General features: G+C 45.0%; 1 protein-coding gene across 3 annotated transcripts; it reads left to right on the top strand.

The window, feature by feature from the left end:
• Positions 24,905-35,401, top strand: LOC110437083 (maspardin). 3 transcript variants are annotated; one of them, XM_021465265.1, is made up of 9 exons: positions 24,905-25,084; positions 26,413-26,538; positions 26,730-26,828; positions 27,315-27,379; positions 33,421-33,529; positions 33,773-33,880; positions 34,516-34,656; positions 34,734-34,977; positions 35,114-35,358. In XM_021465265.1, the coding sequence occupies exons 1-9, from the start codon at positions 25,004-25,006 to the stop codon at positions 35,125-35,127; spliced, it is 987 nt and encodes a 328-aa protein (XP_021320940.1). In that variant the 5' UTR covers positions 24,905-25,003; the 3' UTR covers positions 35,128-35,358. The 3 variants fall into 3 exon arrangements, with proteins under 3 accessions (XP_021320940.1, XP_021320933.1, XP_021320937.1); XM_021465258.1 differs by having other exon boundaries at positions 24,906-25,084; positions 27,315-27,457; positions 35,114-35,401; XM_021465262.1 differs by lacking the exons at positions 24,905-25,084; positions 26,413-26,538; positions 26,730-26,828; positions 27,315-27,379 and adding an exon at positions 27,467-33,021 and having other exon boundaries at positions 33,468-33,529.

Raw genomic sequence — 72,089 nt, 5'->3', positions numbered from 1 at the left:
AGGAGCCAACCACCGTCTCTATACGGCAGCCTGAACCAAGGATTCGCCCAACCACACTCTCAAAGAACCAACCTACACAACCTAAACTCGAGGATCAGGAGCACGGATTGGGTGCCGATGACGCGGCCGCTTCTGTAATCTCCGCGAAGGAAAACACAAGAGCAAAGGGGTAGAGATCTCTCTCTGAATTTGTTAGCACACAGCTGAACAAAGTGGTTTGTATTCTCAATATCATAAGTCTTGGATTACAATGAGTCTTAGGGGGTATTTATACTAGCAATAGCCCTGCTAGATAGGTATGAAAATGAAATAGAGTTTCTGAGGGAAGGCAATGTGAAAGGTCCCCTCAAAATGGATTCCCGAAGTGGCTTCGTGTGACTGTTGGCCTCCAGAGCAGTTTCCAATAAACTGACCATAACATTTTATTGGGAAGTCCAAATGATTTACTGTTTCTTGGGTGTGAAACTAGACTCCAAGAGCTTTCCATCAATGTATTCCATGCACCACGAAACACTGTAGATTGGTAAAGTTTTACTTGGCAAGTTGTACCAACATTCTGTCATGACAGACTGTTGACCTTCTGAGCAGTCTGTACTAATTCTAGTCTGTAGGCACTATGGAGTATCCAAACTGGTCGCCACTAGATTCATTGGAAAGTAGACTCGTCAAGCTTTCCAACAAGTGCTCATGGACCTTCATAGCTTTTGGGAGTAAAAAGTTATGAAGATTTCTTTCACTGGTCCGTTTTTGACTTCCACTGGTCCGTTTTTGACTTCTTCTGGAACTTGCACTGGTCCGTTCTTCAGGGTCCGATTTATCCTTCTCTTCTTCTATATACCTGAGTACAACCAAGGTACAACACTTAGGTAGTATATTATTCTCATTAATGTTAAAATGAGTCTCACAAAGTAGCGTGTGGACCTCTTGTTGTAGCTTCTTTGCACGACTACGTGTAATCGGTCCATTGATGACATGGGCTGGTGCCGGCGTAGTCGGTGTAGAGGTTGGCGTTGAATTAGAGGGAGCATTCTTGGTTGGGATGTCCTCATCATCCTCCCCCTCTTCAAAAGGAGTCGACCTCGACTCTGATTCTTCTAATCCGAAGAATGGTGTCAAGTCATCAACATTGAAGGTTGTGCTAACACCATAATCTTTAGGAAGCTCAATCTTGTAGGCATTATCATTGATCCTGGACAGCACTCTAAATGGACCATCTCCCCGTGGCATCAACTTGGATTTACGCTTCTCAGGAAAGCAGTCTTTGCGAAGATGTACCCACACTAAATCTCCGGGCTCAAATATCACCTTCTTGTGATGCTTGTTTGCCCAATCAGCATAGTACTTGGACCTTCTTTCGATTGCTTCTTTGGTCTTTTCATGAATCTTCTTGACATATGATGCACGCTTGGATGCTTCCATGTTAATCCTTTCCTGCAATGGTAGAGGCAACAAATCGATCGGAGCAAGGGGTTTGAATCCATACACAACTTCAAAAGGACACATATTAGTTGTAGAATGTACTGCCCTGTTGTAAGCGAATTCCACATGTGGCAAGCACTCTTCCCACTCCTTCAGGTTTTTCTTTATCAAGGCTCGTAGCAGCATAGAAAGTGTTCTATTCACAACTTCAATTTGTCCATCCGTTTGAGGATGACAAGTGGTGGAAAACAGCAGCCTTGTTCCAAGCTTTGCCCACAATGTCTTCCAAAAGTAGCTCAAGAACTTGGTGTCACGGTCTGAAACAATTGTTTTGGGCACGCCATGTAATCTTACAATATCTCTGAAAAATAGAGAGGCTACGTGGGAAGCATCATCGCTTTTATGACAAGGTATAAAATGTGCCATTTTAGAGAACCGATCAACAACAACAAAAATTGAATCCATTCCCCTCTTTGTCCTAGGTAAACCCAAAACAAAATCCATGCTAATATCTTCCCAAGGGGTACTAGGAACAGGCAAGGGAGTATATAATCCATGAGGGTTCAGTTTTGACTTAGCTTTGTGGCATGTGATGCATCTTTGCACAAGTCATTGGACATCTCTTCTCATCTTTGGCCAGTAGAAGTGATCAGCTAGCATCTCATATGTCTTTCTCCATCCAAAGTGACCCATCAATCCACCTGCATGTGTTTCCTGTAGCAACAAAAGCCTAACAGAGCAGTGGGGTACACACAATTTGTTAGCTCGAAACAAAAATCCATCATGTATATGATATTTTTCCCACCCTTTTCCAGTTGTACAGTTTGCAAATGGTTCTGAAAATTCATGATCAGTAGGGTACAATTCTTTTATGCTTTCAAGTCCTGGCACCTTGACATCTAGTTGATTCAACAAAACATTTTTACGTGACAAAGCATCAGCAACAATGTTTTCTTTACCTTTCTTATATTTCACAACATATGGAAAAGTTTCAATGAATTCAACCCATTTGGCATGTCTACGATTCAGTTTTGCTTGCCCCTTTAAATATTTCAAAGCCTCATGATCTGAATGAATAACAAATTCTTTTGGCCATAAATAATGTTGCCAAGTCTCAAGAGCTCTTACCAAAGCATACAATTCTTTGTCATACACCAAGTAGTTCAGTTGCGCACCTCTTAACTTCTCACTGAAGTATGCAACCGGCTGTCCATTTTGCATTAGGACACCACCGATTCCGATCCCACTTGCATCACATTCAACCTCAAAGGTTTTAGTGAAATCCGGTAACACCAGCAAGGGGGCTTCGGATAGCCTCTTCTTCAATTCTTGGAATGCTCTCTCTTGTGGTTCACCCCATTGGAAGGCAACACCTTTCTTTGATAACTCATTCAACGGAGCAGCTATGGTGCTGAAATCTCTCACAAATCTCCTGTAAAAACCAGCAAGTCCATGAAAACTTCTCACCTGACTCACATTTTCAGGAGTTGGCCAATCCTTGATTGCTTTCACCTTTGATTCATCAACCTGAATTCCTAAACCTGAAACAACAAAACCAAGAAACACAACCTGATCTGTACAAAATGTGCACTTCTCAAGGTTAGCAAATATTTTTTCTTTTCTTAGCACATCCAAAACTTGCTTAATATGGTCAACATGTTCCTCCAATGTCTTGCTGTAAATTAGAATATCATCAAAGTAAACAACAACAAACTTTCCAATGAATGCTCGCAAGACATGGTTCATCAATCTCATGAACGTACTAGGAGCATTGGTCAAACCAAAAGGCATAACTAACCATTCATACAGCCCAAACTTTGTTTTAAAAGCAGTTTTCTATTCATCTCCAATCTTCATTTCTAATTTGATGGTAACCACTTCTCAAATCAATTTTAGAAAACATCATAGAACCACTCGATTCATCAAGCATATCATCTAGCCTAGGAATAGGATGACGATAACGAACGGTGATGTTGTTTATGGCTCTACAATCTACACACATCCTCTAAGAACCATCTTTCTTTGGCACCAAAATCACAGGAACAGCACAAGGACTTAAACTTTCTCGCACATATCCTTTATCTAAAAGTTCTTGTACTTGCCTTTGAATCTCCTTGGTTTTTTCTGGATTGGTGCGGTACGCCGGATGGTTTGGAAGTGCAGCTCCAGGGATGAGATCAATTTGATGTTCAATACCGCGCAAAGGAGGAAGTCCAGCAGGTGTTTCCTTTGGAAAAACATCGTCATAGTCCTGCAAAACACGTGCAACAACACTAGGGACAGATGTTAAGTCATTAGCTGAAAGCAATGTGACCTTGCACACAAGTACAAATAGTACTTGATCTGGGTTTTTCCACACATCTCTCATTTCAGATTTGGTGGCTATCATCACGAAGTTCTCTCCCTCTCTTTTTCTGTCATCTCTCATGTTTGGCTTGTGGCTCTCACTCACTGATTTGTGGAGGGCACTCAAATTATTTTTCTCTCTTTCTTTTGCACTCTCATTCCTCACTTCGAAGCTCTTTTGCAAGTGCTCAGCTAGGATTTGCTGCGGTGTCATGGGTTTAAGAATCAACTCATTGTTCTTCCACTTGATGGTGTATTGATTGGTTCTACCACAATGTAGAGACGATCGATCATATTGCCATGGTCTTCCCAACAGCATGTGGCACACTGTCATAGGCGCCACATCACACTCTATAGTGTCAATATATTCACCAATCTTGAATGGAACTTTCACTCTTTGTGCAATCTTAATAGAACCTGAATTATTAAGCCATTGCACATGATATGGATGGGGATGTTTCAGCAGCTTCAACCCAAGCTTTTCAACCATTTCTTTGCTTGCAAGATTGTGGCAACTGCCACCATCAATGATCACTTTGACAACCTTATCTTGCACTTTAGCTCTAGTGTGAAAAAGATTGTGCCGCTGTCCATTTTCAGCATCGCTCATTTGTACACTCAAAATCTGAGTTACAACAAGAGCAGCACCAGATTCAAATTCACAGATGTCCTTCTCAAGATTACTCTCACTTCCACTATCTTCTTGTTCTTCCTCACTAGCAGATTCATACTCCCCTTGATCATTCAGAATGATGGTTCTAGCGTTTGGACACTCTCTTGCAACATGACCACGACCACCACACTTGAAGCACTAAATTCCACTACTCTTGGTGGAAGAACCCACTGAGTTTGCTGATTTGAATTTCTCACTTTGAGCAGCCAACTCTTTGCTACTAGAAGAACCAAGGTTGCTAGATCGTACACCACCGTTTGAGCTGGAAAATGTACCTTTACTTCCACTTCCTTTGGGTGCAAATTTACTTCCACTTGCTGCACTTTTTGTGCTGAAAGATACTCCTCTAGTGGACTTCATATCCTGCTGCAATTGCCGCTCAGCTTTGCTAGCTTGATGCACCAATTCAACAAGATTACGATATTGCTGAAATTCAACAATGCGCTGAATATTCCGATGCAGCCCTGACATAAATCTTGCAATTGTTTGCTCTTCATCTTCAATTACATTGGCTCTAATCATCGCCTTCTCCATCTCTTTATAATACTCATCAACACTGAGGCTTCCTTGCTTCAGATTCTGTAGCTTGTCAAATAAATCACGGCGATAATGTTTGGGGACAAATCTTGCTCTCAATTCTCTCTTCATTTCAGCCCATGAACGAACATCACCTTGACCAGCTTCTTCTCTTTCATTCAACATTTGCTCCCACCAGATTAGAGCATACCCATCGAACTCAAGAGCAGCCATGGCAACCTTCTTTCTCTCAGAATAATTATGCACACAAAAAATTTTATCCACCTTCAACTCCCATGTAAGATATGCTTCAGGATCAGATCCTCCTTCAAACTGGGGCATGGTGAATTTTAACTTGCCAAACCTCTCTTCATTGTGCTGATTACGCTTACGATTTCTTGGGTGACGACGATCATCATAATCATCCTCTTCTTCTGTTTCACTTTCTTCCAATCCAATACCTCTCCCATGTCCATGACTAGCACCTCTACCACCATGATCACGTCGTGGAAAAGGAGGTCTTCTTGCATTGGCAGCAGCTCGCTCTCTACGCCGTTCCCTTGCACGACGAGCAGCTTCTCCTTCGCTTTCTTCAACTTCATCTTCATGGTGACTGCCATTTGCATTATCATGAGGATGGATTTGCAACCGGTTCATGAGTGCTTGAACATTGTTTGTTAGCGTCTCCATGCTTTGTTTCATCTCATCGAATTGTGCCATGGTGACACAATCATCAATCTCCGGATGCTCAAACATCTTGCTGTAAAAAATTAGTGAAGGCAAAGCAACAATATATGTAGAATAGGGAATTATATGTGGAATCTCACAATCTCACCTCTCTTACCAACCGAAGCTCATGTGAGTTCCCCGCAGATTACAACGGCCAATGCGAGGTGGTAACCGAGAATGATGGTTGGGAGAATCCAAGATCAGTATTTTCCTATGACGGTGGGTTATTTGTGGAGCTTGGTGGGGATATATTTCACAAGGAATGTAGTCTGAATTCTTGATATTGTAAAGTTAAACCACAATCCAAACTAGAAGTTCAATGCCTAGTGCTGACCACAAGATATGAGTGATGTAAATAGATCAAACACACGCGCAAAGATAATTCAGATTTGATGCAAACAAGGAGTATGCCTAGGATGCAAGTGTTGCAATCAAACCCAAGCAAAATTTTGCACCAAAGATGGATAATGACTGATTTTGTGACTTGATATAAAATTCAGAACTTGAGCACATAAACAGAGTGAATTTTCTACTCTTTCTTCACAACTTTTCTTCCTCAACTCTCTTTTTTTTCACTTTCCTTTTTTTTTGATACTTTTTTTTATAACTAAGAACAAGAGCAGATATAACACTTGCACACACTTTTTTTTTGAAACAAGACACAACCGTCAGCGTTCTAACTTGATAGGCTCAAAGTTTACGCGAAGGATGATACCGGTTTCAGATTTTCTTTAGGGATTTGTAGATATAAAAGAGGCACAAAGGACACACAAAGGATATGATGATCAGCAACTAAACAAAACTCTAATGGACTGAAACTTAACCAAACTCACAAGAAAAACAGATTGAAACAAAGGGCTAATGCAATTTTTTTTGGCTTTTTGGTGGATAGGACGAACAAGATATATATATGTAGCTAAGGGTAAAAATCCTACCGTGGAAACTTGAGCTTTGATACCAGATGGTGAGGTCATTGTCCCGATCTTCACGACGTAGGATAACTAGCTGAAGATCAGCCGATAACTTGCTGCAAGCAGCGAGGATAACTAGTGCAACCTGACAACACGCACAAGGAGCCAACCACCGTCTCTATACGGTAGCCTGAACCAAGGATTCGCCCAACCACACTCTCAAAGAACCAACCTACGCAACCTGAACTCGAAGATCAGGAGCACGGATTGGGTGCCGATGACGCGGCCCCTTCTGTAATCTCCGCGAAGGAAAACACAAGAGCAAAGGGGTAGAGATCTCTCTCTGAATTTGTTAGCACACAGCTAAACAAAGTGGTTTGTATTCTCAATATCATAAGTCTTGGATTACAATGAGTCTTAGGGGGTATTTATACTAGCAACAGCCCTGCTAGATAGGTATGAAAACGAAATAGAGTTTCTGAGGGAAGGCAATGTGAAAGGTCCCCTCGAAATGGATTCCCGAAGTGGCTTCGTGTGACTGTTGGCCTCTAGAGCAGTTTCCAATAAACTGAACATAACTTTGTATTGGAAGTCCAAATGATGAACCGTTTCTTGGGTGTGAAACTAGACTCCAAGAGCTTTCCATCAATGTATTCCATGCACCACGAAACACTGTAGATTGGTACAGTTTTACTTCTGTCACGACAGACTGTTGACCTTCTGAGCAGTCTGTACTAATTCTGGTCTGTAGGCACTATAGAGTATCCAAACTGGTCGCCACTAGATTCATTGGAAAGTAGACTCGTCAAGATTTTCAACAAGTGCTCATGGACCTTCATAGCTTTTGTGAGTAAAAAGTTATGAAGATTTCTTTCACTGGTCCGTTTTTGACTTCTTCTGGAACTTGCACTGGTCCGTTCTTCAGGGTCCGATTTATCCTTCTCTTCTTCTATATACCTGAGTACAACCAAGGTACAACACTTAGATAGTATATTATTCTCATTAATGTTAAAATGAATCTCACAAAGTAGCGTGTGGACCTCTTGTTGTAGCTTCTTTGCACGACTACGTGTAATCGGTCCATTGATGACATGGGCTGGTGCCGGCGTAGTCGGTGTAGAGGTTGGCGTGGAATTAGAGGGAGCATGCTTGGTTGGGATATTCTCATCAAGGTTGATCTTCTGATTTAGGAGGATTGGCAAGCTTAGATGATGATGTCGATTGATTCCTTCTCAACATAGCCTTCGTCTTCCTGATCAATGTCTCTAGATTATCAACAAAATTATATAGGAGATCAAACCTATTCAAATATTACCCCGCATATGATAAAGATAGACATCGCCACGCTGGATATGTTGACACCATTGTCTTTTCCAAGTTGCAATTCATCTCCAACTCACTTACCACGTCACTCTTGGATTCAGGAAACACGTCATCAGTGTTTTGATCATAACTTCTTCATACGACATCAAAACAGGGTGATCTTGGACTCGTTGGAAAGGGGACGTCGACGCCGTCGTTTTTGATCTGGTCCCAGCTCCAGATATTTCGTGGATTAATCTTTATGTCCATAATAAGGTGTTGTGTCACCTATTTTGGGCCAACTTGGTCATGTATCGAAATCGGGCCTTAAGCCCATGTTATGGGCGCCTCCCCCTGGTCGCCTCCAACCCTAGGTCGCTTCTCCTTTATTTTCCACATAGCCGCCATTGTTAGACTTGGGTTTTGTTTAGAATTTAGTTTTCCATCGAGAAACTGAATCGTTCATCGTAACTGTGCTGACAAATCCTTGTACAGTGATCCAGGGCCCTGTTCTTGATCTCCTCCACTGTGTCGATTAGTCCTTTGGAACCGAGTTTTTGAACCCTCATTTGAATATTTGCGTCATTCATATCTGCAATTTTAGATTGTGTGTTTATACTTTCTTGCTTGTGTTCTTCGATTCGCTTGCAGAGAAAAGCCTTCTTGGCGAGGTCAATCAAGTTATGCTTGGTTGATAACCAACGGAGCAGTGGTGTAACGGTTGCAGGGTTCGAATCTTGCTGATTTGAAGCCGGATCGCCAACGTCGAGTTCTCCACAAATCGAATTTACCAATTACCTTTCGGAAGATCAGGCCTAAACCTCATCATATACCTAGGCGATTATCAAGTCTATTTTATATAGTCATAAAATACTAAAAATATGTGAGCACATGAAGGTTCACAATAGTATCATAAGAAAATATAAAAATACCAAAATTATATGGGCACATGAAGATCCATGTCTTTAAGTCTTGTGAGTCCAATAGAAATAAAAAGATGAATAATAATTTAAAATAAAAAACAAAATACTTATCTATATATTAAGGTGTGATCATAGAGTGTGTCTACAGTCAACCTAGTTAGAGTCAAATAAAAATTAGAGAACATTAAAATTTTGTCTTGGAGATAATGAATAGTTACTCTACAATAATTCATTTCAAGTGCCTAGTTTTCAACCATGAATTCTCCTGAGTTTTAGACATGACCACTTTGATATAAGAATTTACTTTGAACCTAAAATTTTTGGAGGCATTTGTTTAAGCTGAGTCGAGGTAATTGCTATTATACATGAAGGTCTAAGCTGCTATTTATCTTATTCCTAGCATTACTAAGTTCTGAAAATTTATTTTCAAAAACCCAAAATCTTACATGATGAGCTCCTGTATGATAAAGTTTAAATTCCTACCAAAGCCATATATGATATGTTTAGAGTTAGGAAAACCTTTGCGCATTCATGTTGCTTGCTTTACATTGAGTTTAGTCAACCTTCAGAGTATACCTTATGAGAGTCTTGTCATGCTTTTAAAATTAAGATCACTTACGCACTCCACCCACATATGCATTACTCCTACTCTGGGATGTAAGCACAGTCATTTCCATTTTCATCCAGATCCACCTTAAAAAATGTTTTCTCCTACACTAGGAGTAAACACCTAAAAATATACCCTATAGGACAGCCCCCATTTAATTGCTCTAAGTTCTTATCATTATCTCTCCAATTATTTATATTCAAAGGATGCATGTGGCTATGCAAAAGTATTTAAAAAGAAAAAAGAAAAAAAAGGAGTAAAAGATGGACCAAGTGTCCCAGCAATTAAAACAATGGGTACATCGATGCCCGCCTCTCACAGTAATGAAAAAAAGAGAAAGAGAGAATAAAGATAGCCCATGGTTTCCCGCGATAAGTTCTAAGTTTTAAAGGAGGGAGTTATTTTCAAAGAGCAAAAGTAGAATTAGGATTAGCCACTAAATACTATATATACACCTATCCACCATATTCCATACACATACACATCTTGATTTGATTGTATGCCTTGATTCTCTATGGATCCATTGTTTGACTTTACAATATATGAATTGCAAGTATGCTTATCCTTGTTATTGCCACTCCTATAAGCTCCACTATAAATGCTTAATTGTAGGAAAGCATAACCTTATTAATGCCTCAGTGAGATCCATAAATACTATATATTAAGAGACTTGAGGGTGTCATACAATTAAGCTCTAAGTTTTATTTTGAAAGCTTGCAAATCTCCGGAATATTGGTACTGTGAAGAATTTGAGACATAGTGCTTAACTTGATTGTTCTATCTTTCGATCACTCAAGACTTATGCAAATGTTGTAAAGCTCCATGGTTAAAGGTAAAATGGGTAAGTTTGAAAGTTAGACCGGAGGAAACTTTATGTTTAAAAGCAAATATACTTAAAATAAATAAAAGTATTGTAGCAACTCCTGATCTAAATATATTAATAATTAGGCTTGGGTTGTTTGCCAAAGGACTAGCAAAAGGTAAGCTTGGGGGTATTGTTGACGGTCGATAATGTCAATATTTATTAGAACTTTAGACACAAGGGAACACATGAAAACACACTAGTCTAGGGTTTTATGTGACAATTTCCACAAGTTTTGCATATTCTGTATTTTCCAGGGTGAATTTAGAAAAGCTGAAAAGAGAGATTCTAGTGCATAATTACCACGAAACTTATCCACGACGGAAAATATCATCATCAGGCTCAGGAAGGGTCTAGAAGACACCCAAAGGAATGAGACCCGCAGAGGAGAGAAGGTGGGGCTGGCCGGCCCCACCCTGGCGCCAGCCGACGCCTCCTAGGGTTTTTAGCCGCCGTATTCTAGAGTCTTCCTCCTACACCTCCTTGGAAGCCAAGCATAGTATCCCTATGTTGATTTTATGTCGGTTTGATCCAACGGTGCACACAAGATGAAGACGCGGATCGATGACATGGCGGTTCCTTGCCCCCTACTCCACCTTGGCCCATATAATGACGCCTAAGGCTCCCCCTAGAGGCATTCTACACCCTGGTGCTTTGTATTCTCTACATAATTAGGGTTAGGGTCCCTCTAGTTGATCTAGTTCTAGTTCATCTAGATGTAGCAATTAGGAGAGACTAGTTCTTCTAGATCTAGTCTTGTTTAGAGATTAGAGAGATTGAGTAGAGGATTAGAGATTCTAGAGGAGTTCCAGCCTGTCGGCGCTTCTTCGTGGCTATATTCTTCTGGATTCAGCTCCCTTGCCCGGAGCTACGTTTTGAGGTACTTTTGTACTTACCATTCCGATTTAAGTAAGCAAATTGTTCTTATTCGTTCTTTAGTTCACATCTCATATTGAGTGCTTTGATCTTGGTCATTACTTGGTTAAAGTAGTATTTCGTAGTGTAGGCGTGGTGCCTAGGCTAGGTTTACTTGTGGATGTCCCCTGATCAACCGAACTGTGGTAGCTCACGTAGGTGACTTTATAACTGCGTTAAATCCTCTGTAGTCCACATCCCGTTGATAGGACTGATAGGCTTATAGGTGCCCGGTAGGAGATTACTCTGTTTCTTCTCCTATTCGGATTACTTATCCGATAAGACGATATTATACAAAGTTTACCGGAGTCAGAACCAGAGTGCATTAGCTATTTCCTTTTTCTTGATATGATCTAGACTAATTGTAGGGTTAAGTCTATATACTTTGTCATCATCACAACTGTTCTCTGTGGATACGATATTTAAAACCTCCGTGTAAAATGTGACACTGGTATGATATCTGTGCGCTTGCGGATAATTCTACTTAAAACTTATTTAATGGAGTGCAGTTAATTTATACCAACAAGCATTTTTGGCGCCATTGTCGGGGATAGGGTTTATCTCTATTTTTAGTAATGACGTTAGAAGTGTCAACACATACCATGCAGACTGACCAAAGTTTTTTTTGGATATGCAATCCATCCGATTTCCCAAGGATAATGATTGAACTCCAAACCTGAGTAGGTCAGATAGAACAAAGGATTAGGGTTAAGGGCTTCCATCTGGCCTAGGTCAGGGCTTCAAGCATGATTCCGAGCAAGGGGAGGGCTGGTGACCAAGCATGGCTCCACGCAACTTGGTGAGGACAGCTTCCATCTGGCCTAGGTCAGGGCTTCGAGCACGATTCTGAGGAGCCTGGTGAGGGCCACGACCATGCGTCCTGGAGCAGGGTGTCGAGGGTCCTGCCACCCTAGGCCTAGTGAATCACGCGTCGCGCAAGTCTTGCCATCCTATGGCCCTGCGGTCTTGTCGACGAAAGCTGGTCGGCAGTCTACCTTGGGGTATACCCACGGTAGTAGTTTATCGGTAGACGGTGCGCAAACTACAAACTTGATGGTGACGCAAGACACGGACAAGCTTTTTATCCAGGTTCGGCCGCCGAGTTGGCGTAATACCTACGTCCTGCGTCTGGTTGTATTGATTTGTGTTGAGAGAATATGATGTCCTAGGGGGGTCCCTTGCCTCTCCTTATATAGTCTGGAGGGCAGGGTTACAGATCTGGAAACTAATCCTAGTCGGTTACAATTGCCATGGATAATTCGATATCAATTCCTATTCTAACCGACTAGAATCCTGCTTGATCTCCACATCTTGTTTCCTTGCGCGAAACTCCAGGTTGTCGGATCAAGCCTTGAACTCGTCTCGTAATGGGCCAAGCCTCCTGGCCGAAGTCTAGCCGTAAGGGTATAGGGGTTTATACCCCCACAGCTAGTCCCCGAGCACCATGTATTGTGATGTAACACGCCGTCTTGAGCTTCTTCGATCAGTGAGACTTGACGTCTTCAATAAGTGGGAAAGTCGCCCAAACAGTTGCAACGGTTCTTTGACCAACTCAAAAGACAGTTGATCAACATTGACATCGAAGAAGCGAGTTGTTCGAAGAATGCATGGTGCTCTAAATTAAAAAAGATTTCTTTCCTGGTGAAGTGTGCCCACTTTACTTTTTTGAAAGGTATAAACATCAAAAAAGCAAGCATATTCACCGCAAGGTGAAGTGTGCCCACTTAGTCCCCGAGCCTGGTAGTAGGTGACGTAGGCACGTGGTGCCAGGGTCAAAATAAAAGTCCTCAAAGAAATTCTGTAACTGATATGCATCGGCAGATGCATCGTACCGATGTAGTCCACGAGCTTGCTGGAAGGCGAAGTATGAGCCTTGTAGCAAGGTCTAAAAAATTGAATTTACCAGTCCGTCTGCAATTGAATAGACTAATCGACCAGTCCCCGGGTGTATAATAGTATGACGACCAGTCCCCAAGCACCAAGTGCGCTCCTTAGAATTCTGCGTTGCTATACTATACGACCAGTCCCCGAGCATCGAGTGCTCGGTGGTCGGTGCAGTCTTTGAAATTCCGAGCTGATAGACTGGGCGACCAGTCCCCGAGCGTCAAGTGCTTGGTGGTCGGTGCAGTCCTTGAAGTTCCGAGCTAATAGACTGGGCGACCAGTCCCCGAGCGTCAAGTGCTTGGTGGTCGGTGCAGTCCTTGAAGTTCCGAGCTAATAGACTGGGCGACCAGTCCCCGAGCGTCGAGTGCTCGGTGGTCGGTGCAGTCCTTGAAGTTCCGAGCTAATAGACTGGGCGACCAGTCCCTGAGCGTCAAGTGCTTGGTGGTCGGTGCAGTCCCCGGATTGTTGACTCTCTGGCATATTTGTCTTCTTTTTATTGAAACGATCTTTTCAGTTAAAGTTGACATGACGAGACCTCCTGATGGGTTGTCAGATGGACGCATGAAAAGTTGCGCCTGGCAACCGTACAGCCGCCCTTTGCGTGGTTTGAGAAAAAGGGAACCATCAATTGGTACGAAAACTCCGCCGCATTAATTGTCTATAATCATTATAAACCGAAACGCCGCATCCGCCGCATGGCCCGCCCACTTCCCGAGAATACGGGAAGTGGGAGAGGTGGAGTTGCGGGTTATAAAAGCCTGACAGTTCCGCCTGTACTCCTTACCCTGCCATTGCCCTCAAGCCTTCCATTTTCGCCTCCTTCAATCACCTGCATCTTCGTAACCCAAATCCACTTCTCACCTCCAATGGCGAAGAGCGACGCCAAGAAGAGGGCTGAACTGATTGCCAAGGAGTGGAAGAAGACCCGCAGCACCACCAAATCCCTCGGTGACCTCGTCGACATGGGACTCCTGCACAGCTCGGAGCTCGGCGGCTGGAGAGCACCGGAAGGAGAAAGCTTCCCCGACCCTCGTGCCGGTGAGATCGTCGCGTTCGAAGATTTCGTTAAGAGGGGCTTTGGGGTTCCGGTTCATCCTTTTCTCCAAGGTCTTCTTCTGTATTATGAGATCGGGATTTGCAATCTGCACCCGAACTCAATTCTCCTTATTTCCACGTTTATTCATCTGTGCGAGGCCTATGTTGGCATAGAGCCGCACTTCGATCTTTTTCGTTACCTTTTCTGCTTGAGGAAGAAGGGAGCAGTTGGAGGCTCCAAGGTTGCAGGTGGAGTGTACCTCAACCTTCGTGATGGAATGAAGAATCACTACCTGCACTGTCCATGGAACACTTCCTTGACCGAATGGTATAGGAAGTGGTTCTACATCAGGGAGGAACCGGGCAGCTCCACGTTCTGCGACGTGGGGTACATTCCCGAGAAGAGGGTGAGCTGGACCGACCGCCCGGAGTTCGACGGTCAAGTGGCGGATCTGATGAAGCTGATCGACTGGTCGCGCCTGGATGGGCTTGGCGTGGTCAGCAACTTCATTTTTCGTCGGGTGATGCCCTGCCAGAAGAGGGTGCACTCGGCGTACGAGTATGCCGGAAGCGTGGACCCGACCAGGATGCGACCGGAGATCTTGGAGAAGGCGGAGGTACAACGGCTGTTGAACGAGCTGTTCAACTTTGCGGACGGAGGCTTCATCCGCGGCAGTGATCGGGTGCAAGCCTTCAAGTTAGGCCGACCAGCACCAAAGGTATGTTGCAGAGTATTTTGTTTTAGCATTCGTATATCGTCTGTAGCTGACTCATCTTCGTTGCTTTTGCAGATCGGCGATGTCGATCGGTGCACAGTGTATGTATCACTGGCACCGGGGATGGAGAATCCTGTGGGAGAAGACCTGCCAGAAGACGATGCTGCTAGGTGTACTCGTTACACCAGCAGTGAGGAGGAACAAGCCCGCCCCGTCCCGATCACCGAGGAGAGGGTAGCGGGGAAAAGGCCATTGCCGGCAGATCCCTTGCCGACACCGATGTTGCCGGCAGATCTACCGGCGGAGAGCAGCCAAGCGGCGAAGCGTCGTCGGCTCGTGCGGATCGTTGACGACGACGACGAGGAGGAGGAGGCTGCGCCGTCGTTAGTCCGACGGCCTCGGAGCCGCCCAGATAATGCGTCGGCCGCTACTGATCGAGTGGCCAGCGACCCCCCTGCACCGCAAGTTGTCGAGATGGGGGCGCAGGTGCCGACCGGCCGGGCGAGGAGGAGGTTCACCGCGACCCACCATCGATCAGACCTGTAAGTGTTCGACTTACGTATTTTGGACTCCTCTTTGCTTTTTTTTTAAATTACACTTTTGTTCCTGTAGTGCGGCGTCGGATGTCGACCCCGGCCAGGCTGCCAGCCAGGGGACGGGCGAGCCTGTCCGCGCTGCTGAAGATACGACCCCCCAGACCACAGAGCAGCCTACAGCTGCAGCCGCGCCTGGGAGCACCGAGGGGCTCCCGACCGCGGCACCGACTACGACAGGCAGCCCGACCAGGGCTGAAGAGTCTCCCCCAGCTAGCTCCACAGAAGAGGAGGGAAGAGCCCCGACCCCTCCTCCTGCCGGGGGGAGTGGAGTCCCCACGCCGCCCCGAGCAGGAACCTTTTCGGCTGCAGGCTCCCCAGGTCTGGTCCGGGGGCCAGTAATGCCTGGGACCACCACCGGGGGTGACGCAGCGCAGGAGGAGGAAACCCGGGCGGCCTCCGATGACGAGGTGGAAGAGATTGAGGGTCGTCCCCGTGATGGCCGCCAACACGTGTATGTGTGGCGCCAACGCGGGGATCACTTTATCGGGCATGAGGAGCTCGCCGAGACCGAGGAGGCCGCCAGGGTGGAGCGCGCGGCCAAGCGCCTTGTCGACGAAGTCAAGGTAAGCGACTTTTTATACTGATGGACATTTTGTGCATTGTCTTGCTTGAACGTCATATGTCTGTTTTGCAGGGCGCGATGAAAACGGCGAAGTACCGGAAATGGTGCTTTGACCAGATAGAAGGCGTCGTGGCCGAGAACAAGGCCCTGGCCGCAGAGGTGGACCGGTTGCGGTCGGAGGTTGGGGAGAAGGTGGCCGAGATGAATGCCCAAGAGGAGCATCGTCTCGAGCTTACCCGTCGCTTGGCCAACCAGTACCAGCAACGAGAAGGTTAGTCACGTGCTCCGAGCGGCTTCGTGTAGCTGTGCAGTTTGCTTTGCTGACCAGGTTGTCATTCACTTAGACCTGGAGGAGGAGGTGGCGCGCCTCCGACAGGAGAAGGAGCAGCTCAGCCAAGAGCTCGCTGATGCGCTGGAGTCCGGGCGCCGAGCAGGAGAGGAGCTGGGTCGGAAGGACCGGGAGTTATCTGGTAATACGCCCCGCCTTGCTATCTGTCGCTTGGCACCCCTTTTTTTTTAATATGCCGATAATAATGTCCTATTTCGCTTGCAATGCTCAAGGTGAACGCCAAGAGGCACCTGGATGATCTGATCAAGGACCGGGACTCCTGGAAGGTCAACTGTTGTAGGATCTGGAAAGGAGTGTCCCCGGTCCTGGACCTGATCAGTCCCGAGCTCCCGGAGAGCCAGCCCCGCGCGCCACAGTTGACCCCGGTCGAGAAGGCGCAACGGGCGTGGGACTGGCTCCAACAGTTCGTGAAGGACGTCGGGGAGTTTGCCGGCGCGCACGTCCTCAGCATGGTGCGCGCCCACTACCCCCTGGTCGACTTGAGCAGGCTGGAGAAGGGGTACCCCAAGGAGGTCGGCCCACAGGAGGTGGACGAGCTTCGGGGTAGTCTGCTGGACTTGTCGTCGACAGTGATCGGCGACATTAATCTGTGCGGAACGGCCACTCCCCCAGACCAGCCGAGTTCAGATAGGTCGGCCAGGGAGTTGTCGGGCGCGTCCGTTGCGGGAGATGGGCGGTCGACGCCTGCGGTCTCGACCAGCCAGGCGCCGGTGGCCCCGACCCCTTCGTCCGGGCAGCAGGGCCAGCCGAGTGATCAGCCCGAGCAGCTAGGCCGATAGAGTAGTCTGTAGGAATAGACTAGTGTCTGCCCGTCAGGGTATTTATTGTAAACTTTGTATGTAAAGTTTGTAATAAAGTTTGCTTTTTGTCATGACTGTTGTTTTGAGCGCTGTATGATTGGCTGAGTGACGTGTCACTGTATTTGACTTTGTAGTCGCTAAGAGCATCCATTGCAGAAGTTTTGCCGAGTTCTGCGTGCAGCAAGGTGTAGGCCAAAAAACAGAAAATCTTATTACTGACAATTATAAGATACTTACAAAGGAAAGTTATTAAAACTTTATGGATAAAATCGTCACAGTTTGTCTATGTGCCAAGAGTTAGGCACGCGTGTTCCATCTGGGTATGCCAATCTGTAGGACGTGGGTCGTGTGACTTCGGTGACCACGAAGGGTCCTTCCCAGGGAGTGGATAGCTTGTGCATTCCCTCCTGACTTGTTTTCCACCTAAGTACCAGGTCGCCGACCACGAAGGAACGGTCCTTGACGTTCCTGTTGTAGTATCGCCTGACTGCCGCGAGATATTTTGCTGTTCGGAGACAAGAATCTAAACGCTTTTCCTCCATGCAATTGATTTCGAGTTCTCTGGCATTGTCGGCGGTCGCCTGGTCGAAGTGTTCGATTCTAGGGGATCCGAAGTGTATGTCAGACGGCAGGACCGCCTCTGAACCGTACACCATGAAGTAGGGAGACGCCCCTGTGTTTCGACTGGTCTGAGTTCGGAGGCCCCAGACCACTGCCGGCAATTCTTTCATCCATCGACCCGGTGCTCTGTCGTTTTCGGTGTACAACCTTTTCTTTAGGGCGTCAACGATCATTCCGTTAGCACGTTCAACTTGACCGTTGGCACGTGGATGTGCCACTGACACGTATTTTATGACTATGCCTCTGTCATCGCAGAAGTCCCAAAAAGTGGTGCCAGTAAACTAAGTGCCCAGGTCGGTGATTATGCTGTTCGGGATGCCGAATCTGTGTATGATTTGATTGAGGAACTCCACAGCCTTCTCGGAGGTTGCCTTGACCAGGGGCATGTATTCGATCCACTTAGAGAACTTGTCGATTAACACGAAAACAAACTTGAAATTGCCCGGGGCTGGTTTAAATGGCCCGATCATGTCAAGTCCCCAGCAAGCAAAAGGCCAAGACGACGGGATGGTTTGAATTTCGTGAGCAGGTACGTGTGTCCTCTTGGCGAAAAACTGACATCCTTCGCAGTGTCGGACTAGTTTTTCCGCATCGTTCACCGCGGTTGGCCAATAAAAACCTGCTCGGAAGGCTTTTCCAACCAACGTTCTGGATGCAGCATGATTGCCGTAGGATCCAGCGTGTATGTCTTCTAGGAGCTTGATACCATCATCTTGGGGTATGCACTTGAGCAGTACTTCGGAGCTTGCGTTTTTTCGCATGAGTTTGCCGTCGACCAGGATGTAGTTCTTTGATCATCGAATGAGGCATTCATTCTCTGCTTTGTCCTGAAGGCCTGTCCCGTCCGATATGTACTTGATGAACGGGGTACGCCAGTCACGCCCACCGGTTGTCGGAGTGGCGTCGTCTATGAGCATTGCCTCGGTGGGTTGCTTGTCGACCAGGGGGGAGCCTACGCTTGGCTCGTGGATGTCCTGGACGAAAGTACCCTGCGGGATCTGGGCCCGAGATGAGCCTAACTTCGACAACGCATCTGCTGCTTGGTTCTTATCCCGGACCACGTGGATGTACTCTATGCCGTAGAAGTTGGTTTCCCATTTGCGAATTTCTTTGCAGTAGAGATCCATCTTCTCGTGGGTTGCGTCCCACTCCTTGTTGAGCTGGTTGATGACCAAAGCGGAGTCGCCATAGACATAGAGGTGCTTGATTCCCAGCTCAACGGCTAGTCTTATGCCATGCAAGCATGCTTCGTATTCGGCGACGTTGTTTGACGCCGGAAAAAGGATCCGAAGGACGTAACGCAGTTTGTCCTTGTTGGGTGATACGAACAGTATCCCAGCGCCGGCACCGTTGATGTTCAAGGACCCATCAAAGAACATTGACCAGTGGTCTGAGACATCGGGAACGGGAGGCTCATTGAGATCCGTCCATTCAGCAATGAAATCGACCAGGGCCTGAGACTTGACCGTAGTTCGGCTCTGGAACTCCAGGGAAAATGGGCACAATTCCATCGCCCATTTCACGATTCTGCCATTGGCGTCTTTATTGCGCAGGATGTCCCCGAGAGGGAAACTGGTTGTCACCAGGACTCGATGGCCGTCGAAGTAGTGCTTCAGCTTTCTTGACGTTATTAGAATGGCATATATGAGCTTCTGCATTTGTGGATACATGGCCTTGGACTCGTTTAAGACTTCACTTATGAAGTAAACGGGTCTCTGGACCTTGTAGGCGTGACCTGGTTCATCTCGCTCGACCACTATTGCCGTGGAAACAACCCTGTCGGTTGCAGCAATGTAAAGAAGTAGGTCTTCATTGGGCTGAGGCGCTGTGAGGACAGGTGGTGAAGTGAGGAAGGTCTTAAGCTGAGTGAACGCAGCGTCGGCTTCCTCTGTCCAAGAAAATTTTTCTGACGCTTTCAATAGTTTGAAGAAAGGGAGGCCTTTTTCTCCTAGCCTTGAGATGAAACGACTGAGGGCGGCCATACATCCGGTTAGCTTCTGAATATCCTTGACGTTCTTCGGTGGTCGCATGTCGAGTACGGCTTTGACTTTTGAAGGGTTTGGTCGTATGCCGTCGCGACTGACGACGTTGCCGAGCAGTAGACCGGAAGGAATGCCGAAAATGCACTTCTTGGGGTTGAGCTTCCACTTGTACCTATTGAGCGCCTTGAAAGTTCGGTCTAAGTTGTCGATTAGGGTGCTCGCGTCCCTTGTTTTTACGACCACGTCGTCTACATAGGCCTCGACGAGGTCATCGCGAATCTCGTCGTGGAGGCATTGCTGGATGGCCCGTTGATAAGTGGCTCTGGCGTTTTTGAGTCCGAAAGACATGGTCGTGTAGCAGTATGCGCCGTAAGGTGTAATAAAAAGACGTTTTGATCTGATCTTCTTCCTTTAGCGAAATCTGGTGATAACCCGAGTAGCAGTCTAGAAAAGAGAGGAGTTCGCATCCGGCCGTTGAGTCGACCACCTCGTCGATGCGAGGGAGACCAAAAGGATCTTTAGGACAGTGTTTATTGAGATCAGTGTAATCAACGCACATTCTCCATTCATTATTCTTTTTGCGTACAAGAACCGGATTGGCGAGCCAATCGGGGTGATACACTTCTTTTATGAATCCGGCTGCTAGAAGCCGTGTTATTTCTGTCCTAATAGCCTCCTTTCTGTCACGAGCGAACCGTCGCAGTTTTTGCTTGATTGGTCTTGCGGTCTTCGAGACATTTAAGGAGTGCTCGATCAGGTTTCGTGGGACACCGGGCATGTCCGCGGGTTTCCATGCGAAAACGCTCACGTTGTCCCTTAGAAACCTGACGAGCACGTCTTCCTATTTTGGATCCAGGTTGGCCCTGATGAGGGCTGTCTTCTCGGGGCTGCCTTCGACCAGCTGCACTTCTTTGTACTCCTTGGATTTTGAGTTCTTCCTGGCTGTCTCTTGTTCGGGTAGTCGGAGCTGGTCGGGAGGCAGCTGTGCGGCTTGGTTTGCTGTTTCTGCCATGCGGATTGAGAGGTCGATTGCCTCGGTGATCTTGAAGCTTTCTTCTTCGCAGGTGTACGCAGTGTAGACGTTGCCTCTGACGGTTAGGACACCCTTCTCCGTGGGCATCTTAAGGACTAGGTATGAGTAGTGCGGGACTGCCATGAACTTTGTCAGCGATGGTCGGCCCAGTATGGCGTGATAGGTCCCGTCGAAATCCGCGACTACGAAGTTGATGAACTCCGTCCGGAAGTGGTCGGGTGTGCCGAATTGGACAGGCAATGTTATCTGTCCGAGAGGCACTGAACTTTGACCAGGCAAAACCCCCCAGAATTGGGCGTCGTAAGGTTTTAGTTGTGCAGGGGATATCTTGAGGGCGGGCAGGCTGTTGCGGAAGAGGATGTCGATGGAGCTTCCCCCGTCCACGAGCACGCGCTCGAATTTGATGCTGTTGATGCAGGGGTCAAGAATCAGGGGGAAACGACCCGGCTCTGGGATAGCGGCCCACTGGTCCTTCCTGCTGAACGAGATTTCCCTGTGGGACCACGTGGGAAATTTCGGGTCTGCGATCAGCCCGTCCGTGCTGTCTATGTTGAGGCAGACTCTCTTTAACAGCTTTCTTTCTCGCTTGGACTCAGTGGAGACCTTGCCCCCGAAGATGGAGTGGACCACGTCAGTGGGGCTGACGTATTGGTGTCGGGGGTCCCTATCTTGGTCCTCATCCTCATCTTCGTGGTCGTGCCCGTCGCGCTTGTTATTTTTCTTGGCGGAGTCGTCTTGGGCGGCCCGCCGTGTATAGATACTTTTGAGGACGCGGCACTCTTCCATGGTATGATTGGACTTTGGATGTAGTTGGCATGGTCCCTTCAACGTTTTGTTGTAGTCTTCTTGGTAGTCCCGTCGTCCATTGGGACGTTTGACCGTATTTACTCCGTGGTCGTAGTCGCGAGGGCGCTTTCCTCTGAAGTCGTCGCGGCTGTCGCGCCGCCGATCCCAACCGTCTCTGTGGTCGCGGTTGTCGGGGCGACGGTGGTTCCTGTTGTCGTAACGACCGTCATCTCGCCGGGAAGGCTGGTCGGGACCTCTAGCGTCGTCTCGGATTAGTTTTTCTGCGTCGTCGGCGTCGGCGTAATTTTTGGCCGTGGCGAGGAGTTCCGCCACCGTTGCTGGTCGTTTACGTAACAGCTTGTTCCTCAGCGCTTCGTGGAAGCGCAAGCCCTTGATGAAGGCAGAGATGGCCTCGTCGTGGGAAATCTTCGGGATTTTGAGGCGCATATCCGAGAATCATCGGATGTAATCGCGCAGAGGTTCGTTCTTCCTGTCCCTTATCCTTTCAAGGTCATATTTGTTTCCAGGCTGCTCGCATGTGGCGATGAAGTTGTCGATGAAAGCCTAGCGCAACTCTTCCCAAGAGTCGAAGGAGTCCTCGGGCAAGCCAAGAAGCCACTGATGACCAGCCTGGTCGAGGACTACGGGGAAGTAGTTAGCCATGACGTGCTCATCTCCTGCGGCTGATCGAACGGCGATTTCGTAGAGGGTGATCCAGTTCTCTGGATTTTCCTTGCCGTCGTATTTTTTAAGTTTTTCGAGCTTGAAATTGCGGGGCCACACGACCTGGCGGAGGTGTGAGGAGAACTGTCTTAGACCCGGGGGACCGTGCGTTGCATCGTACTCGATGCGGCGCAGGTTTTCGTGGACTGCTCTCTCTGTGGCGCGCCTGTTGATGCGGTCCCGGGCATCTTTGGGAGGGATGTTGTGGCGGAGATCCCTGTGCTGGTTTACTTCTTGACCGCGTACGCGGTTCTGCTCGCGGCGACCGTCGGCGTCCCGACCACCATCGTCACGCCGTGAGTCCTTTCGACGGTTGTCGGGAGAGCGGCTGCGGTGACGCCTGCTGGGAGACGGTGAGGCCCGGCTACGATTAGTCTGGTCGGAGGCGGCTTCCGTATAAGAGACGTCCTGGACTCTCTTGAGCAGAGTGGCTGTCTGTCCCATTGCAGCGATCAGGTGTGCTCGGATGCTGGTCCGGACTCCCTGGCACTCGGGGGTATCAGGAAGCCGATCTAGGTTAGCCATGGCGACAGCCACGTTGGCGCTTGGCGTTTTGTAGACTGGCTGGTCCCCGACCATGTCAAAGGCATCGTTGAGATTATTTGGTGGCATTTGTTGTTGCTCGTCTGCGCGTCGTCGGGCGCGATCGGCGTTGCGTTGTTCGCGAAGTTGCCTCTGCTCATCTGTTTCTCCATCAACGACCGGTTCGTCGGCGCTGACATTAAACACAATATCTCCTCGTCGGGGGGGAAATATCGGGAAACGGGGGAAACCCGGAGGGTGTGAAGGAAAATCCAGGTCGTAGTCCTCGTCTTCGGTGTTTATAACCTCGGTGGGGACGGAACCGGTACTTGAATTGGTGCTGGAAACCTGGCCGTCCCGTAGTTCTCGGATCGTCACCATGTTGACGTAGTGACGATCGTTCCTTTTCGGCGACCAACCCGCCTTGCTGAAAACGGATTGGGTGTGCTGTGAGTAAACAGAGGCCGAGTTGTTCAGGCCGCAAGGATAATCTTCCTTCTTGAGCTTGACGGATCGTCCTGAGGGTGTTGAGGTTATCATCAGAGACGTTCCCAGCCGTTCGTGTGTAGCGACACGAGTTGGCCGGCGGGATTTGAAAAAATCCGCTGGAGCAGCTTGGTCGGGCCGACGCAGAACTCCGTCTACTAGTTGGGAAACTTCGAGTAGCTTGGAGTCAGCGCGATCAAGCGCTTGGAGAAGGTCCGAGCAGTCGATCTTCTTTCCCTTGTAGAGCGGGAACGGTGGTCGGGCGCTTGGTGCCGTCACGCGTGTGGTCGGAGACGGCGTGATCTCAGATTGGATCTGGATCTCTTTCGAAACCGTGGTCGTGAGGCCGCCGCTGCACGTCGTCCACGTGATCTGGCCGACGGTGAACGTGAGGCCTTCAGGCACGGTCGCGGAAGCTGGGATCGTGACCATCTTGTTCGCCGGAAAAGTTGCACGCACACCCCCTACCTGGCGCGCCACTGTCGACGAAAGCTGGTCGGCAGTCTACCTTGGGGTATACCCATGGTAGTAGTTTATCGGTAGACGGTGCGCAAACTACGAACTCGATGGTGACGCAAGACACGGACAAGCTTTTTATCCAGGTTCGGCCGCCGAGTTGGCGTAATACCTACGTCCTGCGTCTGGTTGTATTGATTTGTGTTGAGAGAATATGATGTCCTAGGGGGGTCCCTTGCCTCTCTTTATATAGTCTGGAGGGCAGGGTTACAGATCTGGAAACTAATCCTAGTCGGTTACAATTGCCATGGATAATTCGATATCAATTCCTATTCTAACCGACTAGAATCCTGCTTGATCTCCACATCTTGTTTCCTTGCGCGAAACTCCAGGTTGTCGGATCAAGCCTTGAACTCGTCTCGTAATGGGTCAAGCCTCCTGGCCGAAGTCTAGCCGTAAGGGTATAGGGGTTTATACCCCCACAGGTCTCGGCCGCTGCTTGCCTCCACTTCTCTGAGCGTCCTCGAGGATCGCGGTGGTCCCGTCGATGCCGCGCACGCCTGCGTGACCTTGTGCCTATGCGGCCGACGCTTGTACATGTCGCTCCATGGTTCTGCGGCCTCCTGCGTGATGAGGCAATAGCGGGCGATGGAGGTGTGACCGGTGGGGCGCAAACGACGGCGGCCGCTGTAGCAGCCTCCCGTGTTGCTGCGGCTGTACGAGGGAGCTTCCTACCACAGTTCTTTTGTAAGCTCTTGATTTTAATGGAGATAAATTCTTATGTGTAATTTTTTAGGTATACAATGGTTACACAACTTAGCGGGAAATGTTTTCCTTGTGGACCTAAAATAATTTAAAATAATGAATTATAGTAGAGATTATAAAATCTTCGTAGAAGGTATTATTTAGTTTGTTTTTATAGCGTGGTCACCTCCACGACTTACCGATCTGCGGGTGCCGCCAAGCCAGATGTTCCTCTGGCCCAAGCCCGTAGTCGTTGGGCCCACAAGTTGACGAGATCCAACACGACTCGTGGGGAGGAGCCCCGGCCGTTCTGCAATCATTCGTGCCACATGGGCCCAGCGTGCTGGTGGTCCCCACCATTCTCCGGGCCCGCCGTCATACTCCATGTCCTCCGCCAGCGTGGTAACCGGAGGCGATCCAGGATGTCTTTTCCGCCTCCCTTGATCTCGCCACTGCCGCGACGACGCCCGCGGCCGCAGCAAGCGAGAGAGAAGGAGAGCGGGAGATGAAGGGCGCCGGGGCCGGCGCGGCCTCGCCGGGGGACTACGTCTACTTCAAGTCCGTCGTCCCGCTCCACAAGATCTCCGTGAGTTCGAGCGCACCTCGGCTCCACTCCTCCCACCTCGCCAGTCTCTTCCCCTCCCATCCGGGTTTTATGGGTATGGGTACTCGGCCTCAGGCGGTGCCGTTTGGTACGGAGTTTTATCGTGGGAACGGTTTCGTCGTTGCTTCATATATGGGATCGTCTGAATTTGGGCTAGATTTGAAGCGAATTCCGGGTGAGGAGCTTTCTGTGGTTGGCGATCTGCAGGAGCTCGCTGGTTGGTGTAATTTGGTGCGGTGCTATTGAATCTACACAGTGTCTTTACCTGAATCTGACGATATCTCCCCAGACACTGCAATGTGTATATTTGTAATGTTCTGCTCAATTTTCTCTAGAGGGGCCTGTTTGATTCATTGGGCTGCTATGTTAGCCAGCTAATTTTTAGCCCTACCCCCTAGCTCATCTAGACAGGGGGGCTAATAGGTGGGCTATGTTGGAGTTGCTAGCTAATTAGCTAGCTAACCCTAACTCTGTCCTGTTTGGATCAGCCAAGGCTCGTTATTATTAGCTAATTTTTAGCCCAAGCTAATAACTAGAACTAGCTGATCCAAACAGGCCCTTAGTTTGCTCTCCATTCCATATCTCTGTACTTGGTCTGCTCAACCAAGTTATTTAGCAATACACTTTTCCTATATTTCAGCTGCCTGTTTATTTGTTGTTGTCCAGATATGTAATTTTGTCATTGTTTGGCTATATAAAAGAAATGTGAATTATTTCTTGTGAGTTGTTCTTTAAGATTGTTGTCTGAAAATTCAGGCACTTGAAATGTAACAACCCCCTTTGCAATAAGGAGTCGATTTCATTTTATGATGGAGCTGCTGACTAAATAAGATGTCTTACCTTGAACACAACTACTTCTTTTCTGCTTGCTTTCATTAACCAAGTGCACCATTGGTTACATGCTACATACCCTAACCTCTTGTTTTTTCCTTGCCATTGGAGTATGTTTCGTTTTACATCATTGTGCACATGCAAAGGACATGATATTGCAAATGGGTTTATTTGGCATTGCACACTTATGGATTGACCATGTCGAGTAATAGATATACATGTTATACCTGAACTTTCAATCTACTTACAAGTCCCATGGTTCATGTTAAAATATGGTTTTTACAATGCTTTTTATATTTAGTCAGGAGGTTGTCCTAAACTCCATATTGCTCCTTATCAGTTCAGTACGATTTTAATGTGTTATATCCCTTTCGATATAAAAGTTCTTAAGTTGTTCCTTTTTCTATATTAATATTTTCAATTTGTGCCATATTTGTGGCTAATTTCTGAGCTATTTCTTGTCCTCGGAGACTTTGTAGATTGGGTCAAAACTGTGGAGTTACTATGACTTTGGACCCAAGGTTGTGCCGCCTCTTGTATGCATCCCAGGAATTGCAGGAACGGCTGATGTATACTATAAACAGATCATGTCCCTTTGTATGAAGGTACATGCTTTGGGAGTTGAATTTTTCTCTCCAACTCACATCTATTCTGATTTCTATTATCTGAAGTTTGAGAGTTCATGTGTTGCCTTCATCTGCTGGGGTGCTGGCTACCTGCAAATCATACCATATCATGCTTTGGAAGGCGTCCAAATTGTGTAGTGCTGTGCAGTTACACACCGTATCTCTTTCAGGGTTATCGAGTAATATCTATTGACGTTCCTCAAGTTTGGAATCACCATGAATGGATTCATTCATTTGAGAAGTTTTTGGACTCCATGAATATCCATCATGTAAGAAACATTACCCTGTTTCCCTTATGCGTTTGTATCTTGATCATGCTACTACTTAAAAGTGATTCACATTTTCTCTTTTTTGCTACTCTTGATTAATATGGTCATATTCTTAAAATTACATGCATTTTATTAATGCTTTTCCCGCTAAATTTTGAATTTTATTTTTCATTTTCATTCAACTTTGCATCATTACACTGACAAAACTTACAACCATGGTATACTGAGCTATAGCACAAGTATACAAATGTAATGAACTCTCCTATTTACATATTCTACAAAAAAAGGCATGCATTTTGCTGCTCTTCTGGCAAGAAAATTGTCACAAGTTTGATTTATTCTCTTCTCTATTGAGAAAAATAAGTGCAGGAGGGGGAGGGCTAGCTGAATTTGTTCCTTGTAAATGTACAACAGAAGACATAGTTTTACTTCACTTAAGTTATTCATTTGAAATAATAGGTTATACTGAACTGTCTGAGAATGCAGGTTCACATTTATGGTACATCTCTTGGTGGATTCCTGGCACAAATATTTGCTCAACACCGTCCAAGGAGAGTAAAGTCCTTGGTCCTGTCAAATACTTTTCTTGAGACGCACAAGTTTGCTGCTGCCATGCCTTGGTCTCCAGTGTATGTATAATCTCTTCAGTGCGTGTTAAAAATAGTGTTACATGGGCAGGGGTGCATGTGTGGGTGTCTGATTTGACAGATTTTTTGGTGGCAAGCCAGATAGCATTTAGAATCTTACAGGGTGTTGGGTGTCTGACTTGAGTACTTGACAAAACAAAAAAAAAGAAGGGCCACAGGTATCTGGATAACATTATAAACTGGTCATATACCCTGTTAGCATCTGACACCTATTTTCATTTAATTTTATGTTGTTCAAAGCCATTTATTTCAAATGTTCCTTTTGAACACAAGGTTTCAAGTTTTCATTGTAACTTAACACTGATGTAGAATATACAAATACACCCATCCATTTTTTAAATAGACATTATAGTCTTACATGGCTTTAACTGAATCTGGATGCACCGATTTTTTTGATTCTTCATTAGTTACCAGATAAATTATTTTGACCGAATTACCTTCAAGTGTTATTGGTAATGAATTTCAAATTTATTCTATTGAAACCAGGGATTCATGGTTATGTAGAAACATGTATTATTTGTAAAGACAGTATGTTATTTGGTACAACCAAGATTCTGGGCCAAGTTTTTTATGTTTTATGAGATGCAGAAGAAGCTTGTGAAACTTTGTGTCTATGTTTAAAGAAAACCTGTCTTTGTGATAGATTATTTTGGGCTATGGGGCAGTTTGCGTTTGCTTCGTGCTTTTCTTATTTTATTTATTAAAACTATATGTGAAAATTCATCTGTGAGGAAATACATTACCCTGTTTGGCAAATAAAATTATAATATAGCAAACTGTGCACTCCAATGGCTGGCCCTAAAATATTATTTTTCACTTCTGAACAACTATATTTTTACCTTTCGATAACACTATTTCATCTTCTTTTAGAACATCTAACCTCCAATGAGTTATGCCATTGTCGTAGCTTAGATGGAGTTCATTTCAGCAGTTGTGAGTGGATTGTTATTGTTATAATAGGGTAACATGAACCTCTATGATGTCCACTGAAACACATGGTGTAATTGTGTGAAGAATAACATCACGCAAGAAACTTGAGGTCCTTTGTGTTGGACACAAAACACGGTTTCGGGGCTAGATCTTGATTTCATTAGCCTTGCCACAACTAATCGCAGGTTGTGGATACATATAAGGTAGCTTGCTTGGTCCTTAAGAAAGGATTACATCATATTTTAGAGATGCTAAAGTAGATGCTAAAAGATAAGGTGCTGACACAACAACCACCAACTACTCCATATAGGGATCCTAAGTAGATAAGCACAAGACTTATAGCTATCAATCCCCCCCCCCCCCTAAGTCTTGTGTGGCGCCTTCTGGGGAATTTGAACCATCCCAATTCAGGCGTGAAGCTTCTGGAACTTGACCTGCCCAAGGCACTTGGTGAGAAGGTCAACGAGCTGGTCCTGAGTGTTGATGTAGCCGGCCTTGATGCTCCCCTCTTCCAAGTAGCTCCTGATAAAGTGGTACTTGCTTGCTGCGCTCATGGAAGATGGGTTCCTTTGCCAAGGCCAAGGCGGACTTGCTGCCCACCATGAGCTCCACTGCTTCTGCATCTCTTCCTAGGAGATCGCCTAGTAGCCGAGCCAACTAGAGAGCCTGAGTCGAAGCGGTAGTGGCAGCGATGTACTTTGCCTCGCAACTAGACAGAGCCATCACCTGCTGCTTGACCGACTGCCAGCTGATCAGACACTTGTCGAGGAAGAACAGACGCTGCTAGTACTCTTGGTTGTGTCGATGTCGCCGGCGAGGTCGCTGCCGTTGTATCCGACGAAGTGCTCTGCGCCGGGGCACCTCGGGTAGTGCAAGTCGTAGTTGATGGTGCCCTCGACGTAGCGCAGGATCCTTTTGATGGCCTACTCGTGCTCCGTTGTAGGCCACTGCATGAACCAACTGGTGTAGCCAACGACGAACACCAGGTCCGGCCGCGTGTGAACGAGGTAGCGAAGGCTGCCCACAATGTGCCGGTACCGTGTGTTGACCTCTTTCGTTGTGCTGTCGCGGCTCAGCTTCAACCTCTCCTCCATGGGAGTGTGGGCTAGGTTGTAGCCGGTGAGCCCACCCAACTCGACTATGTGCTTGGCGTAGATGGCCTGGCGAAGGGAGATGCCGGAGCTGTCTTGGTGGACCTCGATCCCCAAGTAGGAGAGAAGGCCTAAGTCGCTCATCTGGAAGGTCGCCTTCATCTCCTCATTGAACGCCTCCACCTCAGCCTGGTGCTGGTGATCACCAAGTCGTCGACGTAGATTCCTACTAGGTTGCAGCTGGTGAGCCCGCCCAACTCGACTATGCGCTTGGTGTAGGCGGCCTGGCGAAGGGAGATGCCGGAGCTGTGTTGGTGGACCTCAATCCCCAAGTAGGAGAGAAGTCCTAAGTCGCTCATCTGGAAGGTCGCCTTCATCTCCTCCTTGAACGGCTCCCTCCTTGGTGTTGGCGATCACCAAGTCGTCGACGTAGATGCCTACCAATAGGACATTGGCTCTCTTGCCCGTCAGTAGACAACAACCCTGTGAGGACTCCGCTGGAACCCTATTTGCTTGAGGGTGGAGTCTAGCTTGGCGTTCCAAGCTCGGGGTGCCTGCCGCAAGCCGTACCGGGCCTTGCGCAAGCGAAGATCCTTGTTCTCCTTGCCGGGGGTGACGAATCCCGGCGGTTGGTAGACGTAGACCTTCAGTCAACTTAACTTGTTTGCCTAAATGGCCCTTTAGACTGTTAAAAGCCGTGTAAACGCTACACAGTGGTACACCATACACCGTTTCCGTTTAATCATCCGTTTAGCTTGTTTTAATTGGCTGTTTAGCCTGTTCAATGCACTGTTTAGTCTGAATAATGGCTAAACAGCAGGTGACCCACCATTTACTGTTTAACGTTTAGGAAAACATTGTTGTTGAGGAAGGCAGACTTGACATCCATGTGGTGCACACGCAATCCCTCCTAGGCCACCAGCCCGAGGAGACGAACGGACTCCATCTACGCGACAGGCGTGAAGGCGTCATCAATGTCAACTCCTGCTGGACGAACCCTCGCGTCACCAAACACGCCTTGTGGTTGATCACCGCCTTGGCCTCATTCTTATTGAGCTTGTAGACCCACTTAAGGGTGATGGCTTGATGGCCGGCAGGAAGATCAGCTAGCTCCCACGATAGATTCTGCTCGTATGCGTCCATTTTTTGCTGCATCGCGGCGAGCCATGCCACGTCTCCCTCTGCCTCAACAAAGGAGCGGGGCTCGCCGTCCTCGTGCGCCAGGTGTAGCTCCGCCTCGAAGTCGTGCATCATTAGTCTAGGGATGGGCTGATCACCAAGGATGTTATCCATGGTGCGGTAGCGCAGAGGCTCGTCGTCGTGGTACACATTGATGCGATCCTCGTCATTGGATAGCGGAGTGGAGAACTCCACCGTGCGTTGCCCATCACGGACCGAAGCTGCCACCTGCCGGTGCTGATCCTGGAGGTGTGGGCGCCGATGCGAGAGTGAGGAGCTGATGTAGGAGAGTGAGGCACCGCTGGTGTAGAAGAGTGGGGCGTAGTCGATAGTGGAGGACTCGCTGGTGGTGTAGGCGATGGAGGACTCGCCGGAGCTGATGGCAAGCCGGGTGCCGAGGTGGATGAGCTCGGTGAAGATGAGCTGCTAGCTCCCCGTCTCCCTTGAAGTAGACATAGTCGACGACGAAGTCTGAGAGTCGAAGTCGAACCGTCGTCCACCGCCTTGTCCCAAGCCCAGCCTCATCCTTCATCGAACACAATGTCCAGGGAGATGTGGACGCACTATGTCGTAGGGTCGAGGATGCAGTAGGCCTTGATACCCTCGATGTAGTCGATGAAGACCCCTTGGCATGCTCTGGTCGTTGAGCTTGTCGACGTGGTTGAGCTCCTTGGTGAAGGCGAGACAGCCGAAGACGCAGAGGTGGCTCACCATCGGCTTGCGCCCATGCTAGGCCTTGTATGGCGTCTTGCCATCAAGGGCCTTGGTGGGCGAGCGGTTGAGGAGATGGATGGCAGTCATCACCGCCTCTGCCCAGTAGATTGTCGGCATCCCTCTTTACTTGAGGGCGTGGATAGTGGCCACCACCGTCTGGTTGCGGCACTCAATGATGTCGTGGGTCTCGAATGCCGGAGTCGAGCTTGGAGAAGAACTTCCACCGCCCGGTCATGTGGTGGGTGGTGCCGGTGTCGAGGTACCAGCCATTGGTCTTGTCGTCGCTGGACCCATTGCCGAGGAAGACGTGGGCCCGTGGCTCGTCGAGGTGGAGGAGTGCGACAGCGGCCGGCGCAGGAGGTAAGTGCATCTCGATGCTCCCGTGCATGAAGAAGAAGAACAAAGCCACCTTGTCACCCTCCTGCGCTTGCGGACGTGTGCCTGACCGCCACGCTTTGCCTGCCGGCAGTCCTTGGCCTAGTGGCCCGCCCTGCTGCAGTTCTTGCTGGTGTTGTCATGAGTGGCCTTGTGCTCGCCGTTGGTGTCATTAGGAGTACCACCACCTGCCTTGTCCTGCTTGGACGGCTGCTGCTTGTGGCTGCTTGTTGAACCTGAAGCTGAAGAACCTGAGGCCTCCCCCTTCTTTCGCTCCTGCTAGACACTGCTCCTCAGTGAAGAGAAGCTTGCCACCTATTTGTGACAGGCTTTGAGAGAGGTAGCTGCTCGTAGTTGTCGACGGCCTTGAGGCGACCTGTCACCTCCTTGATCGTCAGCTCGGAGAAGTCCAGCAGCGTCTCGATCGACAGAGCCACCCACGTGTACTTGGGGACGACACAGAGGAACTTCTCGATAGCTTTCTCCTCGTCGATGTTGTTGTCGTTGATGTTTTTGTTTCACCGTACCACGCCAACTGCTGCATCAAGGTGTTGAGGCGGAGAGCGAAGTCAACGATGTCCTCGCCCGACTTGAAAGCCAGGTTCTCCCACTCCTGACGGCATAGTTCTTACGGCGTAAAGGCGAGGCACGGCGATGGGGGGGCGCCTGGACGCCTAGGCGCCCGCCTTGCCCGCCTAGGCGCCCATTCTGCAAGGCGATGGGGGAGCGCCTGGACGCCTAGGCGTCGCCTAGGCGACGCCTTGAGAACTATGGCTGACGCAGCTTCTGAAGCGTGGACATGCAGGCACGTCGAGCCCACCAGCGTTTCGTCCGTACGCGCGGTCGGTGCCGTCCATGTCCGTACGCGCCCCTGCATCCCGTGGCCACGCATCGTCGAAGCTGCGCTCGTGCAGTCCGCCCAGATGATCCGCATTGCGTCCGCCTCGAGCGTGGGCTCCGCGTGCGTCTCCGCGGCAGCCTCCGCAGCCTGCCTGGCTGTCTCCGTGGCCCGCTCGCCCGCGAGCTCGGCAACCATGAGCCGCTCTGCTCAAGCGGCTACCTCCACCTGGTCTGCTGCCTCCCGCTGCTGCCTCTGTGCCGCATGCATCCGCCGCCTGCGCTGCTGTGCGCTCATGCTCCACACGCGCTGCGGCGTGCCGGCGCCGTCCTGCAGAAGTCAAGCTCTCGACCGAGTGGGAGGAGTGAGAATGGGAGTGGCTGGGCATGGCGTTTCATTGGGATGCAGAAAAACTACAGGTAAGAAACTTAGGCTCTAGATACCAATTGTTGGACTCAAAACACAGGTTTTGGGGCTAGATCTTGATTTCATTAACTTCGCCACAACTACGGCAGGTTGGGGATACATATAGGGTAGCTTGCTTGGTCCTTAAGAAAGGATTACAACATATTCTAGAGATGCTAAAAGATAAGGTGCTGACACAGCAGCCACCAACTACTCTAGATAGGGATCCTAAGTAGATATAAGCACAAGACTTATAGCTGTCACTCTGCTCAATCGGAATCGGAACAAGTTTATAAAAAATAATACAACAGATGACATCATAAATTTAAATCTTGACTTTATAAAATTATGCTTTATGCTTAGTATAACTACTAGTAAGTAACACTGTCAAACAATTTTCTTTGACGTTGCAGTGTTAATTGGACCCCTTCTTTTTTGCTGAAGCGGTACCTCTTGACAGGAATCCGAGATGGTCCCCATGAACCATTCATCGCAGACTCAGTAGATTTTGTTGTGGGTCAGGTTTGTAATAATTTTAAACACATTAGATGCTTTTTAATCGGTAGAATCCACAAGGTTTAAAATGATTTTATGACATGTTATAAATATGACTAATCAAGCTTCATGTTATATAATCATATATATTTCTATTTATTAGATGACTTCATGTGATATGTTAAATATTTCTATTTGGATGATTATTTTAATGATAACAAGCCATTGTTTTTCTTCATTACCCATTTGCGCACATGTTCTGCGTGCCAGGTGGAGACATTGTCAAGAGATGACCTTTCGTCAAGGTTGATGTTAAATGTTGATGTTGCATCCATTGGTTCATTAATGTTGCCAGATTCACTCATCACTATAATGGATGTAAGTTACCTAAAATTCATGTACGCATTAGAAAACTCATTTATTACTGTTCACATAGGCTTTTCCTATGCTCGAGAGAGAAAAAACATACTCCCTCCATATAGGATTTAGAAGTCGTTTAGGACAGCGATACGATCTTCAAAACACAACTTTGACCTCTTATTTTTATAAAAAATATTTAGAAAAAATGATATATGTATACTTTTATGAAAGTATTTTTCAAGACAAATCTATTCATATAATTTTCACATTTGTAAACTCAACAATTTAAAAGTTATTGATGATTTATATTCCCAATGTTTGACCTAAACCTTGTCCAAAACGACTTCTAAATCCTATATACAGAGGGAGTATGTTTTTTTTTAGCTCTCCATTCTGTGAATTGGCTGCAATGGCAAGATTCATATGGCCATATATGTATGGTTACCATAAGATTTTGAAATCGAGTCGTAACATCTATGAGTAGGTTGGGGCCTTGGAGGATGAACATCTTTGAATTTGGTTCACTTCAGTAACTGATGACTTTAGGACCAGTAATGACTTCCACATGTTGTCCTTGCAATAATTGATGACCTTTGACAGTGTAATACCTCATATGCTAACACTAACAGTGTGCAGTGAGCTTCTTTGCACAGACAAACGACTACTCTGCTGTTCCCCAGCAGTTGAAGGAACAGTTGAATGAAAGGTACCCTGGTGCAAGGCGTGCTGTACTGAAGACTGGTGGTGATTTCCCCTTCCTGTCACGTCCAGACGAGGTTAATCTGTACCTTCAGGTATTGCTGCAGATGTGTATGTCGTTTCTGTTTCTTTGTTAGGGGAACTTGAAGAGTAATTATTGAAGCATTGTCAGCTACATTTGAGGCGAGTTGGTGTAGAACCAAGGTCAGAGCTGGTCCAAGGCTTCACCCGAGATGGCAGTGCTGGGAGTTCAAAGGATCAGAGAGATGGAGGGGACAGTTTTGGTAATAGTGGTGAGGACAATGGCCACCATGGTTCAGGTGGCACTGATCATGACAGGCACCATTGTGGATCAGAATCACACAATTCTGATGAGCCAATACCAACAAGCACAATGCTTGCCAATACTGTACTAGGTATGCTCTGCTCAACCCTGCAAGCTTCACCACGGATGTTCATGATACTTCAATGTTTTGTCATTGCTTTTCACATTTCTTACAGATAGCTGTTCCACAATTGAGTACTGAATATGCCCTTTTGCCTTGCATGCAGAACTGGTAATTTAGGAAATCATGGAAGCGTGTTTTGCAGCTATATTGGGGCCATTGTTGCCGGTAGGAAAGGCAAAAGAGCACCTCAAATGATGGAAAGGCGCTTCTATATGTTTGTATAATATATGCTTGTCTTCTATATTTAGTTATTTACCAAATTTACTGTGTATGTAGCCTGTAAATTGCATTCCATATGCCCGAGACATGATGTGATTGTGCGGCTTTCTTGAAACAGAATACCTCATTGATCTCTCTTTCGGTAGTTTCTTGCTAATTTGTTTGAGACCAATTCACTCTAGCTTTCGTGTCTGAATTCAGTTAAATTAAATCTGACCATATTACTGATTCTCCGTTTTCTCAGCATTGCTGACTGCTTTTTTTCTGACGTGATAACCTAGCTCATGCAGAGTTTCAGACTGATATTTTTTCAATTAGACAATTGTGCAACTCCCTCCTTAAGGAGAGGGTGAGGCTAACGCGTTTTTCTAGAGTAACTCTAGCAGGATCTCTCTTACGTAGCTAAATGTGGATTTTCACGAAAAAAAAGTCTAGACTCTTACTAAGAGCAACGTCCTAAGCCCTAATAGCTAAATATAGATGTCCAAGCTAATAACATTATTAAATATAGGTGTCCAAGCTAATAACATTATTCCAGTAGAGCCTCTACTTCAGACCTCATATTTGGTTGGGCATTCATATTTCTTCCTCAGTGACCCAATAGGACAGTCTCCATCCTCCATCACGTGTTCTAGCTCTCTCTCTTCCCCTCCACATGCATGATACCTTACGGTCACCAGTTCGATCCTCCAATTGTGTCCTGTCCAAAGGAAGAAGAAAGAGACAATGATGAGTGGGTCCCTTTTGTCACTCTCCAAAATAGGTTCGGGGGTCCAAATTTGGGTGCTGCTGTTGGAGTTGAAGCCAAAAAATTGAACCCCAAGAAGTAGGGAGATTACCCAAATCAAAAGTAGGGACCTTTTTTTGAGGGCCACTGCTGGAGTTGCTCTATGCCCCTCAAATTTAGGTGGGCATTCAAATCCTTCGACCCTCATTTTTGGGGGCTAAGGCCAGATCTTTTTCACGTGCCCTTGCGATTTCTCTCGTGACTCAGGCTGGGTTGAGGCCTCCCTTGGCGGTGGACGGCTATATTTCATGTCGCAACTCCTGCCCCTTTGTAGCCGTGACTTCCTGTCATCATGCCCCTCTAATGAATATGACTCTTGAACGATTGTCATGATTCCTCGTGTTTTGGCCAAGAAAGTCTATGACAAGTGAGTTCTAGATGTCATTCTCCATTGGAATGAGTTTGGACGCTCTGTTTTGAGGACCATTGCTGCACTGCATCCCAAAAATATAGGCCTCAAAAGTGGGGGAGACATCAAATGAAAAGTGGGGGCCTGTTTTGAGGACTATTGCTGGCTTTTCTTGGCTAAATCATGCCATATGGTCGTGTGGCAATTCATCTAGGCTAACAAAATACCACTGTTGCTCAAAACATTGTTTCCTAATAATATTGTTTATGAATGACACATAGACTAGTTCATACAGCCACATGAACACCTAGCTAACATGTAGGTATGGACAACTCCCCATGTTTCATAATTACCCATGAAGGGACCGATGATAAGAGAGGTAGTGAATTAGTCAACTTAAAAACTAGCTTTAAAACTATGGCCTTTAGTTTCTACCTAGTCAAAATTTATGCAATAAATAAGCTATGTAGATCTACATCTAAGGTTTTGCTAGGTATGTTGCTAGCTATTTCTACCATGAAAGAGTTATGTAACCTAGGTTCCAATCTTATCAACTAGCATATCAATCTAAGTTAGGAAAATAAGCACACAATGGTGCAAACTGTTTGGAATATGCTATAGAGGTAATCATAGAGATGATGATATTACGATTGTATCCATGACATATATTATGAGTTCAATGAATATCCATTGTAGACAAACTTGTATCGATTGACAATTATGTGAATTGTTTGTGAAACTCTTTTACTTGTATGGTTATTCTAAAGTTGTCCCAGATCAGAGTTCGTGTGAGGACACACATGAATATTAGATTAGCACATGTATTAGTTGATGACTATGTTTCACAAGTCATAGACATAAAGATGTCAAACTAATAATGTGGGCACATGTATGACAAGGGGCTGGACATCTCCAACATGAGATGTTCTTATTATCTCTCTATGCATCATGGATGTTATGTCCTTAGACCTGAGATTGTCGTATGTACTCAATGTGAAATGACCTACTTAGGGACTATTAAACGCTACTCCGTAATAGGGTAGCTATAAAGGTGGTCTTTGGGTTTATCGAGAAACATGTTGTGAGACATAGATAATCAAGATGGAACTTGCCCCTCTCTATGTGAGAGAGATATCACTAGATCACTCAAGTGATTGGATCAACAAATGTATGGTCGTGCTTGGGTTAAGTGTTAACCCACGAGTTGGACCAAATATCATGTGGCAAGGGAATATATGTATGTGTATGTAGTGGTTCATCTGATATGATCTTTGCGTGTGTATAGGAGTTGTCACGCCTTGCTAGAGGCCGCTGTCAATTATTGGACGAGTAGGAGTACTCGGCCCATGTCTATATGTACGTGAACCCATAGGGTCGCACGCTTAAGCCTAATTCAGGTTGGACCCGAATTAGACAAGGCTTAGGGTTTTCTAATTGGGCCTCCAACTCGGGGCTAATTGGAGGACACCTATATAAGAGAGGGAGGGGGCGCGGCCAGGATGATCTCATGCCATTAGACAACCGCCGCCGCCGCTCACCCACGCTCACGCCTATTGCTCCTCGCGGACCTAGCAGTCTGGAGGCGCAACGCTTATTCCCCGCACGTGTGGGATACCTCGGAGGTGCTGCATCTGGAGCACAAGGATGAACCGCGCGAGAGGGATTGACGTGGTGGATGACCACGCAACTGCATGACACTGCTACTACACGTACGACTACACCGAGTCGCTTTCGCTGCACCTACACATCTAGTGGTAATCCCGTGATCTATAAGTGGCAGGTGATCCTATTTTATGAGGTCGAAATTTTTGTTTTCTAGCTAGCGAAGCGTCCTCATAATCCATCAGTGGTATCAGAGCTGTTACTGCATTGTTATAGATTTGATTGGGTACATATAGAGATATGTGCAGTTTTAGATGAGTCTCTGATCTTGGTTCATGGTTATTGTGCTGGTATTGTAACGATGTACTCGTACCGGTCGGAATTCTGCCATCCGAGTTAAGTGATACATGTAAACCCAGTCATGGCGAGATAGAGATCAATCAGATTGATCTAATTAAACCCTAGGTCAAGTGCCAGGCGCATATGATGTGTGGCGGTAGTATATGGGATCTACTGCCGGGCGACAGATTGCCAGGAAAAGTGTTGTTCAGTAAAACAACCATAACTTTTGATCTGTAACTCGGATTGAGACGATCTCTAAACGAAAATCATAGTGAAAATGTTACATCCGATTCTCCACCATCAAACCATGTTTGCCAAAATTAGAATTGCGAGAAAAGGCTGGGAAAATAGAGTTTTTGGCCCTGCAAGTTTAGACGTCGGAATCGGTTAACTCTGTTTTATAAGGATTTATGACTGGTATAGCCCTTATGTGTATGTGATGCATGTATGTAATAGATTCATGGCTTGCATGTCATGATAAGACAATATGGCTGGAGCCACATAGATATTGTCCATATGATGTAATGGCCTGCGTGCCAATCTGTGATGATCTTACCTGCGACTATATAATTTTAAATTCACTGCCTTGTATTAGTGATAGCTAGTGTTGGTGGAATCATTGCTAGAGGATGGCGTACATGGATCATGGAGATGGAGATCACCATGATAAATAGATACATGGAGATGGAGATCCCCAAAGTGATCATGGGCTATACCAAGTTATATCTGTGTTTATGACATTCTTACTATGTTCTACTTTCATATGTGATCATGTTTTTGTCTACATGCGCCCGGTAGTGAAGTAGAACAATCCCTGAACAATGTTTAAGTTACATGCTCCCCTAAACCTTGCACTGTCATGTGTCTTGTACAATCAGTGGTAGGTCTATAAAATTAGGGTGCCACTGGTTTTCCTTAACTAGGCAGGTTCATATCGGATACTTACTGCAGAAGGGTTGGTTTCTTGAACAAGATCATCCTAGAGGTTAGGGACCTTGGAGCATAAATAGTTGCGCAACACAAGCATAGAGATGGCACCCCAACAACAAGAGTCATATATGATATGATTAGCAAGGAGTTGCTTACCGATCTACCATGTCTACTAGCGGTGATACTAAAGTTCACTAGTACACTTGTTAGTTGTGGGTCTTGAATCACTAAGTATCAATCAAGGGATATTGATTTTAGTGGAAGTAGATTTTATTTAATATTATTTACTCTGTCTTGGATACGTTGTCTTAGTATTTTGCATTACTTTTGTTGTAGACTAATGGCGCCCACCACTCAAACATTTACTTTGCGCTCAATTCTTGAGAAAGATAAGTTGAATGGAACAAACTTTGTGGATTGGATTCGCAACCTGAGAATTGTTCTCAGGGCTGAGAAAAAGGAAGAGATTCTAGACACCCCATTACTAGAAGCACCTGCTGATACTGCACCTGCTGTAGAGAAGAACGCTTACAAGAGAGCATGTGATGCTAATCTTGAAGTGAGTTGCCTCATGCTTGCTTGTATGGAACCTGAGCTGCAGATGCAGTTCGAAAATAATCATGCAGCGTATGATATAAGCATAGCACTTAATGATATGTTCCAAGTAGAGGCTAGGAAAAGGTTCCAAGTCTCAAAAGCTTTTGTTGAATGCAAGCTAGTAGAGGGTGTAGCAGTTGCCCCACATGTAATCAAGATGGTTGGTTACACTCACAGGTTGGAGAAGCTAGGCTTCCTAATTGGCCAAGAGTTGGCTACTGATTTCATTCTCTCATCTCCTCCGCCCAGTTATGGAAACTTCATCTTGAAAGGTCCTAATATGGCTAGAGGGGGGTGAATAGCCTATTTAAAAATTCTACAAACTCACTAGAGCAAGAGGTTAGTAAATAACAAAGCGAAGCTTTTTGCTCTAGCTCTAATGGGGTGTTTGCAAGCCACCTATCCAACAATTCTAGTTGATATAATCACTAGGCACACAAGAGCTATGTCACTACTTACACTAGAAAGCTACCTAAAGTTTCTATACAAATAAGTAAGCTACTCTAGTTTGCGGGAATGTAAAAGAGATGATTTGAACTTTATACCGCCGCGTAGAGGGGATGAACCAATCAATAATATGAAGTCCAATCACCGGGAGAAATCCAATGAACAATCACAATGGAGACACACAATTTTTCTCCCGAGGTTCACGTGCTTGCCGGCACGCTACGTCCCCGTTGTGTCGACCAACACTTGGTGGTTCGGTGGCAAAGAGGTGTAGCACGAACCTCGTCCTCACTAGGACACCACAAGAACCTACCCACAAGTGAGGTAACTCAATGACACGAGCAATCCACTAGAGTTACCTTTCGGCTCTCCGTCGGGGAAGGTACAAGACCCCTCACAATCACCGGGAGATGGCCACGAACAATCACCAACTCGTGCCAATCCTCCTCCGCTGCTCCAAGCCGTCTAGGTGGCGGCAACCACCAAGAGTAACAAGAAAACCGCAGCTAGAACGATCCCCAAGTGCCACTAGATGCAATCACTCAAGAAAATGCACTTGGAATCACTCCCAATCTCACAAAGATGTATAATCTATGAAGGAGATGAGTGGGAGGTGTTTGCTTAGGCTCACAAGGATGTCAAGTATGTTAGAATGCCAAGGGAGTGAGCCCCAAGCCGGCCAAACACGTATTTAAAGCCCCTCAAACAAATAGAGTCGTTGGCTCCTTCACTGGGCAAAACACGGGGTCACCGGACACTCTCAAGTTGGCACCGGACGCTCAACCCCTGCGTCCGGTGCTCCAAAGTCAGCCACATGTCACCTTTTTGAAACTCAGCGTCGAAGTCTAACGGTAACCTGCAAAGCACCGGACGCGTCCGGTGCACACCGGACTCATGCGCAGAGAGAGTCGCAAAACGCCCGCACACCGGACGCACACCATCGGACGCTCAAGCCAGCGTCCGGTGCCTATCGTCTGGTGCCTTACCCTAGCTGGGCCAGGCACTGTCTGCACCGGACGCTTAGACGCAGCGTCCGGTGCTCGAGAAGCCAGCGTCCGGTGAGTGTTTTCTCAGTGAGAAACACTCCCGCGACTTCTCCAAATTTCCCACCGGCGCAATAGAAAATAAGCACTTCATTTTCTCAAAAAGCGCCAAATCCCACCTCGCACGCTCGGCGGGAGGGAGAGAGGAACCCACCCTCTCTCTATCCTTCAAACTCCACCTCCTTCTCAAAGGGTGCCAACACCACAATGTGTAAACCAACATGTGCACGTGTGTTAGCATTTTCACAAACATTTTCTTTGAAGGAGTTAAGTTAGCTCACTAGGTTCTAAATGCATGCACATGAACAATGACACCTAGTGGCACTTGATAACTGCTTAGCCAAAGAATTCCCCTCTTTATAGTACGGCTATCTATCCTAAATGTGATCACACCCTCTATGGTGTCTTGATCACCAAAACCAAAACCCTAAGTAATACCTTTGCCTTGATCTCCATAGGGTTTTATTTTTCTCTTTATTCTTTTCCAAGTTGAGCACTTGATCACCTTGTGGTCATCACCATCATCACCATGATCATCACTTGCTCCATCACTTGGCATGTACCAACCTCATTAAGTCTACACACACTTAGCATAGAGGTTAGTACTAGGGTTTCATCAATTATCCAAAACCAAACTAGGGCTTTCACATCTCGAACTACCATATGCATGGGGCGAAGAAGGGCTTGAATGAATTGTGTGGCATGCTAAAAACAACAGAGGCTCACATCATGAAAAGTGTAGGAAGTAGCCAAGTATTGGCTGTCCAAAACAAGCCTAACTTTAAGAGAAAGAAGGGCAATGCTTGGAAGAAGAAAAAGGGTAAGGCTAAGGATGAGATCCATAAGCTAAACCCACTGCACCCAAGGCTGGACCAGCTGTTGATGAAGAGTGCTATCACTGTAAGGGGAAAGGTCACTAGAAGAGAAACTGCAAGTTGTACTTGGCATCCTTGAAGAAGGATAGCAGTAGTAAATGTAATCCCGCTGCTCATACACTTGTTGTTTATGTTACAGATATTTTCCTCGCTAACTCTTATATTAATTCTTAGGTATTTGATACTGGATCGATTGCTAATATTTGCAATACGATGTAGGGAATGATAAGAAGTAGAAGCGTTGAAAGGGGAGAGGTTGATTTCTGTGTGGGCAATAATGCACGAGTTGATGCATTGAACATCGGGACGATGCAACTTCATCTACCATCGGGATTTATTTTGGAATTGAATAATTGTTATTTTATTGCTAGTTTAAGTTGAAACATTGTGTCACCTTCATGTTTGATGAATGATGGTTATTCATTTGCGAGTAAAGACAATGGTTGTGTGATCTCTAAGAATGACATATTTGTGGCTTATGCATCCATTGTGAATGGGTTATTTATTTTAAATCTTGATGATGCACCTATCTATAATTTTAGTGCTAAAAGGCCTCAGCTTAATGAGTTAAGTCCTACTTATTTCCGGCATTGTTATTTGGGTCATATAAGTGAGAATCGCATGAAGAGGCTACATGATGATGGGCTTTTAACTTCGCTTGATGACATGTGAGTCTTGCTTACTGTGAAAGATGACCAAGGCGCCTTTCACAGGTTTTCTTGAGAGAGCGTCTGACTTGTTGGAACTTGTACATACTTATGTGTGTGGGCCAATGAGCACGACAACTAGAGGCGGATTCCAATACTTCATAACATTTACTGATGATTTTAGTAGATATGGATATGTCTACTTAATGAAACATAAGTCTGAAACATTTTGAAAAGTTCAGAGAATTTTAGAATGATGTAGAGAATCAATGTGGTAAGAAAATTAAGGCTTTGCGATCTGATCGTGGAGGTGAATATTTGAGTCACGAATTTAGCAATCATCTAAAGAGTTGTGGAATCGTTCCACAACTAATGCCACCTAGAATTCCTCAGAGAACGATGTGTCTGAGCGACGTAATCGAACTTTGTTGGACATGGTTCGATATATAATGAGACAGTCGGACCTACCTTTATCATTTTGGGGATACACTTTAGAAATAGCCACTTTCACTTTAAATAGGGTACCATCTAAGTCTGTAGTTAAGGCACCATATGAGATGTGGACTGGTAAGTGTCCCAATTTGTCTTTTCTTAAAATTTGGGGTTGTGAAGTTTATGTCAAACGACTCATATCAGATAAACTAACACCCAAATCAGACAAGTGCTTTTTCATGGGATACCCAAAGGAAACTTTAGGGTATATGTCTATAACCGCATAGAGAACAAACCATTTGTTACTTGAAATGGTATTTTCTTAGAGAAAGAGTTTCTCAAAAGAGAGAAAAATGGACAGAAGGTTTATCTTGAAGAAGTTCAAGATGAGCCAGTTGGTAATAACTCTACGAATGATGCTAACATAGCAAAACAAGTTGAGACACTCATGGTAGTAGAAACACCGGCACAACCATAAAGATCAGCAAGATTTCATGAACTGCGTGGGGAATTGTTATTGTTAGACGATGACGAAGCTACAAATTATATAGAATCAAAGATGAACCCAGATTTCGAGAAATGGCAAAGTGCCATGAGATCTGAGATAGATTCAATGGGAGACAATCAAGTTTGGAACTAGGTTTTATCCGCCTGATGGGGTTAGACCCATAGAGTGCAAATGGATCTATAAGAAGAAAAAGGATATGGATGGAAATGTTCACATCTATAAAGCTCGACTTGTCGCAAAGGTGTTGACGGTTCTTAAGTATCAATTTTAATTATCAAATAAACAAGGGAAAGGACCAACATACAAACAACACCTAGAATTAGGGTTTGATCTGACAGAATTCCACAAGTTTTGTTGTTTATCTATTTCTACAGGGGGTTATCAGGAAATAGGGAAGAAAGGCCCACATGTCGGGATTACATAGAGATATTAACGCACCGTGCAGTTTTCTACCATCTAGAAGACTCCATAAGCCACGGGAACGAACGGGAAGGCGATCGGGCCCGGGGGCAGGGCGCCCGCCCTCCCCCCTAGGGCACCTGCCCTGGTGTTGTGCCCAATCACGTTCAATCTCGCGGATCACGCTCCACCGACCTAAAGGATCAAGGATAACTGTTCAATCAATGTCGGTTTGATCCAACGGCTCACGTTCACCTGAGGGGACTATATAAGCAGACCCCCTGGCCCCTGGAGGAGAACAAGTTCATCATAGAGTTGAGAGGTGCCCTCGAAGGATAACCTTTCCTCTAAATAGACTTAGGGCTTAGTATCTAATGTGAGTAGACTAGATCTACTAGATTGAGAGAGATAGAGTGGAGGTGTAGATCGGAGGAAGCCCGGCCTGTCGGTATCTACTCCGAGGTTGTACCTACGGGATCAAGTTCTCCTAACCCGAAGCTTGCTCCTAGGATTCTTCAGTATTTGGACTTCTAAATACTAATAAGTTCTTATTTTATTGTTCTTTGGTTTATGAGTTTACTTTAATCTCTTCGCGTAGAGTTTAGAGTAATCATCTCTAGCGTAGACGTGGTGTTTGGGCTAGGATACTCATAGATATCCCCTCATTAGCTGGACTGTGGTAGTAGCGAGGAACGTGACATTTCCAAGTTACCTTTGCAGCCCATATCCCGTTAGTAGGATCGATAGGGTTTATAGGTGCGGGTTGAACATCCTCTGTGGTGTCTAGATTCCGTGAGCCTCCCTGATAGAACAGTAGATTATCCTTACCAAGGTTAGAACGAGATTAAGGTTGTAGTCTTCTCTATACATCACTCACATCGAGAAACATTCTTTGTAGCCTAAAGGTTAGTAGTAATAGACCGGGTTAGTCAGATGCACTCTTTCTCCTAGTGGTAAAAATATAAATACGATACTCTGGATAACATCCCGGGTGAAGTGCTCACCGATATCCCTGCGCTTGCGGATCAATTCCTTATTGCGTTCCCAAATATCAACAAGCATTTCTGGTGCCGTTGCCTGGGAGAAAGACGGTTTGCTGAGATAACCTTGAGTCTTACTACTAGCTTGTATCTATACTTTTATCTTTTCTTATCTTTTTATATTCTTTATATTCTTTACTCTTACCTTATGGAAAACCAAGATTCTAAATCAATCTATCAATTTGCAACGCCTTCGGAAACTGACCTTTTACCATGGGAGTCATCACAGCCTATCCAAACATCCCAGTATAGGTTAAGTTCCAGGTTAATTGCCGTGATTCAAGACCTATCTTTTTCAGGAAAGGAAGATGAAAACCCTTACCTTCATATTAGAGATTTTGAGCAAACATGTGATTGTCTTCACATTGAAGGCATTTCTGATAAAACTTTATGTTGGAAGCTTTTTCCTTTTTCTTTAAGGGGAGAAGCTAGACAATGGTATAATCAGAAGGTAAGTCAACAACGAGGTGAATGGGGAGTTTTACGAGCCAACTTTTTGTCTAGATTTTTATTCCCTCGACCGAATCGGCGACCTTAGACTCGAAGTCCTATCTTTTAAACAAAAAGATAATGAAACTTTGGCAAAATCCTGGAAACGTTTTTCTGATCTTTTAGAATCTGGTCCAAACCTTAATCTTGAAGATCCTGTTCTTTTATTTCACTTTTTTCGAGGTCTTCAGAAAGATCATAAACAAATGCTACATACAATGTCTAGAGGTTCTTTCTTTTGCATCCCTACTGATGATGCTAGAGTGATCCTAGATAGAATCCTAGCAGCTGAGATGGATAATACCCTTCATGATGAAACCCACGAAGCCGAAGTAGACACTCTGCCAAATTCTCCATCTACTTAAGCTATCTCAAGTTCTGAGCCACAAAAGGAAGAAATTCCACCACCTGATTTCATGCTGGATATAGAATCTGATCTTTTTGCCGATTTTGGAAACATTTCAAACTACCATTCTATTGACAAACCCCAAAACGGCCATTTTAGCATTTGTTTGCCAACTGAATATCAATTGAGAGAGCTTATCTCAGTCATGAGTAGCGAATGGTTGGAGGAGTCAGAGCTCTCCTCTGACGTGATCTGTTTGGACACACCTCCTATAACTGTACGTTGTGCTTATGATTCTGATCAATTTGATGCTCTCTATGATCCTGTTGTGGGGATCAACATCATGTCTGAAACTTTTGCACTTAAATTATTTAAAAATTTGGTCTTAACCCCCACAACAAAGGTCATAAAGGAATCTTCGGGACGATTAGTCCCCAGTCTTGGAATTATTAATGTCCTACCCCTTATGGTAGAAGGCTCCATGGTTCATTTGAACTTCTATATCTTTGATACATGGGACTTCGACCTATTGATAGGACAACCTTTTAGAAGACTCCTTTATGAAGGTCATACTGGAAAGCTACATATTTCTTTTGGAAAAACTTTTAAATTTCCAATAACAATTTCACACTCCTTAAATAATAAGGCCGAGTCATATCTTTTTCCTGATCCTATGGAGGAGGTAAAGGCTGCATCTCTAGAGCTTTTAGAAGAACCAGACTTAGAAGACGAAGCTCCTTTCTTCACAGAAGAAGAAGCTGAACCTTCTGAACCTGAACTCTTAGATGAGTTTGCAGAAACGCCTAGACCTCCCATAGAGCTTAAAACTTTACCACCCGGTCTTATCTATGCTTTCCTAAACAATAATCCAGAGTTTCCTGCGATCATTAGTGATAAACTCACTCAAGAGCAAACTCTGCGATTAATGACCATTCTTGAGAAACATCACTCAGTTTTTGGCTACTCACTCCAAGATCTTATAGGAATCAGTCCTATGATTTGCACCCATTGTATTCCGATAGATCCTTCTATTTCACCTTCTCGAGAGCCCCAACGTAGACTTAACAACGCGATGAGAGAGGTAGTTAAAAAGGAAGTTATAAAGTTGCTGCATGCAAGGATTATATATCCTGTGCCGCACAGTGTGTGGGTGAGCCCAGTTCAAGTTGTGCCTAAAAAGGGAGGCATGACTGTCGTTACGAATGAAAAGAACGAGCTAATTCCACAACGCACCGTCACAGGGTGGCGGATATGCATAGACTATAGAAAATTAAACAAAGCCACGAGAAAGGATCATTTTCCATTACCTTTCACAGATGTGATGCTAGAGCGATTAGCGAACCATTCGTTCTTCTGTTTCTTAGATGGATATTCAGGGTATCACCAGATCCCGATCCATCCCGATGATCAAAGCAAAACCACTTTTACATGCCCATACGGAACTTATGCTTACCGTAGAATGTCTTTTGGGTTATGTAATGCACCAGCTTCTTTTCAAAGATGCATGATGTCTATATTTTCTGATATGATTGAAGAGATTATGGAAGTTTTCATGGATGATTTCTCTGTTTATGGAAAAACTTTTGATAGTTGTCTTGAAAACTTAGACAAGGTTTTCCAAAGATGTGAAGAAAAGCACTTAGTCCTTAATTGGGAAAAATATCATTTTATGGTTAGAGAAGGAATAGTGCTGGGACACCTAGTGTCTGAAAGAGGTATTGAGGTAGACAAAGCTAAAATTGAAGTAATTGAACAACTACCTGCACCCGTGAATATAAAAGGGATTCAATGCTTTCTTGGCAATGCTGGTTTTTATCGCAGATTCATAAAAGATTTTTCATTTATTGCTAGACCACTTACTCTTTTGCTAGCCAAGGATGCTCCTTTCGAATTTGATGATGCATGCCTAACATCTTTCAATTTATTAAAGAATGCACTCATCTCTACACCAATCATTCAACCCCCTGATTGGTCGTTGCCTTTTGAAATTATGTGTGATGCTAGTGATTATGCTGTGGGGGCCATTTTGGGACAAACTAAAAATAAGAATCATCATGCAATTGCTTATGCCAGTAAAACTTTGACAGGAGCTCAACTTAATTATGCAACCACTAAAAAAGAGCTTCTGGCTGTTGTCTTTGCCATTGATAAATTTAGATCTTATTTAGTTGTAGCTAAAATAATTGTTTACACTGATCATGCTGCACTAAAATATCTGCTCACTAAAAAAGATGCTAAACCTCGCCTAATTAGATGGATCTTATTGCTTCAAGAATTTGACTTAGAAATGAAAGATAAAAAGGGAATAGAAAATTCTGCTGCTGATCACTTGTCTAGAATGTATTTTAAGAATCCACAGGAAACCCCCATCAATGATTCACTCTGGGACGACATGCTCTACGGGATTAACAGTTCTGACCCCTGGTATGCAGATATTGTTAATTTTATGGTTTCAGGGTATGTACCACCAGGAGCAAACAAGAAGAAGCTTATTCAAGAAAGTCGTTCACATATATGGGATGAGCCATACCTCTTCCGAGTATGCTCTGATGGCTTACTCAGGAGATGTGTGACCAATGAGGAAGGGTGGAAGATCATCGATAGATGTCATTCATCACCATATGGAGGTCATTATGGAGCATTCCGTACACATTCAAAGATCTGGCAGTGTGGATTCTACTGGCCTACAATGTATGAAGACACGAAGCAATATATCAGAAGATGTGGGCCATGTCAAAGGCACGGAAACATGAACACAAGAGATGCCATGCCACTCACCAAGAACCTTCAGATTGAGCTCTTTGATGTCTGGGGAACAGATTTCATGGGTCCATTTCCCCCATCAAAGAAGTGTGAGTTCATCTTGGTGGTAGTTGACTACGTCTCCAAGTGGGTAGAGGCACTACCTTGCAAGCATGCCGACAACATCAGTTCAAAGAAGATGTTTGAAGAAGTTATATTTCCAAGATTTGGAGTTCCCAGAGTAGTGATAAGTGATGGAGGAGCACAGTTCATCGACAAACGCTTCAAGCAATATCTATCAAAACATGGAATCCGTCACAACGTCGCTACCCCTTATCATCCTCAGACAAGTGGCCAAGCAAAGACTTCCATCAAGCAAATCAAGAATATTCTTCAGAAAACAGTCAATGAGATGGGAACGGCATGGAAGGACAAGTTACCTGATGCACTCTGCGCATACCGGACAGCATACAAGACCCCAATTGGAATGTCCCCATACCAATTGGTGTACGGGAAGACTTGCCACCTACCTGTTGAATTAGAATTCAAAGCACACTGGGTCATAAGGAGATGGAATATGGACCTAGATGTCGCTGGAGATCATAGAAGAATGCAACTATCAGAATTGGGAGAATGGCGAGAGAAAGCATATCACAATTCGAAGATCTACAAAGAAAGAGACAAAAGGTGGCATGACAAGAGGATCAAGAAGGAGTTCGCACCCGGAGATAAGGTACTACTTTTTAATTCCAGGGTGAAGCTTTTCGGGCATGGAAAAAACTGGAGTAAATGGGAAGGACCATTCAAGGTAATCAGTTCATCATCCCACGGAGCTATCACACTTCAAAATGACGAAGGTACGTTATTCAAGGTAAATGGTCAACGTCTTAAATTATTTTTAGAGCCCAATAAAGAATTAGAAGAGATAGACGTGATCAATTTTTACCTTCCCATGGAGATTTAGAGTCCGACCTTTTTAATCTGACGTTTTAGGGCCATGCATATATTTTCCTAATTAAGTCTGCATCTAGAAGCACGCTCGAGGAAGCGGGCCCATAGAGGGGCCAGGCACAGGGCGGGCGCCCTGATGAAGAGGGCGGGCGCCCAGCCCCTGCCCCCTCTCAGTCCCGATTTCCTCCGTCGCGATAAACACATTTATGGTAAACCAAATAATCATACAGATGGAAAGTTTCGCACGCACGGCGGCAGGAGTAGCCCGAGCAAACCCTAGAGGCACTTTTTGACCCCTATATAAACAGACCCCTGACGTCAATTTTCAAACACCAATCTACTCAAGCCTTCTCTTCTTCTTCAATTAGAGCTTGCTTAGTCCCTCGCTGCTCCAATGGCCGACGAGTTCCACGACGATTGGGAAGTTGTCCCCTTCGACCTCAACAAGAAGCCCAAAGAAGACCTCGACGCCTATGCTCTCGTCCCGGCCAACACAGAGCGACAGCTAGAAGCTATACCACCATGCCAGCGCAGTTTCGCCCAATCCTACCATGCTCAACCAGTTCTCACCACACCGCCACAACCCCTACTTCTCAAGGGACCATCAGCCAAGAAGGAGGCCACCATCAAGGTGCCAGCCGACACAAGGATCCTGCCACCTAGACCCAATGAGAGGGTCGTTGGAGTCAAGACCAATCGGAGCGGCGAGATCAGCAGCATCCGCTACACTACGGAGGGGGAGAGGCCTTACTTTGAGGGGATTAGAGCAGCCAAAGTCCGTTTCATCCCTCCAAAGGCAGCTCCGAAGCACGCTCTCAATGCTCTCGAGACACCTCCTAAGCGTCGCAAGACTATAGTAGATAGTGATGAGGACGTTCGCAGGCTAGACAGGGTCATCATAGACCTCCAGTCCTCGGTTAACTCCATCACTAGGCAGCTCTCTAATCAGAACACCGTTATACTAGGTCTTAGGCATGATCTTGCTAGTGCCAATAAGAAGATCAGGGAGTTAGAGCGCCGCTAAGTTATCTAGATTAGATCTTGAGGCAATGCATCTTAGTTATTTATCTTTAAAATTTGGTTTAGATCTATTTAGCTTATTACTAGTCTTTTGTAATAAATGCCTCAAGATTAATAAAGAGTATTATTATTATTATTATTATTATTATTATTATTATTATTATTATTATTATTATTATTATTATTATTATTATTATTATTATTATTATTATTATTATTATTATTATTATTATTATTATTATTATTATTATTATTATTATTATTATTATTATTATTATTATTATTATTATTATTATTATTATTATTATTATTATTATTATTATTATGTCTTGTGTGTCTCTACTTTATTTTTATGCAAGAAAGCAGAAAACAAGTATGTGGAAGATCCCTCGACATGCCAAAGACACTTCGAGTACACCACTCCACGATTCAGGTACATACTCTGCACACTTTACTTTACACATACACATATATCTTGGATTATGCAGAATACTGTCTCTGACATGATAAATTAAAAAGTTTAAAATGTTTCTAATCATGAATTAATCTCACTCTGTGATATTTCCTGAAAACCTGCAATTATTGAAAAATCATTTTAAAACCCTGTGTTACTTAAATCATTGTGGAATGTGAGATGGTAGAGTATGAGTATCTTATTCTTGATATCATTGTTGCTTGGAAAATTTATTTCAAAATCTTCAAAAATTCTAGCTACCATCCTCAGTGTTTTATATGCCTGATAAACTTGAAAATATAATAATTATAAAAGCTATCTACTCTGTATTGAGTTTGTTCAAAATGAGTTAGACCCTTGTTGAGAGATTTATCATACTCCTAAGATCAAGATATTTATTCAGAAAGATTCACTCTTTCGAAGTATTATTGCGTTAGAGGCATGGGCTATGAAAAAATAAGGATATTTTGAGGAAATAAAAAGGAGCAAGTGCTCGTCAACCTCGCAGAAAAAATGGACAAGTGTCCGGCAGTAGAATTAGGGGTACCTCGGTATCCACCTGAAAAAAAAGAGAGAAGAAAAGAAGAAAATGATAGCTTATGGTCCCTCTAATAAGCAATATGCCAGCAAGAGTTGACAAGTTTTTAATTTCCAAAGTCTTTGATCTAAGAGTATGGCATTCTTCTCCTCGAATCCTATTTTGATCAGGCAATAAATGCAAGGTAAGTATGCTTGAGAATTTTTGCAAATTACAACAGCCTCAGTGAGAAAAATAAAAGATAATGAGTGACCTGAGAGAACCTATGAGGATAAAGGTATGCTAAATTTCTTTTCAAAAATATACAAAAACTCCAAGTAACAGGATTGAGAAGAAAGGATCTCTACTCTTGACCATAAATTTCCCTGACTACGGTACAGTGAAATTTTTACAACACCCTGCAAGTATGAAGAAAATGCTTTACAATGTTTTAACTCTTTATATTTTTCTTAACCATCCTTTTCTCGAGGATGAGTAAAAGCCTAAGTATGGGGGCGTTTGTTGACGGTTCTTAAGTATCAATTTTAATTATCAAATAAACAAGGGAAAGGACCAATATACAAACAACACCTAGAATTAGGGTTTGATCTGACAGAATACCACGAGTTTTGTTGTTTATCTATTTCTGCAGGGGGTTATCAGGAAATAGGGAAGAAAGGCCCACATGTCGGGATTACATAGAGATATTAATGCACCGCACAATTTTCTACCATCTAGAAGACTCCAGAAGCCAGGAGAACGAACGGGAAGGCGATCGGGCCCGGGGGTAGGGCGCCCGCCCTCCCCACTAGAGCGCCTGCCCTGGTGTTGTGCCCAATCACGTCCAATCTCGCGGATCACGCTCCACCGACCTAAAGGATCAAGGATAACCGTTCAATCAATGTCGGTTTGATCCAACGGCTCACGTTCACCTGAGGGGACTATATAAGCAGACCTCCTGGCCCCTAGAGGAGAACAAGTTCATCATAGAGTTGAGAGGTGCCCTCGAAGGATAACCTCTCCTCTAAATAGACTTAGGGCTTAGCATCTAATGTGAGTAGACTAGATCTACTAGATTGAGAGAGATAGAGTGGAGGTGTAGATCGGAGGAAGCCCGGCCTATCGGTGTTTACTCCGAGGTTGTACCTACTGGAACAAGTTCTCCTAACCCGAAGCTTGCTCCTAGGATTCTTCAGTACTTCGACTTCTAAATACTAATAAGTTCTTGTTTTATTGTTCTTTGGTTTATGAGTTTACTTTAATCTCTTCGCGTAGAGTTTAGAGTAATCATCTCTAGCGTAGACGTGGTGTTTGGGCTAGGATACTCATAGATATCCCCTGACTAGCTAGACCGTGGTAGTAGCGAGGAACGTGACATTTCCAAGTTACCTTTGCAGCCCATATCCCGTTAGTAGGATTGATAGGGTTTATAGGTGCGGGTTGAACATCCTCTGTTGTGTCTAGATTCCGTGAGCCTCCCCGATAGAACAGTAGATTATCCTTACCAAGGTTAGAACGAGATTAAGGTTGTAGTCTTCTCTATACATCACTCACATCAAGAAACATTCTTTGTAGCCTAAAGGTTAGTAGTAATAGACCGGGTTAGTCAGATGCACTCGTTGTCCTAGTAGTAAAAATATAAATACGATACTCTGGATAACATCCCGGGTGAAGTGCTCACCGATATCCGTGTGCTTGCGGATCAATTCCTTATTGTGTTCCCAAATATCAACAAAAGGGTTTTAGGCAAGTTCAATGAATTGACTACGACGAGACTTTCTCGCCTGTAGTGATGCTTAAATCTATCCAGATCATTCTAGCAATCGCTACATATTTGGATTATGAGATATGGTAGATGGATGTTAAAACAACCTTTCTAAATGGAAATTTAGAAGAGGACATGTATATGATACAACCTGAAGGTTTTGTTGATCCTAATAATGCTAGAAAAATATACAAGCTTAAGAAATCCATTTATGGATTAAAGCAAGCATCTCAGAGTTTGAATATTCATTTTGATGAAGTGGTCAAAGGATTTGGCTTTTGTCAGAATGAAGAAGAACCTTGTGTTTACAAGAAGGAAAGTAGGAGTGCTGTTGTATTTCTAATCTTAAATGTGGATGATATAATATTGATTGGGAATGACATTCAAATGTTGCAATCAATAAAGATTTCACTGAATAATAGTTTTTCCTATGAAAGAAGCAACATACATTTTGGGCATTAATATCTATAGAGATAGGTCCCAAAGGCTAATAGGATTAAGCCAAGATACGTACATAGACAAGGTGTTGAAACAGTTCAACATGGAACAATCTAAAAGAGGGTTCTTGCCTATGTCACATGGTATGCGTTTTAGCGATAAGAAGTGTCCTTCATCAGATGAAGAGCACAAACACATGAGTAAGGTTCCATACACTTTAGCAATTGGTTCCATCATGTATGTGTTGACTCTTTATAGCGTCACTACCTAGGATTGTCAGTCCTTGGCACATCACTAGAAATGCTTGTGTGACACCAGAAGTGGCAAACGGTTTTACGCAAGTGGACGATGGTCAATGCAACACTTCACCAGAAGTATTCCAGGTATCGTATTTTCCACGAGGAACGAGAAGTGGACTAACTAGACCAATTGAGTTGTCGGATGATGATCAAAGGGTTTAGGATTGGGTGGAGAGATATTTCTAATATTTAGCTTCTAGCTAAGCTATCCTAAGTATACTGAGAGTTAACTCTCTTCCTACTGTGGCCGATAGGTGAAAAGGGTGTGGCGAAACACTTCCCTAGGCAGCTACCATGCAGGCCAATTATTATTTACAACTTGCCTAACAACACACTGAAGAGAACTCCTAATGTCCAGCAGAGGCCTGTCACGCTTTGCTGCTGGCGTTCTTTAGGTGCGACAAGAAGTCCACAAGGGCAGACTTAGTCTAGACACCACGTCTACACTAATTCTACTACGCTAGACCTAGCTAAGGTTTCGAGCACTTCACATAAGGCAAAGCAATGTGCCAGTAGGCCGGTTGTATACTTAAAATGAACTAAGACAGAAAGTAAATACTGGAAGTACTTAGATGAAAGGCAACTAGAAGGAAGACTAAGACAAGCATCTGCTGAGGCGCTCCTGGAAGAAGAGACTCCCGACAAGTCGGGACTCCTCCTCAGGGAACTCCTCACTCTCTTACCTCTATTCTCATACTTAGCTAAGAGTAGCTCTTCCTAAGATATATCATGCTTAACTAGGCTCTCTAAGGGGGTATTTATAGGGGAGAGGTGGAGTAGGGGCTACTCCAGCGCCACGTCAGCGATCCGTGTGACCTCCAGCATGCACCATTGGATAAACCGACCTTGGAACCACCATATGATCAATGGTTGGGGATTTCTATCACATGTTCGTCATGGGGACGATAGTGGGAGTGAACCGACTCAAGATGGGGCCCACATGTCAGTCGGCCGACCTAAACATCTGGATGACAGTGGGTCCCACTGACCTTCTGGAAGGTCCTTAGGTCGGTGGGAGGCTGGGCCAGGTGGCATGACCCAATTGGTCGGTCGGCCGACCAAACTTTAGGGCCCCTAGGCCACCACTGACCTCCTGGTGGTGTCCCCACTTGTCATGTGAAGTGTTGTCCAAAGTTGAGTCTGGTTGCACACTTGCTTGCTTCCATGTGGGCCCAAGGATCCATGTGCTAAGTGTTTGAACCGTTGAGGGCAAGGACACTTAGATCCAAGGGTTGGGATTGACTCCTTGGAGTATGCCATGGCTGATGCCATGGATGGGAGCCCCTGGTGGGCCTAAAGGTCGGTCGGTCGACCGAGGTTATGGGGCCCACAAGGCTCATTTCCTTCTTCTCTACATTGAAGAAGCTAAGAGTACAAGTGGAACTTTATTAGTGATAAATATGTTCATGTGATGCTTATCTTCCTTCAATCGAGAACTGTTAACGGGCTTTTGAGTATATAGAACTAGGTCTTATTTTCTATCAACAAGAACCCCTAGACTTAAGTCTTTGCTCGTCCTCGAGCAAAGGTTAGAGAAAGATAACCTATGATTATGACACTTTTAAGATATAAGGAAACACAAAGACTACTCAAGACATATCTTATACAAGTGGGTTATATTGCACTGTCTAACATATATCCTTAGGATGTTGAAGAATGGAACAGTTCTCAAAGCAAAGTCATCTTCCCATTTTCATATCCTTAGTACTTAGAGTTTTTGATAAATGTTTTAAAAAAAAGCACATAGTTCATCCTTACTCCTCTAATAGTACTCTCAAGTCACTCAGTAAGTATAGGATTCCTCACCAAGGCATAGCATAAGATTGTCTTCTTTTGTTTCATCCTACATCTATTAGGCTTATGGGGCTCAGGTAGGAGGAACAAGATAGCATACTTGCATTGTATCTATTGTAAAGTCAAAACAAGGATCCAAGGAGAAGAATGTCATAATCCTAGATCAAGATATGTAAGTGTCTGTAAAATGATTAGAATAGAATGCTCCTATATTTGATAAGATCTCTCTCTCTATTTTATTTGAGACATGTCTAGCTTTTTTTTATTTTCTCTTTTTTTTCAAAAGCAATGGACCTTCATGTGCCCACTTTTTTACTAAGCATAGCCTTTGTGTCTCATCTTATAAACAATACTTAGAGAGAGATATTCTAAACCTTAAAACATGGAGCATCTATATGGTGGAAATGGATGGCATGTTTTTTGCGTACTTCCAATGTAGAAGCAGCATATATATGTGGTGTGTGTGTGTGATCTTGATCTTGGGACTATGACATAATTCTCAACTAGGGTCACAAGGTTTGACTAAACTCAACACAAGTACAAGTAGCATATAAAGAAGGGTTTTGAACAAGGTATGAACATATATGGTTGTGGTACGAATTCTCTTACTATTGAGGAGTAAGTGACACTATGGTTTTATGATATTTTCAAAAAATAAATTTCTAAGCACTTTGAATAGCAAGGGTATGAATCATGAGCTAAGAACTATATCACAATTGTCAACAACTAAGTCAATATGATATTCCTATCAAGATATGTGACCCACAAGTATAAGCATATGCAAGAATTAGACTTTGTGACACTTTTACCCTTTCAATGTCATGAATCATGTCACACTTATAATGTCATAAATCATAGATCCAAGTCTTATTGTTTTTATTTTTGTTTTACTTTATCTATTAAAGCAAACAAGAGATAGAAGTAATAAAAATGGAAGAACAAAGGGGGAGTAGGAGTGGCAAACTAGTCAGAAGGTAGGTAGACGTTGAGTGGATGCTGAATGGTGGGTCCAGGGCTCCAAGGTGGGGTCGGCCGACCCCTCTTGGGCTTGCCCATTGCTGCCATTTGAATTCCCATTGTTGATGATGTACCTCTGCAAGCTTCTGTTCCTGTTGGCCGTCAAAGAGGGGGTCGGTCGACCCCCTACTTAGGGTAGAATTTGTCGAGCCAACTTGCCTCACCATGTACTATGTCATGGTGTGTTCAGGAAATTCAGAGACTTAGTTGGTGGGCCACTTGACAACTCACACTTGTATTCTTGAGCATTCTAAAATCCAAAGACATGGGAAACATCAAGTGTAGGGGTCCTGCTGGTAGCAACACACCAACAGGACCAAGTTGGGTCATGGGTAAGTAGCTAAAATCTTATCATCTATTTAACAGGGGAAATTTCAATCTTGTGTACCATGGCATAAAGCAATTTTAGTTCATCATCTTTTAGAGAGTCAGAAGAACTAGGAAAAAGATTTGTAGTAATCTAGAAATAAATAGGGTTGGATTGTGAATTTTAGAGGTTAAGAGAGTGGAGCAATCATCAAAATCTACTCTTGTTAAACCCAGGCATGGTAGTGTCTAAGTCAATCGTACAATCAAAGTCACAACCTAGAGCAGTGGTTAGAAGACCCCAAGTACAGCTACACTCTTGCCCACACATGCGAAATGTTATGAGTCAATTTTAGTGTGCATAAAAATTCTTTAGTGAGAACTTCTATACCAAGTTTAAGGTACTCACCAAAAACCTCACAAACCAATGGTATTAAAATATCATTGAATTCTTTAGTCATACCTGTGCGGTCCACAAGGGTCGGGTTGAGGATGCTTCTATGGCGGAAACCGCTCTCCTTTAGGTTGTTGAACTTGATCAGCTCTTCCGGTGTTAATATGAGATCATTCTTCAGTCTCGATTGCTCTTGGGGCTTGTTCGTAGAGCACCACTTGATGGTGACTCTCCCCTTCCTCCATCCTCTCATGGCTTCCCTCATTAGAGTGGTGAGAGCTTTGAGAACAACTCTCACCCCCTTTGGACTTTGGGAGAGGAATGCTTTCTCCATTTTCCTGCACAACACACACAACCAAACTTTTTCCTACTTCTACTCCAATGCAAAACTAAATATTTTTTTTGGTTTTTTAGGACAATTATTATAATCTTGAGAAATAACTTGCAAATGAGAAGAGAGAAGAGGGATTGTGAGCTCGAGATAATTTTGGTGGTTTTGGGTGTGGAATTGAGCTCACAATGCATGGGTATTTATAGGGGAAGAAGGGCAAGTGGTGAACACCCCAATGTGGGGGTCAGCCGACCTCCCCATAAGCACTATGTTTCAAAATTTTGAATCATGGCCGGGAATCTTGCGACATATATGAACTCTTTTCGAGAGATTAGCCAATGTAGGGGTCGGCGGACTGATACCCTAAGCACTTAGCACTCTAAATGATGTGGCATTAAGTGTCTACTAAAGTAAAGCCTAGGCGTGGACAAGAAGTAAAGTTCTTTTATAAGATTCCCTTGCCTAGTGCTATGTGAAAGAGAAAAGATGATTTGCAAAAGTGGAGATATGCTTAAAGTGGTTGTCAGTGATCATGACAGCACAAGAGCATGTCTAGGAGACAACTTTGCAGGTCTAAGCTAGTGCACAAGTCCCAAACGAACCATTTCTTTTCAAACATTGGCTTGTGTGTCATTCATGGGATTCTAAAGCAAAGCAAATGGGAGAGAGCAGACTACCAAAAGGGCAAGTCTTGGGGTCGACTAACCCCAACTTGAAAGCTCTAGGAGCATCCAAATGCTGACCTCGACACATTGCATCAAGCCAAAGTGAAAGACTGCAAGTGGGCCCAATGGTGGGGTCGGCTGTGGCAGAACCTCATAAGTGTTTGGGCCCACCGACACCTGTCATTGTCCTAAGGACCTCTGACGGTGATGCCGGGGATCCTCCCACTCTAGAAGTCCGATGAGCATCTCACGACGCTCATTCCATCGCTACCTGCGGCGTATCACCCAAGCTCGTCCTGACCACTCGTGATGGTCACTTAACGATAACTTCTTCTTCTCGCCCTTACAGGATAGCGAGTGGCCACCTTAACACCAGGATCATTCGTTGCAAAGACATTGCAGTATCACAGACAACATATGACCAAAATAACATTTCAGAGTAAAACAGCGGAAGCATTACATAATTTAACTCAAAAAAGTAGTTCTTCCAAGTAACAAAGTGTTATTACAAGCCTGGTCCAGTGGAGCAACTTAAACTTTAGTACACAGATTACAAATTTACAGACCCTGCCCATGGGTCACGCTCACTCTTCCTCGTCGTCAACTTCGACGACAGTCACACATCAGGGTCCGAAACAAGTCGGCTCCTGAGCTTCACCTGCAACAGGGGTTATAGAACCCTGAGTACGAGAGAACTCAACAAGACTTACCCGGCAATAAAAGAGGAGAAATTAGGGATGCAGGCTTAGGGTAGACAAGGAATGGCTGAGTAAGGAGCCAAATTATTTTGCCAAAAAGCTTACTAATAGTGCATCCTTACTTTCAAGTTTTACCCACGAATTCCTCTCCTCAAGAGGCCGAGGAGTTCGAGGACAGTCTATCTAGTTGCTTCTCACAGACAAGTCTGTAAGTTCATAGTCCTTAATCAAAGTATTATCTATCCAACGGCCATAGCTTCATGTCACTCTGAGTCCGGGAATTGGGATCCGAACCTCATGAGACATTCCCCCTTTCTCATTTTACTACTTAGTTGCATATTTAACTACGATGAGGGTCAGTGGATTGAGTCTCCCAATCGGGGAGCAACGACGATTCGAATCGCTTGGCAATCCAGCTAGAGTTCCTAACGACCCGAGATATGTAGAACCAAATCTTGCATATGTCAACCATTTCGTTCACGTCGAGGGATCACAAGACCGGGCTTACCGAGGGCAAGTGGCTAGTACTATAAGTTCTCAACCCAGCGGGCCATCAACGGACCGGTCCTTAACCGACACAGTTGGAGACACTACTTTAGGACTCCATTCTTAAAGCAAGTCTACCGACGGGTCTCAATTTGAAACATCATTGACCATAAGAGTATTCCACAACAACCCTTCAAACTTTCTTGTTTGAAAATCTATCTAGTAGCATGGCTAAGCATCACTACGCAATTTTAAAATAAAACAGGTGCCAAGGACAAGATAAAAAATATCAAGGAAGTAAATGCAACAAGTAGGTTCACCCAATTCTCGACTACGTAATGCAGCATTTTCAATTCATAAGTGATAAAAGATTTAAAACATCCAAGGAGGGGTTTCGAGGCTTGCCTTGGATGCAGAGCTGAGAGGGACCCTCGGAGACTTCCCAAGTCTCAGATCCTATTTGCTCAAACGGAGCACCGACCTCGGGGTTCGGTTCAACGGTCGCTCCTTCGGTCACGTGCACTATACGTAAAATGATGAATGCTCATGATATGCGTATGACAAAATTTAAGATGGACCGAGTTGAGTACAACTCTCCTTCTCGGTGCAAAACAGGCTAAACAGTAATTAGAGTTGTTTATTATTTTAGTGTCTTTACCTAAGAGATTGCATTAGTAAATTAAGACTTTTCTCACTTCCTAATTGTCCTTAATTAACTGACTATTAAACCTTTTTACCTTAATTAATTCTTAATTAAGTATTAATGGCAGTAATTAAGCATTAATATGAAACAATAATTAAATGCCAAAGGTCATCAAGGTTAATGAGCTTAGGTCATCATTCAATCCCAAAGCAGTCAAATCCTAATTTGAGAGATTAAGCTAATTAATATTTAATTATTCTAGGATTATTATTAAATCACTAATTAAAGGTATATTAATATTTTATTCAAACATCATCCAAATGCCACCGGATTTTGTGTGTAGCTGGGGAATAATACTCAGAGACTTCCCACAAATTTTGGTGATTTTTGGATATACCCATAAATTATTAAAATTCATGGAATTTTTATTTACTAACTAAAAGAGGCAATTTTTATATCCATGTAAACTACCAGAAAATAGAATTTGGTATTTTTTCCTATGTTCTACTCATTTTATAGAACCTACACAAAAATTTCCATAATTTTTGAATCTGCATAACTTTTTCTATTCAAATTAAAACATAAATCCATTTTGCACAAAAGGAAAAAAAAAGAAAAGTCACTGTGTGAAAGAGGCCGGCCCGCTTACACCCAGCCCAAGCCGGCCCGAGCGCTTCCCGCGTCATGCGCGGACACCCCCTCTCTCTCACGCGGTCGCTAACGGGCGGGTCCCGCCCGTCAGCTCCGTCTTCTTCCTTGTGCCGTGGCTCCGGCGAGCTCAAGCACGCCGTCGGCGAGCTCTCGGCCTCCGCGGTAGGGCGTGCTAGCTTCCCCAACTCCACGCGCACCCATTGACACCCTTAGCACTCCCTCTCTCCTAGCCTAGCCCCCATGGCCACGGGCGCAGCGGACGGCCGCCTCGGCCGGGCAAACGCCGGCCGCTACGAGCGAGTAGAACGCGAACTGAATGGCGTACACGCATCAGTGGCTCACCGCGACTTCAACGAGGCCGAGAGCGATGGTTGAGAGGCTCGGAGAAGGGCTGGCCGCGGTGAAGCGCTTGCGGCGGTGCTTCAGCCGGAGTCGGAGGGGAGCGGCTCGGTTGAGGGCTATGATGGGTTAGAGCTTGCGCTCGAGGGCGCAAACGGTGGTTGGGTTCAGGGCGGAGCTGCTGGGGGTTCTCTGGTGGCTTGGAAGGGAGCGAGGAGGGCGAATTTGGTGGGCGCGGTGAGCTCGTCGGCGTCGGGTGCGAAAGAAAGAAAGAGCGCGTCGGCCGGCGGAGTGACTTATATCACGAACGGAGGAGACGCCAAGCTTCCACGTCGCCTGGCGACACTGGCAGGCAAGCAGCTGCGTGCCCGCACGCACGCACGTGGCGCTGCGCGCGCGGCGGCCGCGCTGGACAGGGGCGCCGTGATCCCTATCGGATCACTATAGTCGTCCATATCCTCCCCTTTCTGTCTTTTTGCGAAATTCGACCAAAATTTGAACTAAAGTCCAAAATCTGTTCAAACAAAAGTTGTGCAGAATTTTACAAGCTACAAAACATCTTTTGGTGTCCAAAACTGATTCTGAGTGGAAAAGGGTGAATTTGGCAAAACAGTTTGAATTTCAAATCTCAAATTGGGGAAATTCCAATTTTGAATTGGGGGCAGATTAGAAATTCTAAAATTACTTTTGTTTTTTCTCAATAACTTGAAAATTTCCCAAAATGAAAGTTGTTCCTTTTGTTGAGCTCTACAACTTTGATTTGGTTCACTTTTCAAGATTCCAAATAGATTTTGAATTGGGGTTTCAAATTGGAAAGGGGGACACTTTTTGGAAATCTGTATTTTCAAAATTACTTTGAATTTTGTATTGAAACTTCAAAAACTCAAAACACCAAAGTTGTACATCTTGACCAGATCTACAACTTTTCTTTTGAACTCAACCTCAAATTTTGCTTGGTTTTTAAATTGTACAAAAGGGGCAAATCTAGGGTTCTAAAATCATGGTTCCCCCCTATTTTCTCGGAGACCTTTCATACTAGAAATTTCACAACCACACTAGCTTCAATACACCTTGCAAGCACACTTTAATTCCCTAAGCACAAGCAATCAAAATCAACTTGTTTTATTTCAATGCATCAAGTGGTGCTTAATCAATATGCGATGCAATGCTCATGATGACATGATCCAGTTTTAATAACCGTAACATCGGGGATGTTACAACCCTTCCCCCTTAAAGAAATCTTGTCCCCGAGATTTAAAGCCTTAGGGTACGTAATGGAAAAGGAAATTTGTCAAGCTATTTCATCTTTAACCTTTTCATAAGACAAGGAGTTTGGGAAGAATACTTCATTGTAAACATATATGTACATTAAGTACATGACCTCGGCTACCCTTTTCCCTCTAAAGTACACTCTTTTTCATTGGATGTTATCTAGAAGAGAAGCATGAAACTCAGGAAAATTCTCCATTAGATAATCCTCAGATTCCCATGTGGCTTCCTCTTCAGAGTGCTGGCTCCATTGCACCTTGTACCATTTGGTAGTTGTTCTTCGAGTAACTCTATCCCTTCGGTCCAATACTCGGATAGGATATTCCGCATAAGTCAGATCCGGTTCAAGTTCCACATGTTCGATATCTTGAACTTGGTCTGGTACTCGATGACACTTTTTCAGTTGAGATACATGAAATACGTTGTGTATCCCGGATAATCGTTCGGGCAGTTTAAAGCGGTAAGCTACCTGACCACACCGATCAATGATTGGAAATGGACCAATGTAACGAGTTGCTAGCTTGCCTTTAACACCGAATCGATTTACTCCTTTCATTGGGGATACTTTTAGATACACATGGTCACCCTTGGCGAATCTTAAGGGTCGACGTCTTTTATCGGCATAGCTTTTCTGTCAGGACTGAGCAACCTTCAAGTTATGTTGAATTTGTCTAACTTTGTTCTCAGTTTCCTTCACTAAGTCAACCCCAAAGAACCATCTTTCTCTGGGTTCCGACCAGTGTAGTGGAGTCTGACATCGACGGCCATATAGTGCCTCGAAGGGAGCCAGTTTAATACTTTCTTTGTAGCTATTGTTGTAGGAAAACTCTGCTAGAGGCAAGCAGTCATCCCACTTATCTGGAAAATTTAGGGCACAAGATCTTAATAGATCTTCTAGGGTTTGATTCAACCTTTCTGTTTGCCCACCTGTTTGAGGGTGGTAGGTTGTACTGTATAAAAGCTTGGTGCCCAAAGATTCATGTAAGCATTTCCAAAACTGGGAGACAAATTGTGTGCCTCTATCTGATACTGTGGTCTTTGGCACCCCATGCAGACTCAGTATACGATCAAAATACATTTTTGCATAGGTGGAAGTATGATATGATGTCTTTACGGGTAAGAAGTGTGCTGTTTTGGTGAGACGGTCCACAATGACCCAAATAGAATCAAAACCTTTTGCCATCTTGGGTAGTCCCACTATCAAATCCATGCTAATATCATCCCATTTCCATGCTGGAATAGGCAATGGTTGCAACTCTCCAGCAGATGTGAGATGAATAGCCTTGACCTTTCGGCATGTGTCGCATTGGGCCACATAGCGGGCTATTTCTATCTTCATTTTCGTCCACCAAAACCTTTGCTTTAGGTCCTGATACATTTTATTGCTCCCCGGATGGATAGAATGCCTTGTGGTATGAGCTTCATCCAGGATTTGTTGACATAGCTCAGGTACCTGTGGAACTACTAATCAGTTTTTGAACCAGATTACTCCCGTATCATCCACTTTAAAGTCTGTGGGTGCTCTGTTAGAAATTTTCTCTTTAAGATATTTCATGCCTTTGTCTTCTTTTTGTGCCTCTATGATTTGAGCTTCAAGATTGAAATCAATCTTTAGATTGGCAAGGCTTCCTTGGGAAATCATTTCTATCCCCAAGTTCTCCAGCTCTTGGTACAAAGTTATATCCTTAGGCGTCACTGTTAAGCAATTACAGTGAGCCTTACGACTGAGCGCATCAGCTACTACATTCGCCTTGCCGGGGTGATAATGCACCTCAAGGTCGTAATCTTTGATCAATTCTAGGCACCTTCGCTGGCGCATATTAAGTTCAGCTTGAGTGAAAATATACTTCAAGCTTTTATGATCTGTGTATAGGTGACAAGTGTTCCCCAACAGATAATGGCGCCAGATCTTTAAAGCATGTACTACGACAACTAGTTCAAGATCATGGGTCGGGTAATTTTCTTCATGTGTCTTAAGCTGCCTGGAGGCATATGCAATTACTCGACCCTCTTGGATTAGTACATAGCCTATCCCTATTCCTGATGCGTCACAATACACATCAAAGGGTTTTTCAATATTCGGCTGGGCTAAGACAGGTGCAGTTGTTAATAACCTTTTCAGAGTCTGGAAGGCTTGCTCACATTCAGATGACCAAACAAATTTTGTTTGATTCTTTAGCAAGGTCGTGATTGGCTTAGCGACTCTTGAAAAGTCCAGAATGAAGCGGCGGTAATATCCCACCATACCCAGAAAACTACGGACCTCATGTACCGTAGTCGGGAGCTTCCAATTCAAAACATCCTCTACTTTACCTGGGTCTACAGTGACTCCTTCCGCTGATAATACATGACCTAGGAAATGGACTTTGTCTAGCCAGAACTCACATTTGCTGAACTTGGCATATAGTTGATGTTCCCTGAGACGAGTCAGCACAATTCTCAGATGTTCAGCATGTTCTTTCTTAGTTTTGGAGTAGATCCAAATGTCATCAATGAAGACAACCACGAATTTGTCCAGCTCTAGCATGAAGACAGAGTTCATCAAATACATGAAATGGGCTGGTGCATTGGTCAGCCCAAAAGACATCACCAAGTATTCATACAGCCCATAACGGGTTGTAAAAGCCGTCTTGGGCACATCTTCCGGCTTGATTTTGATTTGGTGGTACCCTGATCTCAAATCAATCTTTGAGAACACTTTAGCCCCGGCTAACTGGTCAAACAATAAGTCAATACGGGGCAATGGGTACTTGTTTTTATTCGTCACCTCATTTAAGGGACGATAATCGACACACAGCGTTAGTGTTTGATCTTTCTTTTTCACAAATAAGGCTGGGCAACCCAATGGAGAGGAACTGGGCTGAATAAAACCTTTTTGCAACAACTCCTGTAATTGGGTTTTCAATTCGGCCAGCCCTTTCGGTGCCGTTCGATAGGCCCTTCGAGATATTGGGGATGTCCCTGGTTTTATTTCTATGCTGAACTGGACATCCCGGTCTGGTGGCAGACCTGGTAAGTCCCCAGGAAACACATCCGGAAAATCCCGAACTACCGGGATATTTTCAACTTCAGTCACATTAGTGGCATGAACTTGCCCAATTGCCCGTTTGGGAGTAGCTAATTAGATTAGAAGGTAAGAACTCTCATTGGGCAATGGCATCTTAATGGTTCAATGCAAGGTGTCTAGCACAACCCCTCGTTGTGTCATCCAGTTCATTCCTAATATGACATCAATATCCTGATCTTTAAGGACAATCATACTAGTGGGAAAACTATGCCCACCAAATCCGATGGGTATCTGGTGAACCATTTCTTTAGAACTCAGTCGTCCTCCTGGCGACTGTATATAAAAATGTTCTTTTGTTTCCCCAATGGGTATGCCATGCTTCATCACAAATGTGCAGTTGATGAATGTATGAGATGCACCAGAATCGAAAAGCATTAAGGCAGGATGTTTCACAATAGGGAATGTACCCATCATTACCGGTTCTCCTTCCGGTATTGTTTCCACCTCTGTATGAAAAACTTGTCCCACCTTCTTTGCAGGCTTACCCATTTGTGCATTATGCCCTTTCTGAGCCCCATTTTTTAATTGGCTGGGCTGGGGTTGGCCAATGGGTGGCCTTTAGAAAGTGGGGTTATTTTGTCGAGGGTAGGGGTATTATTTAGAGAAATGTCTAGGCTTACCACAATTGTAGCAAGGATAATTGTGGTTTGGCGGAGCAGTAGGACGAACACCTAGGGCGTTCAGCTGGCGTGGTGCAGTGGTGATGGCAGTAGGTCGAGGATAGACCTGCTGCCCGGGTCTATACTGTGAAGGAGGAAAGGGACCACGAAAAGGTGGCGGCGCTAGAAAGCGTTCGTGGCCCTGTGGGTGATAAATGATCCTCTTGCGCTTTTGACTGCGACCAGAGAAGGAGGAAGAAGTGGCCTTCTTCTTGGCTTCTTTGTGCTTTCTGTTCTTTTCTTCTGAGGCGATGGCAATATTAACCGCCTCGTAGAAAGTAGCATTTTGACATGTGATCATCATAGTCTGAAGCTTTGTATTGAGACCACGCATAAAACAGGCCTTCTTCTTTTTATCCGTGTTCACATGGTCTGTGGCATACTGAGAAAGGTGATTGAATTTGGCCACGTATTCCATCACGCTTTTGTCGCCTTGCTGCAAGGCGAGGAATTCTTCCGCTTTCATGGCCATAAGCCCTTCTGGAATATAATGGGCGCGGAACGCGTCCTTAAATTCCGCCCAGGTGACCTGGTGTCCTGGATTTTGGATAGCGAGGAAATTTTCCCACCAGGCCCCCGCAGCTCCCCGAAGCTGTTGGGCTGCGAACAGGGGCTTTTGAGTCTCCGAACAGCAGATCAGGCTGAACTTATGCTCCATTGTCCGGAGCCAGTCGTCAGCCTCTAAAGGCTCATCAGCCTTGGTAAACACTGGTTTCCTTGTCTCGGTAAAATCCACATACCGAGTTTCTCCCTCCCCATTGTGCGGTGCTCTGAAGTTTGGGGCGGGGTGGGGTTGGCACTGCGCTAGTTCGTGCAATAGGCGAGCATTGTCCGTAGTGGCACTCAAAAGAACAGCAATTGCATCTGCTAGGGAAGGCGGAGCAGGTGGAGGATTAGGGGGCTGTTTGGTTGCTAGCCACACTTTGCCACACTCTACCTTAGACAAGTTTGATCAAGTTGGCAAGTGTTTGGTTGACAACTAAGTTTAGGCATGATTCTTTTGGGCTCCACATGTCATAGAGTTAAAAAGTGTGGCAAGATTCCTTTAGGCATGGCAAAGTGTGGCAACCAATTTGCTAGCCACACTTTTTGTGGCTTGCCACACTTGCCTAAAGTTAGTTGTGGTAAACTATGGCTAGCAACCAAACATCCACTAGGTATGTCCTCCCCGCCATGAGAAGACCCGGCTCCATCAGATCCACGTGTGCGCATCAGCATCTGCTACAAGAATTATATGTACTCATGACCACTTGGAACCCATAACTTAGAGACATATTTTACATACTTCAACTTATTTATCATACATCAGTTCGGCACACTGGAAACAAACGAGTACAACCTTTCAAACTTAAAGAAAAACACTTTACTACAGACCCGACCCAACTACGGTAGACTAGGAACCCCATAATGATGTCGCCCACAACTTCACTGAACTAGTCGGTGTGGTCAGAGCCGTAGCCCGGGTCATCATTGTTATCGCCATGGTCATCCCCCGGGTTGTCATCGCCGGAGTCGGATTCCTCTTCGTCACTGGGTTCTTGGTCGGGCTCTCCATCATCTGTCAACTCTCCGTCAGTGTCCATCTCCCCTTCTCCTGGAGGTGGATGAAGCTGATGGTATAAGTCGAATGCAATATCACGGTACTGCATTGCCATGTCGCTGAGGGCGTCCAGATGATGCGCCAACTCGAGCTTCTCCAGCTGCAGCTGATCCTCCCACTGCCATGCGACGTCCCTCTATGCAGTGACAGTGGCCGCCATCTTCATGTACAGATTTTCCGTGTACTTGCTTTTGGTTAGCTTGGCCTTCATGCTGGTCAGCTCGTGCATACGTGTGCTCTTGGCCCCCTCTTCCCGAGCAATAACTGCATTTCTTTCTTCCACCATGCGGGATAGCATCGCCTCGCAGTTCTCGGTGGCTTTTTTTGTTTTGTTAACTGGGCTTTGAGTTCACCAATTTCCATAACATTATACATCATTTCTCTCATTACTTCGGTCAACTCTGCTGACAACCTTTCCATCTCCTGCTGAGATGGGGAACGACTACTGCTAGCTTGATCGCTTCGTGGGGCCAACTGGTGTCGAGGCACCCCTTTAGGACCAGTTCTCTTGCGAGGAGTCTGCTTCCAATGACCCATCCTGTAGAGGGTAAGTTTCGATTAGTAAGAGAGACCTTAAAGGTTAGCAAGAATGGGATTGATTCTATACAACCCAACCTGAATAAATAGGAAGGAATTTAACCAAGTGACATATCATGATGCATGCACGTACTTATGATTCGTACTAGAATTTCACAACGATATTACTTAAAACTTTTACAACATAGGGCGATACTTTATGTTGCTCCTCCACATGACCTCAAAAATTCTAGCAAAGCCTACAGACAAGGGTAAGGTAGGACTAAAGCACTTGGACTCAAAATAGGCAATTTTTATTGTTGGATCCAAATAAATTTGAAGTTTTTCAAAGGATACAGCAGTCATCTTAGCAACGAATGCTCCGATACCAGCTGTGGCAGAACCTCCTAAGTGTTTGGGCCCACTGACACCTGTCATTGTCCTAAGGACCTCTGACGGTGATGCCGGGGATCCTCCCACTCTATAAGTCCGATGAGCATCTCAGGACGCTCATTCAACCGCTACCTGTGGCGTATCACCCAAGCTCGTCCTGACCACTCGTGATGGTCACCTAATGAGAACTTCTTCTTCTTGCCCTTACAGGATAGCGAGTGGCCACATTAAAACCAGGATCGTTCGTTGCGAAGACATTGCAGTATCACAGACGACATATGACCAAAATAACATTTCAGAGTAAAACAACGGAAGCATTACATAATTTAACTCACAAAAAGTAGTTCTTCCAAGTAACAAAGTGTTATTACAAGCCTGGTCCAGTGGAGCAACTTAAACTTTAGTACACAGATTACAAATTTACAGACCCTGCCCATGGGTCACGCTCACTCTTCCTCGTCGTCAACTTCGACGACGGTCACACAATAGGGTCCGAAACAAGTCGGCTCCTGAGCTTCACCTGCAACAGGGGTTATAGAACCCTGACTACGGGAGTACTCAACAAGACTTACCCGGCAATAAAAGAGGAGAAATTAGGGATGCAGGCTTAGGATAGACAAGGAATGGCTGAGTAAGGAGCCAAATTGTTTTGCCAAAAAGTTTACTAATAGTGCATCCTTACTTTCAAGTTTTACCCACGAATTCCTCTCCTCAAGAGGCCGAGGAGTTCGAGGACAGTCTATCTAGTTGCTTCTCACAGACAAGTCTGTATGTTCCTAGTCCTTAATCAAAGTATTATCTATCCAACAGCCATAGCTTCATGTCACTCTGAGTCCGGGAATTGGGATCCGAACCTCATGATACATTCCCCCTTTCTCATTTTACTACTTAGTTGCATATTTAACTACAATGAGGGTCAGTGGATTGAGTCTCCCAAACGGGGAGCAACGACGATTTGAATCGCTTGGCAATCCAGCTGGAGTTCCTAACGACCCGACATATGTAGAACCAAATGTTGCATATGTCAACCCAAATCTAGCTCTCCCAAAATTGGACCGGGTTCGCGGCACCCGAGAGCACAGTACCCCACCGTCCAGCTCATTTGCTAGGAGGGTACACGCTACTCTCGCCATCGCTCCACGCCCAGTGCGCGAGTAGCCGTTCGCGTCGAGGGATCACAAGACCGAGCTTACCGAGGGCAAGTGGCTAGTACTATAAGTTCTCAACCCAGCGGGCCATCAACAAACCGGTCCTTAACCGACACAGTTGGAGACACTACTTTAAGACTCCATTCTTAAAGCAAGTCTACCGATGGTTCTCAAGTTGAAACATCATTGACCATAAGAGTATTCCACAACAACCCTTCAAACTTTCTTGTTTGAAAACCTATCTAATAGCATGGCTAAGCATCACTACACAATTTTAAAATAAAACAGGTGCCAAGGACAAGATAACAAATATCAAGGAAGTAAATGCAAGAAGTAGGTTCACCCAATTCTCGACTACGTAATGCAGCATTTTCAATTCATAAGTGATAAAAGATTTAGAACATTCAAGGAGGGGTTAATGCATCTGAGGCTTGCCTTGGTTGCAGAGCTGAGAGGGACCCTCGGGGACTTCCGAAGTCTTGGATCCTATTTCCTTGAACGGAGCACCGACCTCGGGGTTCTGTTCAACGGTCGCTCCTTTGGTCACGTGCACTATACGCAAAATGATGAATGCTCATGATATGCGTATGACAAAATTTAAGAAGGACCGAGTTGAGTACAACTCTCCTTCTCGGTGCAAAACAAGCTAACAGTAATTAGAGTTGTTTATTATTTTAGTGTCTTCACCTAAGAGGTTGCATTAGTAAATTAAGACTTTTCTCACTTCCTAATTATCCTTAATTAACTGACTATTAAACCTTTTTACCTTAATTAATTCTTAATTAAGTATTAATGGCAGTAATTAAGCATTAATACGAAACAATAATTAAATGCCAAAGGTCATCAAGGTTAATGACCTTAGGTCATCATTCAATCCCAAAGCAGTCAAATCCTAATTTGAGAGATTAAGCTAATTAATATTTAATTATTCTAGGATTATTATTAAATCACTAATTAAAGGTATATTAATATTTTATTCAAACATCATCCAAATGCCACCAGATTTTGTGTGATGCTAGGGAATAATACTCAGAGACTTCCCACAAATTTTGGTGATTTGTGGATATACCCATAAATTATTAAAATTCATGGAATTTTTATTTACTAATTAAAACAGGCAATTTTTATATACATGTAAACTACCAGAGAATAGAATTTAGTATTTTTTTCTATGTTCTACTCATTTTATAGAACCTACACAAAAATTTCCATAATTTTTGAATCTGCATAACTTTTTCTATTCAAATTCAAACATAAATCCATTTTGCACAAAAGGAAAAAAAAAAGAAAAGTCACTGTGTGAAAGAGGCTGGCCCGCTTACGCCCGGCCCAAGCCAGCCCGAGCGCTTCCCGCATCATGCGCAGACACCCCCCTCTCTCTCACGCGATCGCTGACGGGCTCCGTCTTCTTCCTTGTGCCGTGGCTCCGGCGAGCTCAAGCACGCCATCGGCGAGCTGTCGGCCTCCGCGGTAGGGTGTGCTAGCTTCCCCAACTCCACGCGCACCCAGTGACACCCTTAGCACTCCCTCTCTCCTAGCCTAGCCCCATGGCCACGGGCGCGGCGGACGGTCGCCTCGGCCGGGCAAACACCGGCCGCTACGAGTGAGTAGAACGCGAACTGAATGGCGTACACACATCAGTGGCTCACCGCGACTTCAACGAGGCAGAGAGCAATGGTTGAGAGGCTCGGAGAAGGGCTGGCCGCGGTGAAGCACTTGCGGCGGTGCTTCGGCCGGAGTCGGAGGGGAGCGGCTCGGTTGAGGGCTATGACGGGTTAGAGCTTGCGCTCGAGGGTGCAAACGGTGGCTGGGGGTTGTCTGGTGGCTTGGAAGGGAGCGAGGAGGGCGAATTTGGTGGGTGCGGT

The sequence above is a fragment of the Sorghum bicolor genome, chromosome 1, assembly GCF_000003195.3.
Source record: "Sorghum bicolor cultivar BTx623 chromosome 1, Sorghum_bicolor_NCBIv3, whole genome shotgun sequence".
NCBI lineage: Eukaryota > Viridiplantae > Streptophyta > Magnoliopsida > Poales > Poaceae > Sorghum > Sorghum bicolor.
This window is presented reverse-complemented; position numbering and strand designations above follow the sequence as displayed.

Bases quoted from the DNA above. Each gene is read 5' to 3' on its own strand.
- LOC110437083 (XM_021465258.1), top strand. From the start codon at position 25,004: ATGAAGGGCGCCGGGGCCGGCGCGGCCTCGCCGGGGGACTACGTCTAC. The intron at 25,085-26,412 runs GTGAGTTCGAGC...GAGACTTTGTAG, and splicing joins TCCCGCTCCACAAGATCTCC to ATTGGGTCAAAACTGTGGAG. The intron at 27,458-33,420 runs GTATGTATAATC...TTGACGTTGCAG, and splicing joins GCCATGCCTTGGTCTCCAGT to TGTTAATTGGACCCCTTCTT.